The sequence below is a fragment of the Micropterus dolomieu genome, linkage group LG06 (assembly GCF_021292245.1).
Source record: "Micropterus dolomieu isolate WLL.071019.BEF.003 ecotype Adirondacks linkage group LG06, ASM2129224v1, whole genome shotgun sequence".
NCBI lineage: Eukaryota > Metazoa > Chordata > Actinopteri > Centrarchiformes > Centrarchidae > Micropterus > Micropterus dolomieu.
In genome coordinates this window covers 17,856,538-17,926,976 of record NC_060155.1, presented here as the reverse complement: position 1 = coordinate 17,926,976, position 70,439 = coordinate 17,856,538, and the positions used below count along the sequence as shown (strand labels likewise).

The 70,439-nt window shown below is 39.2% G+C and overlaps 5 protein-coding genes and 2 long non-coding RNA genes across 16 annotated transcripts in view; 4 read left to right on the top strand and 3 right to left on the bottom strand.

Moving 5' to 3' along the window:
- The first annotated feature begins 19,810 nt into the window (after nt 1-19,810).
- Nucleotides 19,811-26,676, top strand: LOC123973100 (junctional sarcoplasmic reticulum protein 1). 8 transcript variants are annotated; one of them, XM_046052976.1, is made up of 9 exons: nt 19,811-19,936; nt 22,563-22,659; nt 23,252-23,346; nt 23,900-24,000; nt 24,984-25,012; nt 25,287-25,362; nt 25,469-25,603; nt 25,701-25,795; nt 25,876-26,676. In XM_046052976.1, exons 3-9 carry the CDS (start codon nt 23,339-23,341, stop codon nt 26,260-26,262), a joined length of 831 nt encoding a protein of 276 aa, XP_045908932.1. In that variant the 5' UTR covers nt 19,811-19,936; nt 22,563-22,659; nt 23,252-23,338; the 3' UTR covers nt 26,263-26,676. The 8 variants fall into 8 exon arrangements, with proteins under 8 accessions (XP_045908932.1, XP_045908930.1, XP_045908936.1 ...); XM_046052974.1 differs by having other exon boundaries at nt 23,248-23,346; XM_046052980.1 differs by having other exon boundaries at nt 23,248-23,350.
- Nucleotides 26,677-26,822: 146 nt separating this feature from the next.
- Nucleotides 26,823-30,733, bottom strand: sf3a2 (splicing factor 3a, subunit 2). The gene is made up of 8 exons (XM_046052973.1): nt 30,608-30,733; nt 29,481-29,774; nt 29,319-29,365; nt 29,003-29,112; nt 28,835-28,884; nt 28,126-28,266; nt 27,489-27,557; nt 26,823-27,390 (listed from the first exon to the last, which is right to left on the bottom strand). Exons 2-8 carry the CDS (start codon nt 29,676-29,678, stop codon nt 27,115-27,117), a joined length of 891 nt encoding a protein of 296 aa, XP_045908929.1. The 5' UTR covers nt 29,679-29,774; nt 30,608-30,733; the 3' UTR covers nt 26,823-27,114.
- A 2,548-nt stretch (nt 30,734-33,281) lies between these two features.
- plekhj1 (pleckstrin homology domain containing, family J member 1) lies at nt 33,282-38,297 on the top strand. The gene is made up of 6 exons (XM_046052849.1): nt 33,282-33,655; nt 33,835-33,902; nt 34,076-34,142; nt 34,730-34,820; nt 36,304-36,367; nt 36,975-38,297. The coding sequence occupies exons 1-6, from the start codon at nt 33,562-33,564 to the stop codon at nt 37,065-37,067; spliced, it is 477 nt and encodes a 158-aa protein (XP_045908805.1). The 5' UTR covers nt 33,282-33,561; the 3' UTR covers nt 37,068-38,297.
- Nucleotides 38,298-39,416: 1,119 nt separating this feature from the next.
- LOC123972832 (fizzy-related protein homolog) lies at nt 39,417-48,343 on the top strand. Its single transcript, XM_046052534.1, has 14 exons — nt 39,417-39,586; nt 40,219-40,292; nt 40,701-40,829; nt 41,021-41,084; nt 41,976-42,106; nt 42,204-42,289; nt 42,386-42,569; nt 42,761-42,826; nt 43,135-43,237; nt 43,375-43,559; nt 43,657-43,890; nt 44,172-44,276; nt 46,686-46,778; nt 46,885-48,343. Exons 2-14 carry the CDS (start codon nt 40,224-40,226, stop codon nt 46,924-46,926), a joined length of 1,491 nt encoding a protein of 496 aa, XP_045908490.1. The 5' UTR covers nt 39,417-39,586; nt 40,219-40,223; the 3' UTR covers nt 46,927-48,343.
- A 4,799-nt stretch (nt 48,344-53,142) lies between these two features.
- Nucleotides 53,143-61,789, bottom strand: LOC123972641. Of its 2 annotated transcripts, none has more exons than XR_006825444.1 (3): nt 61,661-61,789; nt 58,357-58,489; nt 53,143-53,610 (listed from the first exon to the last, which is right to left on the bottom strand). It is a non-coding gene; the product is annotated as an uncharacterized LOC123972641 (long non-coding RNA). The 2 variants fall into 2 exon arrangements; XR_006825445.1 differs by having other exon boundaries at nt 61,676-61,789.
- Nucleotides 61,790-62,040: 251 nt separating this feature from the next.
- Nucleotides 62,041-68,542, bottom strand: LOC123972879 (spindlin-Z-like). Of its 2 annotated transcripts, none has more exons than XM_046052613.1 (5): nt 68,430-68,542; nt 67,731-67,772; nt 66,260-66,519; nt 63,864-64,097; nt 62,041-63,410 (listed from the first exon to the last, which is right to left on the bottom strand). In XM_046052613.1, the coding sequence occupies exons 2-5, from the start codon at nt 67,748-67,750 to the stop codon at nt 63,205-63,207; spliced, it is 720 nt and encodes a 239-aa protein (XP_045908569.1). In that variant the 5' UTR covers nt 67,751-67,772; nt 68,430-68,542; the 3' UTR covers nt 62,041-63,204. The 2 variants fall into 2 exon arrangements, with proteins under 2 accessions (XP_045908569.1, XP_045908570.1); XM_046052614.1 differs by having other exon boundaries at nt 68,350-68,458.
- The window catches only part of LOC123972880, a 4,097-nt gene continuing 1,592 nt past the window's right edge, over nt 67,935-70,439 (top strand). The window contains exons 1-3 of the long non-coding RNA XR_006825492.1: nt 67,935-68,024; nt 68,465-68,568; nt 68,699-68,820. This is a non-coding gene — a long non-coding RNA (uncharacterized LOC123972880). The remainder of the gene's footprint in view (nt 68,025-68,464; nt 68,569-68,698; nt 68,821-70,439) is intronic.

Below are 70,439 nucleotides of genomic sequence, written 5' to 3'. Positions count from 1 at the left end.
CCATTCTTTTAACTAGTCCCTCATTGCGTCCTCCAGCCTTTGCGTCGTCCATATGATCTGCTGTATCCATGCAAAATAGTGCGGATCCAAACTGTGTCTGCAGAGCGTCCTTTCCATAGCTCAAAAGGCACTCTATTATACCCCTGTAAGGATTTGTGTTTGATGATTGCGTTATGAGTCGGTCCCCCAACGATATGTCGACCTGTGAAAATATTGTACATCCAGGGTAGTTGATAAAGCCCACTTCGTCTGCTTGATCCAGGTTTCCGCCATTAGCTTTGGTGATTTTTACGCGCGTGTACAGAAACGTATTTAGATATTAGATCCAGGTAGTCCTCTGTACTAGCTGGAATGAAAAATTCAAGGGGTGCAGAGTCTGATACCGCTGCTAGAGGAGGGAATTCGACATAGAAGCATTTCTCAATACTTGTGCGTACTTTTGAGCATCAGCGAAATTTTTGTTAAAAAGCTTCTGTGTAATTTCTGTCTTATGTCCTTTGATATAAAAGAAGGGTAGCGTGTCAGTGCGAGGTTGTTTTCTGCACCATTCGTCTGTATATGCAATACATGTAATAATAATGTAATACACACATGTTTGTATAGCTTTTTGCTGCAGTATATTGTATAAATAATAAGCTACGGTTACCTGTATAATATCGCTAGTAGAGGTGTCATGTCGCAACAGTCCAGAGCGTCCAAACAGGCACCCTTAAATGGCTTGACCCTGCTCTTGTCCTCTTCTGCTTTTTCTTCAGGAACGAGAAATGTTAAATTTCTTTTCCCCAGTTCTTTGCCATAGTTATCCACCCATGTGTTATCAACGACCTCATCCTGTAGTAATGGAAAATATTTAGGGCTGCTCGATAGACCATCACCCGCTGCACATGTCTTCGTACCTGCACAAAACATTTTAATTAGAACAATGTCACCGTCTGCCCCGTCGTGGAGGTCTTTGAGGTTGTCTGCGGTGTTGTTTGTTGTTCATCTTGCTTGTCCTCAGGACCAAAAAGTTTTCTTTTGATCCCTACATAGCTAACATAAGGTTTATACCATCTGAATAATTTATCAATGTGTGAGAAGACTTCAAGGGTTCTATCCCATTCTCCCCACTGGACCACAAAGCAGGTGCTGAACCACATCTCCCACTCTATAGACGTGATGAGGTAGCCTTTTTGTTGCTCTGGGGTCCCCTTCCTGGCATTTTGAATGATAGAATCGTCCTTGCATGATCTAAAAAAGATGTAGGATTCTGGATCGTAGACTTCAAGGTCTGTCTCTACACGGTAGAGCTCTCCTGGCACAGACCCGCACCATTGTGTGGTATAGACTCCTTTTGAAGCACTCATATGTTTACAGACTTTGTTTCTGAAGTAATTCCAGGCTTTGGCTGAAAAGCTAATGTGCGGTGTGCTTTCACGAACAAAAATTTCATCAAGCTCTCTTGTATAAAGATGAACTGATCCGTGCTCAAACAAGAATCCCGACATTCTAAAATCTTCCACCGCCCATTCCGCCCTCGGTCAGAGTAAAAAAACTAGCCCGCTATATATACAACCGATTGCTAAAGCAATTCACACCCCCATCTCTTTGTTTTTCAACCTTGCTATGACCCCAATCTTTTTTTCTTTTTTTTTATAATTTTTTTTTAATTAAATTTTTTTTTTAATTAATTTTTTAAAAATAAATTTTTTACATAATTTTTGATTAAATAGTTTTTGATTAATTTATTGTTTTATTAATAAAAAAATTATTCACGTGCACCTGTTACGCGCATCATGCGCATGCGCGTTCTCATGCACGCACTTTGCTAACCTTTATTTACTACTCATGTGGAATGAAGTGTGAAGATCACACACTGCAGATGAGCAAACACAAAAACACAATTATTGTGGCCGTAAATCTCTGCAGTGTGTGTGTGACTTGTGACTGATATTGTGACTTGCATCTGGTGATCTATGAAAATGGTTTTTGACATGTGGAAGGCCAGAGGACACACCACTGAATCATAATGTTTGCTCCTCATATTAGATTCTCTTGTTTTCTTTTTGTTACACATCTTATACCTGTGGCGGCTCTCACCTTCCTGTTATTGTGGAGTTTCATTTTCTCACAGCATCGACCTCATTTGGACCGCAGAGGAGGAGGAGGAGGGGGGGGGGGTGATTTTCTTTGAGGCTGAGTGTGGAAGCATTATCTGCTTTTTAGAGGGTGTTGTTGTTCAGAAGCAGCCGGCTGGAGAGCCCTGCCTGCTGTACCTAATCAGAACCGAGAGCGTGACGCCCTGATTAAAAACTCAATGCAAGCACTCACGCACACACACACACACACACACACACACACACACACACACACACACACACACACTCTCTCTCTCTTACACACACACACACACTCTATACATATCTGCTTTAAAAACACCAACTCTGTCAAATTCCAAACATTTTCTTTGCTTCATTCATACACAAAGACAGAAGCACATTACTTTGGATGTGTGCAGAAGACACTGCTGTAAAATCAAGAGTGAAGTATAATCTTCAACTGTGAAGGGAAAGAAAGACACACATTAGCAGTTGATGTGGCTATAGCTTGATTTAGGAATTGGTGGTGTGAATCCTGGAATGGCTGAGAAAATATCTTATGGGGCCAGATTTCCGAAGAAAGGAACTGATAATAAGTAACTGTAAATTCATACAAAGGTTCCTGGAAACTACTGTATGTAATTTGGCAATAATCATAGGGAGACAATGTTCCATTGTTACACTTCCAGTTAATTAAATCCCATCTAGCGAAACCTAGAGGGTCATTTAATCAGTGTATACAGCACATCTGCTGATGATGCCAAAATGTGAAATTTGTCTATGAGCAAGCATACAATTCAGTCAACAAATCGTTCAAATGAAAAGACAAACTATGTTGTTTGTCTTTGACCTTAAGAATGACACACAGAGGCAATTTCTGATCTGACTCCATTTTGGCAGAACAGCATCACTTGTGTCTGTGTCTTCAGAAACTATTATAAAGTAATAAATAATTATGAAGTGACAGCCCTATGGTTAAGGTTTGGTTAGGTTTAGGAACATAGATTACTTGGTTTGGGAAAGATCATTGTTTGGGTTAAAATAAGTACTTTGTCGAGATTAGGGGAGCTTTGTTATTGTGGTTAATATAATAAAGACCTGGTAAAGGTTCAGTGAACCAGTGTTGACTGTCAGTAGGAAATTAGGAAATGCACATAATGGTGGCTCTATAAAAACATCACCTGACTTCCTCCTTTCATCCTGTCATCATTTCTATGGCTGCTTGAGGACTTTGTCACTTTAATGTAAACATATGTTGTTCTGGAGAACTTGCTGAAAAGACGGATGCTTTCTTGCAAGGAAAGTCTCAATTCAGCATTGGTTTAGATTAATGTTTCAATAAATAAATGAATAATAAATGAACAGCTCCTTGATTTTTCTAGAAATTCCTAATTTTCTCAGTTTACCTTAAAATTCCTGAAATTCTGACTTCAGATCATTTCTCCATAAAATGAAATATTCATGATTAGATAAGCAACAATCAAAATTTAAAATCTGGGGGAAATTATTATTTATTAAATGTTTAAAAGTCAAAAACTGCTTCATCTGGATGGTATGGGTGTGGTTTGATGTCAATGGTAACATAAGTAAACAACTCCATAAAGGCCCCCCAAAAAAATCTTTTTGAAATGCTGTATGTGGTTTTAGAAGCTTGATAATGTATATGGAGTGGGGAGGAACTAGTTACTAGTAATTTAGTTATGTAATTTAATTACAAAATAAATATAAAGTAAATTGTAAACCATTACAGTCACAGGAAAAAAAGTTAAATTAGTTATTTATGAAAATGTTCACAATTACATTGGCAATAACATCTGAATATTTTCTGCAAAAGCTAGACTATATGTTGAATAATATTCATTTTGTTGCTTTGCATGTTTTTCATGTGCACAAGGTCTTCCTTTGTCGTTTCCAGCCATAGCCGTTTAGTAAAGTTTGATGCTGTCCTGATGCTTCCACACGCCACTTGTGTGCAAATTAAATTAGCACTTTGAGATTTCCCTGAAATGTAAAGTGCATTATAAATAAAATTTATTATTATTATTATTATTATTATTATTATTATTATTATTAAATTGCCTCTCAAGTTGTCTTTTGAAAATGGTTAACAGTTGAAAACATTTATTAGAAATTTAGACAAGTAATTAAATGTAATATAACTTTATTTTGATAAAGTAATTAAAATAGTTGCACTACTATTACCTTTTAAATAATGTAACTTTTCAAATGAATCATGTGACTTTCTACATAACAATAGTAATTTTTTTGAGGGTTTTCAGTCAGGATGTAGACAGACTGCACTGGTGAAAATTAACTTACTAATTGCATCAGACAAAGGACTTGTCTATGTACTTGTTTTGTTGGATCTTGGTGTTGCATTCGACACCAGTGATCATTACATCCTACTACAGAGACTGGAACATTTAACTGGGATTAGAGAAACCGTTCTAAGCTGTTTTAAGTCCTATTTATCAGATTGATCTCAGTTTGTACATGTTGACAGGGAATCATCCGTGCACTCTAAAGTTTAGTTCCACAAGGCAGCTTGAATAAGTCCATTAAGACTCTCCAGCTGATCAAGAATTCTACGGCACTGCCTTCCTGTAAAATCCAAAACATAATTTATAATCCTTACCTACAAAGCCCTTAATGGTCAGGAACCATCATATCTAAGAGCTCATAGTACCTTATTATCCCACTAGAGGACTGCGCTCTCTGAATCCGTGTTTCCTAGATTCTCTAAAAGTAGAATGGGAGCCAGAGCATTCAGCTATCAAGCCTTAAGTCACCTGTCAAATTAGGTCCCAGTTTTGGGTTCAGGAGACAGACACCATGTCCACATTTAAGAGTAGGCTTAAGACTTTCCTCTTTGCTAAAGCTTATAGTTAGGGCCAGCTCAGGTGAGTCCTAAACCATCCCTTAGTTATGCTGCTATAGGCCTAGACAGCTAGTAGACTTTCCATGATGCACTAAACTCACCTCTCCTCCCCTTTTCTCTATCTGTATGCAACCTTATCCTATTAATGCATGTTACTAACTCCAGTTCTTCCCTCTCCCGTAGTTTTGTGCTTTCTCGTCCCTCTCCTTCAGTTGCATTCTGCAGGTGTTTCTCGTCCCACAGCTGTGAAGCCTTGATCTGTGGTTGCGGGCTTCCTGCCGCCCCCATGTTCCTGTGCGACCAGCTGTTACAATTATTATTATTAATCCTATTATTGTTATAATGTAATAATAATAATAATAATAATAATAATACTTTCTTCCCTGTTAAAAACAGCAGTTGATGTTTCCAAAAACAAAGCTTGGTGGATGAGGGTAAATGTTTTGCGCAGATGTCATTGTCAAGCTCTGTAAGCCTTCCGTGGATAAATAAAGGTTTAGCAAATGCCCACACACACACACACACACACACACACACACACACACACACACACTGATGGCTGTGGATATAACTACAGCTAGTAGCTTGTTAGTGAAGGACTAACCAGTTAATCTTTCACCTTCATCACTCTGCTACCTCTCTCTACCTCTCATTTTCAGTATCTCTGTACCCACTCCCTTTCATTCTTTGCCCTCCGCTTCCTCCTCTTAACCCTGTGGTCATAAGCAATGAGTGGTTATGGCTGTATAAAACGTGAAGGGGAGGAGAGGGAGAATTTTAATTAATTTCTATGTCTATATCTTCCTCATCCACCTGCTCTATAGTCCTAGCAGGCATGTAACCTGGAGTCAAGCCCAAGCCTTCATGACGAGAGAATTGCAATTATTTCTTCTTCTCTTATCACACCTCATACCACATCCATCCACCCAAGTTTTCTCTTTTAAAGCCAGAAATTGAGGGCTAAGCACATATACTCTTTCATCAGTGCTTTAGCTTAGAATTCCTCAAGTAAATATATTCATGCCTCTGCATTATCCAGTGTGTCACAGTTCTTAATTTACTACCACACAGTGGCTGGAGTAGTTGGAGGTGGAAAGACCAGCCAATTAAGTTAACTACAAATCACAGGCTACCATTTTCTAAGTTCCTACACATTGGTGTCCATTATGATACAATAAACACTGATGCTCCTGTATTTCATCTTTCCATGTGTGGATCTATTTATGGGAGGTTTCTTGTTTTGGCCAAAATATGTAAACGTGGGTGTTGTGACAAGAAGAATAAAGTAATTTAAGTTGGTTCTTGCATTTAAAACAATTATGCAAAGGTGACTAGTAGTCAGGTGTGGCTTAGATGGTAGAGTGAGTTCTCCGTTAATTGGGATTGATGGTTCAATTGTAGTTTTGGTGGGTTGATCCTGGGCTCCTCCTGTCCTATCTTGCTGGTGTATCCTTGAGTATGGCTGATAAATAAAAAAACAGTCCCCAGTCAGTCTCCATTGTCGTAATGAATGTATTCATTAAGAACTAGTGCCAGGATGCAAAATAGGTTTGGCATAAGGTCTGCTTGCTGACCCCCTCAACAACAGACAAGATGTAACCCCAAGGCTGTTTTGAGAATGAGGCCACTCTGCTTAAACTTGTCAACAAAACCAGACAGAGCTAGTTTCCCATAAGCATATCTGAAGAAATTGAGACATCCCAATGTCTTCTTATCTTTATGACTAGTCTGAATCTCCTATGACATCAAAGGTTGCGATGCCGCTTGAGTTATTCAACAGATGGTTTAACAGTAATTCAGCATTTTATGTATTCAGTTCAGTTATTTTGTTTTGCTTTGGATAGCAGCATCTGCCTGATGTTCCCAGTATCTCAGGAATCCTGTTCCTGAAGATTCCCACTATAGGAATTATGTCCATATTGCATGATTGCACACCTCACGATTTGCATCCATTGCCAACTTTCAGTGCCATTGCAGAAGGTAGTGTGCTGGATATGTCAAAAGGGTAAGGATGTGGAGGTCGGGGTGGTGAATGGATATGTAGCACGTATGACTTTCACACTTGTGGCTGGAGTTCTTGTCCCATTACAAAACTTCAATTAATGTTTGTTTTTATTGTGTAAAACCATTTGTAGCCACAATCTTTCCCTGGCCTTAACTGAGTTTCTTGCTTAAACCTGACCAATCTTTCTCTAACATATTGTAGTTGCCATGCAGGGATGTTGGCATTTGACGTAATCTTGGATTTTGTAGAATTGACAGTGTACTGCCACAACTTCCAGGTGACATAACACAGAAATTCTGACAAAAAATGAATGTGACCACATGTGATGAATCACCCACCACTGTCGTCAGACAAGCGTGCATTGGATGATTTAGCAAAACCCTGGATTGCATTCAATGACAGCACTTTTTAAATTCTCACTTTCTGTAATAGCTGCACATGGCAACTACATATGGCTATGGTTAGGGAAAATATTGTCAGTGTGGCCAAACTATGGTTAAGGTATGGTTAGGCAACAAAATAACTCACTACATGCCCATCTACCACCCAGACCTTCAGACAATTATTTTCTTCCTTGCTTTATTTGGCTCACTACTCCCTGCGTTGATGCAAAACATTGGCACTGGATGTATATTGTGAGATAATCAATGTAATTCTGAGGGATACTGGGCTTCTATAGTTTATTGCCAGTTGATTTTCATACCTTTGAAGAATTAGTGGTGAGCAGTAGGTGTTTGGAAGGATAGGAAAATAAACATGTATGCAGTTTATAGTCAAACATGCAAAACCTTGCTTATGGGCAATGTAGTAAAAATTGCTGCAAAAGTCAGAAGTTTTCTTTACTCAACTCATTTACCCACACTTTCCAGACAGTGCAAGGATTCTTTCACCTTTACTCACCTTTACGCCTCCACTGCTGCTCCACATTAACTTTAAGGGGAACATTTTCTGCTGTGAAAAAACACTAGTACAAGTAGAAACAAATCCCTTCATTAACTGGCTTCCTCTTTCCCGCTGCTCCACTTCCTGTCCTTGTCCTGCCTTTTGCCTCCCAGGATGTCTGAACTACTATGAGGGAGAAAAGACAGTGCATTAATCACCACTGCTACAACTCACAACTCCCTTGACAGTCTCTGAAACACTCACACACACACACACACACAAACACCCTCAGAGCCCTCAGAAAAGCAATACAGTTCCATGCTGTTAAAGCACTCGAGGCATCTCACAGGGTTTAGGGAAGCAGGGCTTAGTGCTGGGTTGCGAGAGGTCAGGGAGAAGGACACAGAGGAACTGAGCCGAGAAAGAGGAAACGATCCTGGAAAGGAGGGAAGTGAAAGGTGGGGATTGGAGCAGCAGAGGGAGAGATTAACCGGCCAGAGAGAGGGAGGTCTAAATGAGAATATATAACGCGTGAAATAGAAAAGGATTGACAAGTGAGTGGGTAGAAGTGATGGCAAAATGGAGGCTTTTATGCAGAAATACAGTATGAAATTGGTTGCAGAATTAGAGTGTATTTGGAGACACGATGGCGGACTGGCCAGAAAATGAAAGGACTGTGCAAAGAGGATAAGTGAGAAGGAAGGTGGGAGACTGTTGAGGCTTTTGGTGTTTATCTCCGTTTACCTCAGACTGAAAAATATATTCTCTGCGATAGGCAAAGCAACACACCCACATGCATACTCTCTTTCATGCACATTTAGACACACAGGTAAGATTCCCAGACCCCTTGACTCCAACATGAAGCCACAACACAATATTTTTCCATCTTTGTCTCTCTGTCCTCGCTCTATTGCTCAAGTGAAATCAGGCCTGAAACACGGAGAGATCATTCCGCCACACTGCAGTTGATCACACCAGAACCACGCTCTGCTGCAGATGCATCCAGTGAAGAGCTAGGCCAATACACTTGTATCCACTTGTCTCATTGTTGTTTCCACTTTGGTAATGATTTTATATAAAGCTTTTGTAGTAGAAGGCTAATCCTAGATGGCTGGGGTCCTCAGTCAAGTGAAGAGCCAGTAAGCCTATGGCCAGAATACCTTTCCATAAACAGAGACAGAAATTTGACTGCATGATGAACTCCCTGGTGTGATGTAATGTGCCATTAAAGTTTGTATGTATTTTAAATAGCCTGCTGAAGCCTTGCAGTATACAGCTATGTTATTTATGGCTTTCATAATAACATGTATTGGGAGATTTGCAGTTCCATTACAGTTTTTTTCAATTGCTAACCTGCATTGGTCAAAACTGTGAATCATTTTTCATTGCTTTCACACAAAACGCATTCAATGACCACTTTCTCCAAAATCCATTAACTCTTTTCCCATTACTACTTCACCACGTGCAAAACACTATATACGTATCTGCAGCACATTTTTCAAATGCTAACACAATGTGTCCAAAATGGTTCAAAACACGTTCAAAACAAAATGTTTGCAAATTTCCTGCATTTTTGCTGTAGCTGGACAGATATATAAAGAAAATCTTTGCAGAACATTAACATTCATTTTGTTTTAGAGAAATATGTGTAATGTTTTGAATGTGTAAAACTGCAAGATGAGTGTAAAGGAAGAAATGTGCATATATTTTAGCAGAATTGGTTCAAGGGGATGGTACATCAATTACAGACTGTGGTGATTGGGTCTCAGGTACCAGTTAACTATGTAAACACCTGAAAAAAAGTTGTATTGCAGCACTGGCAGGAACTTCTTTTCACAAGTAAATTACTGAATGCATTTCTGATTCATTCTTGTAACATATATTATAGTACAGTCAGTAAAGTGAAAATATGTTACAGGTTTCTTCCATTTTTTCTCAGTCACTTTGGTACATTTGCAAAACTATTTGTATTGGTAAACTATGGCTAAACTTTTGATGACAATTATTGAAAATGCACAAGGCTGTACTTTTTCTGTATGGCATAGATATATTTCAACATTAAAGAGCTACAGTAAACATTGCAAGAGATTGGACAGGATTCACAGTTACACTTTTACTGTATGCACTGTAATTTGTTGACAGAGCATGTCAGTGTGATGCAGAAAATAAAAAAAACAAGACTATTTTACAGCACTGCATAGCACAACGGAAACAATTACAAAATAAGAAATGGAAACATGAAAACACCCCCTCAGGTTGATGTTCCTGTCTATTGGGCCACAGATTCTTATTCACAGCACAACAGATCAGAACTTCATCAATTTACTGTAGGACCTATTTACAAAACCAGCCTAATAGACATATGTAGGAAAATGCAGATTATGACATGTTCAACCATTTTGCATGTAGTGACTTATGCAATGAACTTATGTCTAGATGTTTTGGGGGGTAAGACTTCTCAACAAAGAACCAGTATACTGTAATACATTGTGATCAACATGACATACAGTAAGCAGTTGATAATGTTGCAAACAGCAGACAAATGTACATAATAATTTGCATAAATGTGACAAAGCATGTGGAATTTGCAATTTCTCAAAAGACTGAGAAATTGCTTTTACATATGATGCGCACAAGCGACTAGATGATGTGGAGGTTGAACAAGTAGAATTTCAGTTCTGATCTGAGAAATGTATCAAAGTGACTGAAAACAACTGTATTCTATAATGAAATACTGATTTATATGAAAATATCAGTCACATTTCAACGATAAAAGTTCAACAAATGTACGTAATGCTTCCTGTTGTTAGTGTTTTTTAGGTCAGTGTGTTATGAGCGACAATATATGCTTTCTGAGTGGGTATTGTTGCCAGTGTTTATTTTGAGGCTTATATGAAGTGTTTTGGTGGTTTGAGTTACTTTTGGAGGTGAGATTAACTGTTTGGCCAGGATGCATGTTGGTAATGCAGACTGTGTGAAGAGTTTTGAAAATGTGGCTTCAGTTTTGACCATTGCATCTTAGCAATTGAAAAAAACACTCTTAACACTCCAGTGATTTAGTATTGCACTACAGCGTCTGACATATCCTGACTTTTAGTCCCTAGTAAAAGGTCAAGTTCCCTTTGCACCCACACTGTTCTTATACTCCTCTCATCTTTTCTTTTATAAATTTGAGCTCTCCAAATCTCTGATGTCACTATGACATCCTGAGGGATATTTTCTCCAACTTGATAAAGCTCCCTCCAGAGCATCAGAGGACATTATAAGATTCAAAAGCACTAACCATGACTTGCAAACAGATATTGCCATTTAAAATTGGTGGAGTACCCCTTTAAAATAATATTTACCATCAAGGTGACTTTTGTAACTATGAGGATTTTGTGTCCCAGCATCAGCACTGTTTCATTGTTCATTGTCTCTGAGATGCTCATGGCTTCTTCTCCTGTGTGTGCACCAATGTGTGTTCACATTCAAGTGTGTGTAATGCCCACCAGTGTTCCACCAGGCTATTACAACTGACAGAGACAAAAAAGGTGTTATCCTTTTAGATTTCTTGATGTGTATGTTTGTGTAGTCACTGTGTGTGTGTGTGTGTGTGTGTGTACACAAGAGTTCATAAGTGTTTATGTGTGTGGAAGCAATGGTGTGTGCAGTGATGCATGGCCCACTCTTTGTCTGTGCAGGACATAATAAGACAATCATTGGGGCTGATGGAGAAGGGTGAGTTACGAGACCTCTGTCTCCCAGAGGAAAATGAGACTGAGGGGGATAGATGATGTGCGCTGATGCAGGCCGGACTGCTTTTTGCCTGGCATGACCGCCTAACACCTGAGACCAAGGCCACGGCAGAACAGCAAGCCACAGCATATACAGGCCTCATTGTTAAAGAGAGCACATACACAGTGAATTATTGTCTCGGCACAAGCCTTGCCAAAGCAATGGCAGAAAAACACTGTTTGTTTTATAATGCATCACATCTGCAGAGAGGTTGATAGCTCTGGCACAAATAGTGCTAAGTCTGAGCTCTGTTTACTTTCACAGTGGGCACCAATTATCTTGGGATATATTAAGAAATTAACAAGCTCTTGGTCAAGTGACATGGCATTTCATGCATACAGAACAGAAAACACTGATAAATGAGGCTCAGGTTTGAATTAATTACTGCACTCTGACTGCAATAAGAAAATAAATGGTAATGTTATTTTATTTTGGCACCTGGTGTGGGACTCCTACGCACAGCTGAAATGGAAACAGTCTTGTTTTATTATGAGGCATCCGTTGATCACCCTCTTATCAGCAGCTGCAGGTCTACAGGAACAGACACACACACACAGAAATACACAATCAAGCAGACATTTCATTATACATGCAAACAGCCTGTCATACATCTCCCTCCTGTATCGATCCCACTTGGACTGTTATTGCAGTTGCTGTTGAACTTACCTGTATATCTGGCTCCCTTGATTACTGTAAATGTAAAATATGCAGAGATAAAAGCACAACTCCAGATGACTAAAGAAGCAATAATCACCCAACTTTTAGATGATCTTTGATGGCATGACAGGGTCACAATCACGCAAAAAGCCCATGGGGGTGAATGAAAGGAGACGGCAGCACATCCTACTCATCTATGCAACTGTTCACGGATGCAAAAATAAATATTCTCAGCTGAACAGCGGCTAAAAATTTGGCTAAAAGCATTCTTGTACAGTCAACAAAAAGGCAATAATGAAGCTGCCGTCAGGTGCCAGCAAACCTTCAGTGGGCATAATAATCACACATGTGAGCCTGCATGTGAAATCAGACGTGTTTGTCTTGAGTGCCTGCAGTGGTGAGATAAACAAAAAGCGAGGCTTGCCTATTTGTGTGTGTGTGTGTGTGTGTGTGTGTGTGTGTGTGTGTGTGTGTGTGTGTGCGTGCGTGCGTGCGTGCGTGCGTGTGTGTGTGTGTGTGTGCTCTACCTCTACCGAAAACACGAGCCTGAAGGAGAACAGGGGCACAGTTCAGTTCAATAACCGTATACTTACTGCCATCTTTCCCTCCATAGTTCTTCTGTCTCCTGCTTTTCCTCTGACCGCCTCATTTCACAGCCCATAAATACAAACTGAGTCCAGTGATAAAGCAGCAAGAAGGGAAACACATCCACCATATCATGGCACACACAAAAGCATCTGTTTTGTAATTTTGATAGCCTGTTGTGAGCTCTGTTGCTTAACATCTCAATATCTGAGCTGAGTCAGCTAGTGCACAAGAAAGTTTTTTGATTACTTAGATTATAAATTGTTTTATAAGGTTATTACAAAAAGAACAGTGTTATAGTGTCTGGGAAAAAGACAACATGCAATTATATGATAGGTTCAGGTTTTTTTCTGAAAATTCTCACATGCTCACACTGAAAAAGATAGTGGTTGTTGTAATCATCCCTCCTCTCCATACTGGCTGAGAGGTGATGTTGGATTTTGTTTTTGGTTTTTTTTACATTGGAGGGATCGCTTCACTGCCAGTATAACATCATTAACTTGTTCAATGTCTGTATGGGCATGTGAGAGCTGCAATGAGATAGACTTACAGTAAAAACATTTTGAATCTGTCCTTTGTTTCTCAGTGTTCTCATTGTATATGCAGTATATTACACTACAGTGTAGCCATTGCCCTCCACTGGACAATTGGCCACCGTGTCACTCCAAGAACGTTCATGCTGCTCATCTTGGTCAAGGTTCATTTCTGTTCTGGCCCCATAGTGGTGGCATTAACTTCCTTGTGAAGTCAGGACAGCAGCATTGGTGCCCATCCTCCGCCACAGGCTAAAAGACAGTATACCCTGAGATTGCATGTTAGCACTTATTTACATCTCACTTGGTAACACTTTAGATTACAACCTGCAAATGAAAGTGTAATTATTCAGTATACTGTATATGGGGTACCAATGAAACACTTACTGGTTACCTACAGAGGAAGAGAAGGGGGCAACAAATTTGTTACTGTTACTTGTAAGTGATAGTACGCTGACAATGTGAGAGAAAGATTCATTATTATAAGCAGCTCCTCGTTCACACTTAAGTAAGTATTTTATTGGTACTCTGTATTTACAAAATATTTACAATTGCACCATAACACCTTGGCTCTCTGAGCACAGTTTTAGTTGTTTATTGTGGGATCGCTCCACTTCCAGTTTTTGATGACCCCTATCACTTTTTTGAATTAAGTTTGAATGCAATTTTTGTAAAATTGAATTGTAGTTAGTAATGTGTTTTGCTGTTGTCTGTTGTTGCATTGAATAGTTGCTATAGTGCAGTCAGTGTTCAGAGTTACTGTACATATGTAAGAGTCATGTGAGACTGAGAGAAGCCAAGAGCTGATGTTAATAGTATAAAGGTACTGAGAAGATGTCCACAACACTACTGTATTAAAGCCACTTGAATGCCAGTATGGTTCGGCAAAACTCGAGAAAAAATTGAATGTGTCTTTTTGTAGTTACGATGCAACAATGGTTTGTAACCATCCATTTAACATTTAGTTTTTCTTTAAACTCAGACTGTTAAATTTGCAGAAGAGTCTGGGTTCCTCTTAGTTGATCCTTAAGTACCGGTAGACATGTCCTTATTCCTGTCTTGCTTCTGTCAACCCTGTCCTTTCATCATGGGGATGTCTGAAACAGTCTAATAAATAATTTGCTGAATATAATCAAAATACACACAGAAAAACAAGTTATGGCTTTGAACTTTTGGGTCCACTTTGAAAGTGATGTACCTTATGTATGTCAAGTGAGAGTCAGAGAGAAGGAGTGTATGTGGGAGACAGATGCACACAAGATGAAGAAAGTGCATGTGTGTGTGTGTGTGTAATCTTTTTCTGCTTTGATCTCTCTTGCTATTATCCACTTTCGCCTGCGGTCAAGTGTGCAGCTGTCATGACTCCCAGTGAAACAAGGAGACAGACAGAAGAGGGGTTCCTTTTGAGTGAGAGCTGTGATGAGTCCTCAGGTCTCCACTGTCACTGTGCACAACACAGCTTATGTAAGCAGGAGACGGCGAAGGCGGGAGGCAAGGAGGGAGGGAAGACGCAATGAGCAGGGAAAAGAAAAAGAAGGGGATAAGAAAAGAGTGTCAGGAAGGCCGTGAGAGAAAGAGAGAGAGAGACAGAGAAAGATGGGGAGAGCTGTCATCATAAAGCGTCTGACTCATTCCTACTGTTCTGGATATAGCACTGAGCTGAGAGGCATGTAGCTAATGTACGACAGCTCGAGAACAATTACAGTCCTTCAAACCAGGATTAGTCTCATAATATGTGAGAGAACAGACCAGTCTCTACATAACTACGCAGAGAAGAACTCAATTTCCACTGAAACTGCCACCAAATTGTGTCTAGTTTATACCTCAATAAAAAATGGAGACATTCATTCTAAGTGCAAATATTTTTTGTCGAAATTCAAAGGCTAAACAAGATTTGGTAAAATTTCTATTTGAAAAGTACTTTGATCTCGAAAAGGGGGGACTTATTTTCTAAATTGCTGCAGAACAGAGTTGCAGCACTTCATGTTTAGGAAGATAACATTATTGCATATTTGCTACAGTATATTTCCTTAATTTTTAGGTCTTGAAATAGATTAAAAAATAGATGTTTAGATACTGAGGATTTCACAGAATACATACAGGTCAGCTTTATGTGCGAATACCTGACAGCACCTCCATCACATCATAATCATTATATTCAGTCTGCCTTTGTGTCTGTAGTTATCCACAGAGGCAGTAAAGGGCCTCCGCTTGGCATATTCTCCCTCTGTGGTGCCTCCAGAAAGGACTGCCTGTGAAAGCTGCAGTCAAATCTGTAATTATCTACAATCAGTTGACAACCAGGGGCCGGCTAAAAGACTGCTCACACACAAACACGGCGGAGGAAGAAAGAGGCATTGAGGGGCAGGGAGGGTGAAATATCTCGGGAGAAGAAAAGAAAATGGGTACAATGTTAGTTTCAAAATCCATCTGCAAGGTTGTGAAAAACACGTTATGATTGAGAACACAAATAAAGCTGCACAATCAGACCATCAAGCCTTTGTCTCCTACAAAACCCCATGTTTTACGGAATGTGTTGTTTGAAAGGGATCACATGGGTTACATTGGTAAAAATAGTTAGTAGTAATACTCAGTAATAATAGGTACAGTACATATGTCTCAGTGTGGCAGTACATATCACATAGCACCTCACAATAAAAGATGAAAAGAAAAGAAAGACAAAAGTAATAAATAAAAAATAAATAAATATAAATATCAAGGAACATCCAGATGTTTATCTTCTGGATTTGGAAGACATTTTGATACTGTTTTTATAATGTGATTAGAGTTTGACTTAAGGAGTTTATAATTAGTATGTATTGTGTACTGTGTGTATACTTGCACTGCTTCAGCATTTTTAATGGTCATGAATAGGTTTACTTGATTATGGTTTGACAAAAGCTCTGTACCTGGTTGCATCAGAATGTTTTCATTTTTATGGGTTCAAAATCTCTAGGCTTTTGTATTGATCCAAATCTGCTTAAATCCTGCTCAACACTATGGCAATAATGTTAACTAACTTCTGTGTATACCCGCATGTTATGTCAAGACACTGTTACCCTTCTGATTGCACCCTCTCTGATGTAGTTTACAGTCTTTTAATATATAGATTTTTCAAGGCTTGAAGTGAATCAAACATCAAATGAAAAGATCACATCGCTCCACCAGACCTCCCTAGAGAAACAAGCTCATACAGCTGTTCTGGAGCTTTCAGTCATATTGCATGACCTTCATAAGTAGACGATAAGTTTTCCCAGTTGTCATGAAATTATAGATGTCCAAAATGTATTTTTAATGACTTTAAAGAAAGGGGGGAAAGGGAATTTGTTGACAACTGCTATTTTCAAGATCAAGTATAGACTGTGAACCTCAAGCTCATACATGTTTGCAAGGTCAGAATTTATTATCAAATCTGTGTGCTGGTTAATTTGATTTCTGGAAATGGAAATGTGAGAATCAACAGTAGACATGCAGTAACTTTTACTCTTTTAAAATCTGAAGTATTTTACTATAAAACATTTAAGTCACAAGCCCACCACTTGGTGGGATATTTTGTCACACTTGTCTCCTTCCACTTACAAAATCTTGCCAATAAAGCCTTAGAGGATTATATTCCTAATGCACAGGTTGAACACTGCTGAGACGGGCAGAGGGAAACTAAGTGCATGTAGGCTCCTTGATTTGACAGAGGCTGATGGATGAGTAATCTGAGGGTTTAGGGTGTTGTCATGCAGCAGTCATCCCTCTTAACAGCCACCATATACAGTAAAAGCAAAATAGCAAAGGAGAGGCAACTCTTTTTAGCATGATGGAATTGGGCTTGGATTCTGCAAGAGAGAGATTTAACTGTGCTGCTGTTGGACATCCAACTCAAAGTACATCTCCACTGAAAGTCAGAGAGGGTATAAGAGAGCAAATAGAAAGCAGAGAAGTTGATTGCGTGGGATAATCAGATATGTATGTTTTTCATATCCCTCCGCCTCTTCTTTCACGTGTATGTTTATTTATTTATCAGTCTTTGCAAAATAAAAATCACCCTCTCCTCTTTTTCTCTCCTCTCTTCCTGTCTCACTGTCACTATGTACAAATGAAAGATTTGATTAGCAGTTTCACAAATTCATAAGCCATCCATCCATCGTCAACCGCTTATCCTGCATATTCATATCCTGCAAATTCATAATGAGTTTATCAATTACTGATTATAGGCCTGCGTGCGAACAACTAATATACAAGAATGTGCATGGTTGTGTGGGGGATGGCAGCGGGCCTGATGACCTCAATGAAGACAAAAGAGCGTCTTATGAAATATCCTGATCAAAGCTCACACTTTTACATGTCCAGACTCACACGTGTATTGTGAATCTAATGTGGCCATCGCTGGGCAGCAGTAATAAACCACACTCTTCCTCGGTGGATGAGGTATTACATTCCTCTTCTCTCACAGGCACACACACTTCTGCCGGAGCATTAGGGCTGTGACAGAAGCTGTGAAGCATTGGCCTGGAACCACTCTGGAGCACGCTGAAAGGCTGAACACCCCCAGATGAATAGATGGTAATTAATACACATAGAGCCCGGGAGACCGCAGTACAATCTCAGTGCAAATTACCCTATCAATAAAATGGCCTTCAGACGCAATGAGAGACAGAGAGGAGGAGAGGGAGGGACGAGAAAACTGTTCATATTAAGGCCAAGCAATGCTTAGGTGTTTGACGGTGAAAGCAAAGTGGTTGGTTTCTTAAAAAAAGAGCCCATCACTTAATCATGCATCTCTAGAGAAACAAACCATGTTTAAAAGCTGAAAACTGGGAGAAAAAGAGAAAACCAGAGAGAAGGAAAGATAACCTGAGAGTAGGCTAAAACGAAAAAGATCAGTGTCATAACACCTTGGCATTAAAGTTACATAAAAAAATAGACAATGGGCTCTGCAACAGGGAGATGTTTAGACGTTTAACTTAATGTTCCCGATCAAACATTACCAACTGGATTTCACTTGCCTTTTAAGAAATCTAGTGTCTCTAAAAAATTACTCTTCTTTGCTTTTCACTTCACTCATCCACATCCCATAATGATGAAATAAGGCTATTTGGAGAAAAAAGATCAATGGGGTGAAAGGCATTTAGCCTGCACATGATGAAAAATCTTTTTCTGCTAATCTTCTTCTCGGATCATCCCCATTCCCTGTGCCAGAGTCACTCGCTAGCATGTCCCAGCAGTCCTCTGGGTCAGCATATCACTCCAGCTCCTTTCTCAGACGAATCTCTCTAGACGTTACACCTCTGCTTTCCCCATCCCGTGATGGGGAAAATGAGGGACAGATTATCACATTGTTTGGACATTTCAACATTTATCTGCCTGAGGGCATGGTCCGGATTTACAGCAGAGCACTCCCCCGTGAACCCAAAAGGACTCACACTCATGATCCGGTCCATTGCATGTTGTGTTCTGCGAAGATCAAAGGCTGAGCGAGCTGCCTGAAGAGATACAGAGAAACACACAAGTCCCACAGTGGCTCCAAGAGAACATGAAGGCTTTGGTTTGAAATTCAAAGTGAAAGGCAAGCAGCACTGAAACACATGTGTGAATCCTTGTTGATCCAGTGTCATTCCTCTTCAAATACAGGTTTTACACTGTCAGCACATCTGAGAAGGAGGATGTTTAACAGACAGAGAAATTTGTCCTGTGTGGCTGTCCGGTAGATGAGGGTTGCTAGTTCAGTCCCACTGACTTACTCTCAGGGTGACAGCTGCTTGTTTTGCCTACTTCTGTTAGGCAGCTTAGCAGCCTTCTCTCCATCTCTACCATTTATCCACCATGCTGACCCAGTATGGGTCTAGTCCCTTCAAAGTTAATCTCTGATTCCAAGTCTTTGTTTGTCAGTACAAGTGTAATATCTCAAATTCTTCAGGACAAGTCCAATGTATTTGCAGAGTGAAAGTCACGATGTAAATCTCTGAATGCTGACCATTAAAATGACACAGCTTTCTTTCAAATTCTTTGTTAATACTTTGACGAAAAAATCACAAATCAAGGCCAACGTTTCAAAAGCCTACAAAGTTGTGATGCTTTCAGATTGAAATATTTTAATCCAAGGTCAAGAATGACTTTTCATGCTTAAATTTAAAGCCAACATGGATGAGAAAAGTTAAAGAGATATGAATAAAACCATAACAGCTACTAAGCTTGCATGTAAACACAGCCATCTGCATGACAAAAGAGAAAATTCTATGTGCTCCAGACGATGCAATCCAGTAAAAACATTTAGTCCAAAACACATTATTCCATCAATAAATCCCCAGGGACTGCTGCAGCATTGTTTCATATTTGCCTGCAGACGTGGCTCGTATGTCATTGTAACCATAATAACTCTGATTTGAATGTAAACAACTACCATAGCTTGTATTCAAATTAGCCGCTGAACTCTGCCCTTTCGAGTGACACCAAATTCGACCCAATAGGAGCTCACATGTCCCTTTCACAGCATATAATAGCCAACGAGAGCCCGCCCTGTAAGGAAGGACCAGCCCCTTTTATTTCGTGGGTAGGCCAATTCCAACATATTATGCCGTTGACCAGCACTTCGTGTAGCCAGTGTAATTCTGAAAATAAAGTTATCCAGCTTTAAGTAGGAAGTTCATGATCTACCAGCAAAAAAAATTCTGCGTCAAGCTACCGGCTAATACTAATCGATGCAGCAGCAGCCACTTGCAGCCAAAGGGCGGTTACGTTAAGACGAACCTGTGTAAAATAGTCATTTTTCATTGGTGGCATTGGTATAACATTTAAACTTGGACTTTATGCTGTGACCCCTCCAGCTAATAATCAAGCTATAGTTGTCTGCATGCATTTGTTAGAAAACATTTTCAAGTAGAACCAAAAATTATATTAGTTTTAGTGTGTTTAAACTTATATTAATCAATTCCAGTAACACTTACAATAATTCTGACTTTTGTTTGAGACACTCCAGAGTGTTATCTTTCAGAGAAGCCCAAAACCATGCATTTACTCCAAATGGTTCAAGAACTATGTTCAGTTTACTTTGGATTAGAGTAGACTATAGATCATCTGAACACGTCTAAAGTAAAAGTGTGTATAGCATTTCCAAATGAAGCATACTGGAGCCTTTAGTCTGACACAGGTTAAAGACTCATGTCTACAGATAGTCTGGACACATCAGCTCTTCCTTTAAAATCAAAACACAATCATTAGATCCAATATTAATTCAAGTCCCCGTAAGTCATTTAAGCCTGTGAGTCCTGGACAGACTACACAGTTAATGTTGTTTCACGCTCCACCATACTCCTCAGCGAGGGAGGGCGTACAGCAGCTCCCACTGGGTGCTGGACGCTCAGTGTGTCCTCTGAGCACAGTCCCCATTATGTAAGGACTAAAGGGGACAAAACCAGCTTGGATCCCTCCAGTGCCTCAATTTGGAACGTAGATGTCCGCGAGCAATGTTTGCTTACCTTATTGGGCACAATGTGTCCACAGGGGGCTTGTGTTGCCCTTGAAACATTCTTAAAGACTTTGACCCAAACTTTGTCAGTTCACTTTTACCTCGACATATACTGAGATGTAAAATAGAAGGAGCTTAGATTACATACTGACCTTAAAAAGGGAAATCTGTCATTCTGTGGGCTCAGTATGATATTGGAAGACTTGACTTGTAAGAATTAATTTATCTAATTCAAAAGCGCTTTCAATCAGAACTGTTGGCACAGATGATGCACTCTAACTAATAGTGAAGCTGTATCCTTGGGACTAATAAGCACTGACAAATCAGTGGGGTGAGATTGTGCATTTGGTCAATTAAGTCTGCAGACAAGCTCATTATAAGCAAGAATAGAACTGAATGAACACATGATGCCACTATAATGTTCAGTGTGTGTTCTGTATACTGGAATATGAGATCCTGCAGCAAGTCATATACACACACGTGCATTATGCGTACACTTGCATTTCAAACAAATGGAATAAAAGGTTTAATATCTGGTACAGGTTGGCTTTGATTTTGATAGAGGGTACTTGTGCACAGTACTTAACTCTAACTAGACTTGATGCCATTTTTGTGTCCACTGGATTATATTTGTTCCCAAAAAATTTGTATTCATTGAGAACAACAGGAATTTATGTTCAGAGGAACGTATTGAGGTCAACTGCAGAATGACTTTTTTAGTTAGTTATATAGTAATTAGTTATGGTTATTCATAAATATTACAGCAAGATAGGGATATGAATGCTCTGTGTTTTGGAAAATGTCTTAAGAAAGAGATTTGACAGTGAAAGAGTGCCAAATTTGCTATTTTTTTTTGTAAACAGTATTTAGTTGTAATGTTATGTTTGAATGGTAATTTATTTTAAATTCTTTATCCATTAAGGGTAATACTTTGTGACATGAGTTTGCATGTAAACAAAAGTTTACAGCCATGCTAGCAGCTCTATGAGGCTGTAGCCTACTTATGCACAGCTGTGATTTGAGCTAAATGCTAACAGACTCACAGTGATGATGCTAACATGCTAATATTTTACAGGTATAGTGTTTACCATGTAAACCATTTTAGGTTATTATGTGAGCAAGCTAATGTTAGCTACTTAAAGCTAAACACTAACCACTAAACAGTGGTCATATTGGACAAATTGAAATTTTGACCTAATGATGGCGTGAGATGAAAAATTAAAGGATCACCAGTTGTTTGAATCATCTTGAGTGTAACATAAATGTTTGAAGCAAACTTCAGACTTTTCAGTCTGGACCAAAGTGGTGGATGAGCCAACACTGTAGAGCCACTGGCATGGATAAAAATTGTTCTAAGGAGATGATAATGCCTTGCATACTCAGTAACAGTAGGTGGTTTAAAAGTCACATAACTGATTGACGGACTGTATATAAGCTGCATCAGCCTCCTCCCTTGATAAGGGTAAGATTGGCTGTCGGTTCCTGTACATTATGACATGTGATGTAGCTCTGGGTACCATTTGAGACCCCAGACTTCTCTTGGTCAGTCTGCCCACAGCAAAGGTTCCAGAGCTTATGTCCAATTCAAAGTGATTACTGATGGCTGTAGCAATGTGTGAGTCAGCTGGAATTGGGCAGAGTCCCAGCAACGGTATGAGTCACCAACATCGCCACAAGTCTGTTTACTAACACTTCCTCTCCCCTCCCACAGAAAGGTGGCCTGCAACCACCTCACCCTGATATAACCCAATCATCTTTACATCTGTTTACACTGCTTCTTGTTAGCGGCCTCCATATCATGTAAAGAGGTGAATTTGCCCGACAGCTTCGTAACACACACACACACACACACACACACACAGTATAAACTTGCTTCATTCAGTAGCCAAGATTGCTAAAGAAAGATGCACTATGGCAACATAAACAATATGATTTGATAAAAAAAAAACAAGCAACAAAATAGTCATATGTGTCCTAAGTGTTTGATATAGAGGGCTGATGGTCAGCTCCTTAAAAGGAAATGTGTGAGCTCTTTTGTTAATCTGTGTATTTGTAGAGCAGAGCAGCCTGAAACTCCAGTTTACAAGAACAGTGGCGCTCTCTGCTGGTGAAATTCGAAAGAGTGTCCATATGATAATAGATATAATAAAGGGGTGTTGCCCTAGTAGCACTAAATCTGTGGGATTGATTAATTGAAACTCCTGTGACACCAAATAAGATTACATTTTTCCAACTTGATCTAACCTGTGGCCTCCTTCTTCCCCTCACAGCCCTTTCTTGGAATTTGACAGCTGTATGGAGCATGTTAATGTCAACCCTGCCTGAGTCAACGCCTCTGACTGACACTCAATTCTTTTTGTTTTTTTTATTCTCCGGCACCTGTGCTTGGCTGTCAGACAGTTCAGAGCATGACTCTGCTGCCATCTCAGCAGAGGAACAACAGGCTCATTGACAAAGGTTCCCACAACACTGCCCGGGGGACCCCAAATGTCGAGGCAGGTAGGTCCTTATTTCATCAGGGTCAAAGGTTAGGCTTCATCACAGGAGAGGCTAGCCAGCAGTATAATGGTAACATCAGCCCTTTTTTTTTGTGTATTTATATGCAGTCTGTATCCATCTGTCTCTCCAGCAGGATTGCTTTATCTATTTATAGGGCTGCTAGGGCATTAGCTCAATGTCTGTGTAGAAATGTCATGTAAGACATAAGGACCTCACAGCATTCATCTGTAAATGTGAAGGTCAGGAAATGGCTTCAGTAGTATTCATTAAGTAGAGTTTAACCTTTTACTGGTATAATTTCGTGCCGGTGAAACATAGTGATAAGAACAACTGCAATGACATTGTGATCCATTGAATCATCTTGTTTTTGTATGGTAACAGCTGGCAGGAAAAGCATTTCTAAAAATACCAACAATCCATAGGCCTCTGACAACAGCCAGGTTCATAACCAAAGCTTTGTGTAAAATAACACGTCTAAATCTGCTAAATAACGTTTAAAGCAAATTCAGTTTTGAGCCATTTCCATCTTCTTCCCTCTGTCTCTCTCAGGGAAGGGATGGAAGAAAGCTATGAGACATTTGAGGAGGAGTTAGGGTCACCAAGAGCAGATCCTCCTCCACAGAAGCCTGTTCGACAGATACGCAGACCAGGTGGTGACATACACAAACACACACACACACACACACACAATCTGTAATGCCTGCACATAAAAGCCTTCATCCATTCTACATATATTGTACTACTCTATAAATACTTGGGAGCAGCAGCACAGGGAGCCACTGAAATCTGACTCCTGGTCAAAGGCAACACATTGATAATGCACCTCAGCCGTGCTGAATGGATGGTGAGTCTCACTCTGTCCAAACACAAAGTCCTCTTAAAGGTCTAAAAAGACCACGTGGGAGAATGTGTTTATAATTTACCAGCACTTTGGTCCAGACTGAAAGCATCATGGCCAATCCAGACTTTGATGATCACCTGACTTTCATCTGTTGCCACCATTAGGCTGGCATTAGTGGTTCTGGGTCTCAACAACTACTGGATGGATTACCATTTGGTTAAGACTTCATGTTCCCCTCAGAATGAGTTGCAAAAACTTTGATGATCCCATGATCTTTCCTCTAGCGCCATCATCAGGTCAAAATTTTAAATTTGACCAATACTTTAATTGTTCAATACTTACATTTATGACAAAATACCTGCAAAGCTATAGAAATTTCCATCAGCCTCAGCTCGTCTTTGGTTAGTGCTAATTACCAATGTTAGCATGATAATGCACAAAAAGTAAGATGATGAACATATTGGTTAGCATTGTCATTCTGAGTATGTTAGTAGGGTGATATTAGCATTTAGCTCAATGCACAGCCTCACAGAGACACTACCTTGGCTGTAGACTCTTTGTTAATCTGTTATGTCTGTCTGTAATATTAACTTTGTTACAGTAGACCTGTATTTTGTGTATATCATAGGTTAATCAAAGGAAGCATATGTTGGCCAATATGAATGTGTGACTGTACATAAAATGAATGTGGATAAATAAATTCCAGATTGAGGCAATGGTTATTTGGTCTTTTGTTTGTTGTTTATGTTTTATGATGTCACTGCTCAGTAAATCTCCATCTGTCTGTTTCAGAAATGCTCGCTACAAGGAAAGTCAGAGAGGTTAGTTGGAAAACAACCAACAGGATTATTTTTTCAGTTTTCACATCCCTAATATATCGTTTCTTCTAAGCTACATGTCTGTGAAGGTTCTCAGTCATCCAGGTCATAGTTAGTTCAGGAAGGTTAAAATCAAGGGCAACAGGACCTGGTTGAAGATACTCGAAGACATTTCGCCTCTCATCAAAGAGGCTTCTCCAGTCCCACGTCCAGTTGCCCTTCATTTTAACCTTCCTTGGATGCTAAGCTACATGTTGTTCTCGTTGTTCTCCAATAGGAAATGGCTCCAGTTCCACAGCAACCCAGAGCAGAACCCAGGGCTTTACCCAGGGAACCCAGCTTCCCCAGAACAAGTGAGTCATTCCCATCTTGCTCCTCGACCCTTGTCAGTGTTTAATGTTTACTTACAGTTCCGAATTTTAATAAAAGTTCCCCTCCACTTTTTTGTATTTCCTACAGCACCCTTGCATAGAGCCTTGTCCATCCAAAACCTGACCCAGATAGAAACCCCGTGGGAGAATGTCACCCTCAACCGCTGTCTGTTTGTGGCAATTACCATCCTGGTGCTTACCTCAGGTTTTCAGAGGCTTCATGGCAAGTAAACTAGCAAGTAAATAAGTAGGACCACAGATAAAAAATGTCATGCCTGCTGAGGCTGAGTGATCTTTTTTTTTTTTTTTTTTAAAAACAGAAACTCTGCGCGGTCAGGGGATAGCAGAGGAAGAAGAAGTTGGACTAACAGTGAGACGACCGGGCACATTACGACACAGAAGACAACCACCAGAGGTAAAGACACTAACAAGGGACACTTGTACATGTACCAGTTTGTACTGTGTCATCTACTTCATGTGCTCTCCCCCCTCTAGCCTGAGACAACTCTATGGGAAGTCATGTTTTGGTGGCTGCCAGATCTTGATGATGAAGAGGATGAGGAGGAAGATGTTAATGATGTTGATGAAGTCAAAAGAGGAAAGTCAAAGAGAAAGGCAACAGCACGAGCACCAAGAGGTATTAGAAACAAGCCACTACCTGACAAAAAACTCATGAAGCAAAGAGAAGGGAAATTAAAGGACAGGAGAACCAAGAAAGCAAAGGATGAAGAAATCAAAGACAAGACAGACAGAGATCAAACGGAGGAGCCAGACGACATGGCAGATGTTGATGAGGATGGAAGACATGAGGAGGCAGTGCACAAGAAGGATAGAAAGCTGGAGGAACATAAAGAGAAGAAAAAGACAAAAGGGATGAGTTGATTATTTCTATTGTGGCAGACAGAAATTCAATTTCTAAACAACTTTCACCTGAATTGATTGATTTCAACATTGAAAGGTGGCGATATTGAATTCAAATATAGTGTGCTTCCAGTTAAATGGCCACACACCATCAATGTCAGTTTTTTTTTTTGCTTTGCTAGACAGATGTGATGTGTAACGGACCTCCTTTTTCAATGAATTTATTGTGCCAACTGTTTGATTTTAAATCTCCATATGATGATTTGATTCCCTTTAGTGTTGAAAGATCTACATCATCCTTAATAAACTGTTAATAATCAATCTTGCTAGCTCAGTTAACTGTCAATAGTATCTAGTTAGGAAGGCGAACTAATCATCGAGATTGGGGCTTGTCAATAACATGACCCATGTTATGTCACATGGGCTGCTTCAGAGAGAAACGTTAAAGGGTCTTCTCCCCAATAAAGTTTTTATCCTGATCAGCAACTTCTACAGTGTTTGTTTTTTTTCTACTTTCACCCATTCACACAATCACAAGACACATCAATAAATCTTTGTGTGTGATGTCTTCCAGACACAAATGTTTTTCTCCACAGAATTTTATTACAAAAACAGCATCTTAAAAGATGAGCCATTTTCAATCATAGCTTCATATCCAGAATCTAAGCATTTATACAAAACAGTGTAGTCATATGGGCTACCCTACACATTTACATAAACCAAACAGATGTATAAAACTCCACTAAATGTTGACATAAAGTGTTGAAATAATCAAACTGAATGTAGCTGCAATATTAAAAGGGAGATGTACTATGCAGGGCAGTGTGACAGCATACCATGAAAGAAATCAATCATGATACAATGGTAGGGGGATCAATTATTAGATATTGTAAGGCCTTCAGGAGGAGGCGGCCTCATTGGCATGGGGGGCATGGGCATCTGAGGGGGCATATGGGGGGCACCCGGGGCACCAGGTGGGAGAGGAGGGACGTGCATCCCTCCTGGCGGGGGAGGGGGCATACTATCATTTGGTGGACGAGGTCCACCTCCACTCATGAGAGGAGGGGGGCGCTTCACACCTGCAGGTGGTGCTGGACCGCTGGACTGGGAAACAGATTTCTCCATTTTGAAGTGGAACTGTAGGAAGAACTGGGAGGGGGGGGAAAAACATGAATGGTTAAACCACATACTTCCTGACATACCTAGGTTGGCTTTGTTGTAACAATTGATAATCAGCTTATTAGTACCTGTTTAGTTTCTCTGTTCCAGTGGGTCCAGAATCGGTTTTCTGCTTTATCAATTTCTCGACTGGGGACCTAAAAGACCAAAGAGGTTGATGTTATGACATTGCAAGAAGAAAAACAGTATAAAGCCTGATTTATATTTCTGCATCGAATCTACACCATAGCCTAAGCATAGCCAGACGTGCATCTCCCTAAAAATGTAACTAGAAGACGCGGACTGCAAGAACTGTCATTGGTCAGCTTGGTAGCATTGCATTTCCTCCAAGCCCACTGAAGGTGCTCAGTGCTTTGAAGTCAATCAAACGTCTGAGACGGTGGATACATTTTTTTGAGCATCACAACCCCGACAAAATGACTCGTTTCACTAACGAAATGTTAGCATTTGAAAATTCTAGAAGAGCTGCAGGATTATCATTTTACCCCCATTCAAGTTAGCATAGGGCTAAACTGGAAGTCATGGACTCTATAAAGCTACTACCAACTAATGTTTTGGCCGTGTTATTGCAGAATGACGCAGACACCAACCCACAATTTTAAATACGGACTACGTGCGTACCTTTCGCTGTAGGCTATGGTGTAGACTCAATGCAGAAGTTTAAATCAGGCTTAAGAGCACAACAGAAATGCAACTCCTAGTCACCTTAAATGCAATAGTTTCATATGGTTCAGCAGCCAAAAGCAGGTACTGCCAGCGACGATCAGGGGGCTCGATGCGCTGTTCATAAGCAGACATGAAACGATGCCTGGGTCCGATTCCTTCGGCGATCTCTGGGTAGTCAATCTGATGAAAAGAAAAACAGGTAGTTTATAGATTTGTCTTTGAAAATCAGTAACCTCAACAGCTAAAAAAAAATAATCAATTTTATAGGTTGAAGGTATCGGTGACAATTTCAGTATACAGCTGCTTTCTACATTTAACTAGCAGGACCAAATTTGTCACATTAACATGGGCAAAATCGCAGGTATGTGACCCAACCGCACACAGACTGTGTAGGATAAAAAGCCAACAATATCTGCCCTGCTGCAAATCACATGCTTGCAAGTTCCTCCATAAAGAAGAGATGCCAATAAACAATGAGTACTGGCTGTTATTAGACAGTTGTTTGAGAAAGCAAAACTCAGTTTCTTACATTGTTTCTTATTATTGCCAGCATTTGATGATCAAAAAGCTGGAGATGGTCCAAGACTGCTTTCAAAATACTAATTTGAGCTAACTGGATAACTTTATAGCACATCCCTTAAGTGGGGCATTAATGTTAATTTGCTTAGTTTTTTGATGTTCCCAGAACGACAAATTCCTCTCAAATCTAAACAGATCATCCACAGGGAATCCCACCAGTCACACTAACCTGGAAAAGTAAGGACTGCTGTCCGGTCTCTGGGTCCCTCTGTTTGGTTACTATAAAGAAGAGAAATACATGGACCAAACATTAATACACAACGCATTTGCAGTGAAACCTCTTATCAGCATAAACTAAATCATGCCTGCACTTATAAATAACACACAGCGAGCTTACCTTTGTATCCTGGTCGACCAATTTTGACAAACTTCTTGACTTCAACTTTCACTTTCGCTGGAGCTGGCTGAGCGGGAGCTTCTTTTGCCTCCTTGGCTGCTCTCCGTGCTCTGAAACAAACAAAATATATTGTTTTCAAATGTTAATTAACACACAGGACACAGAGGGTTGTTGCATACCTGCAGGTCAGCTTAAATCATTTAACTCTATCACTTTATAACTCAAAACACCAGTTTAACTAAACCAAAACCTAGGAGACAATGTGCAACAGCAGAATTTCCATGTGTGACATGCTAAAGACATGATGTGGACTTACAAGTTGGTCTGATGTTTCTTTCCTTGTGTGTGAGCCAAGTAGCTGCCCTGTAACGCAGATGAGAGCAGTTTGTAATTTTTCCTTTCAAACCAGATACTTAGATAACAATAAATAGTTCATATAATCTAAGATTGATAGACTCGATTTCAAGTGCATCCTCACCTCATTGTTGTGAAGTGTCAAGCAAAGTTTGCACTCGTATGATCCTAAATGATTCTTCATAAAGTAAGGGTCTTTGTTGATGTCAATGGTCTCTAGGGCCAACTGACGTAACCGTTCTCGCCTATCACGGTTACTCTCAGAGGCAGATGCCACTCCACCACTCCCCGTCTTGCCTCCAGCTCGATGTTGGAAATCCATCTTTGCAAAGTGATGGGCCCAATCACGCAGACACTCACACTTGTTTTACCCAGTCAACAGTGGACCGGTACTAAAAGCAGATCCCTTCCTGATTATCTGAGGGGGGAAAAACAACACACACACTGTTGCCAAGGATGTAAATAATTAACAATATTTACTGTTGTTTTGACCGTAGGGGTTAGGGTATATATTCCTGGATTGCAGTACAACACAATACCACGTGTCGAGTTACGTTACCGCTTCATACTATAATTTAATACCAACTGTATTGATGGTGTACACAGTTGGAGGAGATGATTAACTACAGTAAGTGGCCCCTTAATTTCCAAAGACATGTTAAAGACAACTACCGTTAAGTTACATCCGGAACGAGTTTGTCACTTTTCTGTAACTAACTGTTTCACAAGAACTCGAAACACTGTACTCCTTTTAAGCCTTTTTTAAAAGTTTTCTTTAATTCATGTAGAGTGACATCTGCATTTCTGTAAATTGTCTGAGTTGGATTTCATGTGCTTTACAAACAATACATGACTCCTCAGACCCCTCTTTACTAACTTCTGGGAAATAAAGCAAACAGGCAACAACACAGCTATTTAGCCAACTATATATTGATTGACTGAGATAATTCACCACAGTTATCAGTTAAATTTTATCACACTACAATACAAATTTATTATATTGAGTGATCTCTGCATAGTCCAGCTAGCTGCAGTATGTTAGCTATGTTAGCTTAACGTAACGCTAGCTAATGCTAAGCTAACGGTGTTTGTTACCAGCTAGTATGGATTCTAACAAATATGAGTGATCAAACAACACATAAAACCTAACTAGCTCTATTTATGTAGTAATATATTGATTAATTACATGATAAAACGATAACCACACATGCCAATATCTTATAAACAGTTCTCTTTGTTCAAAACACTCACCAACTCCTCAACGTTTGGATCATGCCAACGTATATTTGTAGTGCGCATGCTCAGGTGGCTCTTTCTTCCGCTTCCGGCGCATTACCGCCTCCTCCTGGATTGGAGCGAGGGCCCGACTGGTTTTCCCAATAACATGGCCAACAGTTTTGCACTCCCCCTTGTCTTAAAGGTTAAATGATTTTCTTTATCAATGAGACAAAACCCTCTAACAGCTTTTCAAAATAAATCTAAAGGAAAATGGCAGAATAAAGCCATAGAAGGCCGTTTGGCTTCGCTGCAAATATTGTAGACATTATTTCCCTATGCACAACATTTTTATTCTCTCATGGCCTCAACAAATTTATACAAAACAAAAAACATAATCTTGTCACAAGGGAGTCTATAAGAGGAGATTGCAGAATTACATTGCCTTTAGTCAGTGAGCCTGGTTTGTCAGAGGTATAATTCCAGTTCACATCAGACAAACACCTATTGATCTTTCAGACACCAATTTAAACAATGGATGATTTATCCTACACATGTCAGCACTAAACTCTCTTTTTGCTGCTGCTCTAGGCTATATGTTGTGCTTGTTTGTATAGTAAACAAGTATATAGTATATAAACATATATACTGTTGCTTTTACTGTTTGAAAAAGAGTGTCCTTTTCCAATTTTTAAACAGCTTGCCCTGTATTGGTTTTGCTTTGATGTATTTAGGAAGCCTGTCAGGGACCAAGCAGTAAAGGCAGGGACACAAGGTGGAGGTTTAGAAAATTATAGGCTTTATTCAGACAACTAAATCAATTAAAAGTTTTTTAAGTACTTAAACCATATTAGACAACAAAGTATCAACATAATTAAAGTGGGTCTTTAAGTAAACCCAGGTCAACATAACAATAGTACAACATAACTCTTAACATAACAAATCCGACCTACTGAATGACACAAAGGGGATAAAACTTAACTTACTACAGTTAAAAAGACCCAAAATAAACATGCTGCTGTGTTGTTAAGGATTTTGTAGTTCAGAGTCCCCCTGCCCACTGCCAGGAGTTGGTTCCTTCCACTTCCTGTGGAGCAGTATAAAAAGCAGTTTCAAACTCCAGCTGACCTTAGGCAGATGACTCAGCAGCAGCAGTATGTGGGGAAACAATTGGACAGGTATAAATTACTAAACAATTCTAGTCAAATTAATATCAACCAAAATGCGTGCACTCAGATTGGAAATTGTATTATCATTTGTGAAAAGAATAAACATCTAAAGAAAATGTGTTTGTGGTTATTTGTAGAAAACAAAACCATTACCACCACTTTACGTGTTGGCGATTGATCGGACCGTCACAAAGCCTTTGTAACACCTTAGCCAGGGACTACACCTATGGACTACACGGAAGAAAAATAGCCTCTTGGCTAATTCTCTTTTTCTTTTAACGTGTTTTTGTTTTATTAATTTGCACTGTCCCTTCTCTCAAATAAAATAAACTAAATATATTAACTATTATGCCACCATACTGTTTCTTTCTTGTAAAGAATATTGTTTGTATTCACAATTGAGAATCTACAGTAAATTCCAACTGCTCTACATCCACCATGTCTAGTGATTTTATGTTAAAAACGTATGTTAATTATAACTATGAATATTAATTGACAATACTCTCCTGTGGGCTACCATTCTCTGCAATGTTTTTTGAATACCGTATTCTCGGATTTGTAAGTACCATATAATTTTAAGATACTTTAACGCTTGTGTGGTTTTGGACAGTACAGCACATTATATGTCACTACAACATGCTGCATAAGTGGTGGTATAAAATACATATAGTACATAAATATTTTGCACATCCCTGAACTAACTGTAATTTAAACAGCAGCCATATCATACATATCCTTTCTTCTTATTCTTTTATCTTTTCATATATTATTGTCATTTTTTTATTTACTTGACCTGCCTTTATTGCTCTTATAATTTTATGTTTATTGTTAAGCACCAAAACGCCAAAGCAAATTCCTTGTATATGTAAGCTTACTTGGATAATAAGGGTGGTTATGATTCTGACATTTACTCTAGAATTGTACTTAAGTAGCCTACAAATTTGTGGTACATACTTATGCCTTACTTGAGTATTTTTCTTTAATGCCAGTTTCTGCTTATACTCCATTAAATTTCAGAGGGAATACTACTTTTTACTTTGTAAGAATTATTTTCTCTTTAATCTCTTTTTAATCATTTTAATTCATTTACAATAATTTTAGTTAGATCATTGGTTGGACAAAATAAACATTGTGAAACAAACAATCAATCAAACAATCGATTAATTGAGTAAATAATCAGCAGATTGATCCATAATGAAAATTATCATTAGTTGCAGTCTAATACGAAATAGTTAAATTAGCTCCACGGTAACCAACTACAGCCTGTTGCTCACACTGTAACGTATGAGTAATGATAATCCAATAATTTAATATATAATATAGTACAGCAGTCACAAGGGCTATATTTCCTGGTTATATATATAAAAAATATCAATGCACTTTCACTTGTAACAGAGTATTTTTACAATACTTTGACTATTGTAAAGGACACCACTTCCTACACCAGTGGGTTACATCGTGAAAGGCGCTATTCGCGTAGTTTGACCCTCACCGGCAACCGTACTAGTACCAGTGAAGAGGAGCGTCATTGCCAGCAGAGACGTAAGGGGAGTGTGTGTCCGGTGTGAGCATGAAGGAGAAGTTCGACACTGCTGTGTTTGCTTGACCGCTCAAATGACCACACACACTCCGCCACTTTTCGAGAGCCTCAGATAGCGAGGCGGCTACGTTTAGTCCGCGGTATACTTAGTAGGCTACTTATAAGTATTATCTCACTCCATTATTATGTTCACGGTCGTGGGAATGGCTCAACCGTAGCGAAAGTCTCCCTGTGACTGCTTTCAGCTTTCAACCAGTGTTTTACTGCGTCAGTGACCTGCCATGCGTTTCAACGAGAAGGAGCTGGTGTCTCTGAGCCGCCAGCCCTCAGAGAAGGCAGCTGAGCTGGGGATGCGAGGACCCAAGAAAGGAGACGGTAACGCAGTCTATTACACACCTACTTCCGTTTCATGTAACGTTAGTGTGGGCAGCAGCAGTTAATGTTAAGATCAGCAGTCATCAGAGATTGCTCATGTCACCCATCAGCTGTGGTGACAACAGGACTGTCTGTCTGTCTGTGAAGTTTCATCTTAGTTCTTGTTTGTTATCAAACAGTTGTGAAGAAGAGGCTGGTGAAACTCGTCGTTAATTTCCTCTTTTATTTCCGGACTGATGAGGAGGAGGTCAGTTAAATCAATATTCCAGCACATGGTTATTACTGCACCTATTCTCACATCATTTGTTCTTAGCTCATGTAATCATTGCCCTACCTATACCTCATGATAAAACGATGACATTTCTTGAAAAGGAAAGCAGCACGCTGATTAAAAATTAAGTCATTATTTTTATTTGTCAGCCAATTGGAGCTTTGCTGCTGGAGCAGTGCCGGGTGGAGAGGGAGGACAGCCATACCTTCTCTATTGGTGAGCTGCAGGATCCTCACAGTTGCATTTCCCACTTTCACATTGACATTATCAACCCACACTGCTGACTGGTTTCACATTATTTAAGTCTGTAGATGTGAGCGGGCTTACAGTACATGCGTTTCTCTTTGTAGCATTTCTGGGGCTTATGGCTTTGCTGCAACTGTGGTAGACATCATTTTCCCATGCACAACATTTCTATTATTTTATGGCCTCAAATAATTTATCAAACAAAAAACTTAATCTTGTCACTAGGGAGTCTATAAGAGGAGATTGCACTATTACGCCAGAGGTAGTATTCCAATTCACATCAAACACCTGTAGATCTTTCAGTAACCAATTAAAGCAATGGATGATTAATATACATGTCAGCACTAAACTTTCTTTTTGCTGCTGATGAGTAGATGCTGTTGAGTAAACAAGTATAGAGTATATGTACATGTATACTACTGCTTTTACTGTTTTTAACAACCATGTTCTTAACCAGAATTTAACCGGCACAGGATCCTCACAGTTGCTTTTCCTATTTTACATAACCCACCGACACTGCTGACCAGGTTTCACATAATTAACATTTCTCTTTGTAGCATTTCTGGATGAAGCAGAGAGGAAGTATCAGTTTGAGTGTGACTCTGAAGAGCAGTGTGGAGAGTGGGTGGATGCCATTATCAAGGCCAGGTAGAGCTGACTCTTTTCTATCTATCATTTGACTGTCAATTTGATAGAAAATTAATTGATTACAGTTTTGCTAATGAGTCATTTTTTGTCTCTTATCAAGTTAAAGAAAATAAAAGTTCTCAATTTGGTATCATTACAAGCTGAATGCTTCCATATGATAACACAATACAGTTGATACAAGAGGATGACTGCAACACAGTATTTTGCCTGGATGGCTGGGGGTGGGGGGGTTGCTTTTGCTGTGTATGTGTGTGGGCTTAGCAGGTAACAAAGAGAAAAGTATAAATGTACTTTTTAAGCTATGTGTATAAGAAAAGTCCGCTAGGCTAATTTATGCAGTGTAAAATGCTGTAGTCTAAAGCAAATAATGTTGCCTAACAAGTTTTAACAGTTATAACCCCCCCGTGCCTCATTTCGGCTCGAGCTGAACTAAACTTGCCGCAGCCTGTCTAAAGGCTCGATTAGTGAGTTTGGGCTTTTATGGAGAGGTGGGAGCCACAGCTATAAAGGAGAGCATCATTGCAATGGAATGCGGTACAGTGATCATTTTACCTCGATTACGTTGTTTTCATAATTCTTGAAGGCCAAAATCGTAATTGAAAATAGAATTTGATTACATGCACAACCCTACTAAGCAGTGGGGCATAAGATTTGCTGTTAAACATTCATACATATTGCATAGCGTCATTAAGTAATCTAAAATAATTCAAAACTATGGTCATATGATTGAACATTATAGCAAGACTACTGTGTTCTCTACGACTGAATACGGTTACATTCTTGCAGTGCTATATTTTGCTCTGGCGCTGGTTGTGGCTGTTGCAGGTCTTAATGTGCATTGAGATGCTATCTGAACAACTTCTACTCAGTGTGTTTTAGCCTCCAGTAATAGACTTGCATAAGGGAAACAAATGAATAATGTAGCTGTATGCAGAGACACAGTGTCAACTGATGCATCACTACATGACCTTTTCCTGTGTTAAAGTTTACTGAGAAAACCATAATGCTCCCAAACAGGGTGATAGGGGATGGTCTTAAAGCGCCGACTTTGTGTTTTATTATTCTGATGATGCTGCTGTACCTACTGTATATGTATTGGGCTGATCTGGCTGACATGATTCAACAGTCAACAACCAACACATAGCCAAAGCTTCCTGGGTGCTTTCTGGGTGGAACATGCACTTTTTTCCCCACATATGCAAAGTTGTTCTGTATTAAGACAGAAGTAGTAGTAGTAGTAGTAGTAGTAGTAGTAGTAAGCCAGTAGTCTAATAAAGCTGCAATGACTTGGTTTATAGGATGTACTGAATTGAAACAAGTTGTGTACTGAAATTTGAAATCATGTTTTTGAATTTGATCATGAATATGTTAAAAGCCTAGTTGCAGCCCTAGTGTTTACTGTACTTTTTCTTTAATTTTTCTTTTTTGGTACTTTTTTACATTGTTTGAACACTGAAGTTATTACTCATGTCATCTTTTGCAGTTACGAGTTCATGAGGAAGAACCTGATATTCTATCGAACTGAAATCCACAGGCTCACTGGCAAGGTGAGACCCTTCACAGCAGCATGTTGGCACACTAAATGCCACACAGATGGTGCTTATCTTGAACTTAGTAGGAAGTATTTCAGTGTGAAATGTATGTGTGCCATGCTGGACCCACTGAAGTGCGCAGTATATAATCAATATCAGCAGAAGATAGCTGGATAGATCAATAGAGGACAATTCGGTAGTTTAGATTTTATTCTGCAAGGTTTTAATCTTGAGAGCAACCACCCCCAAAACAACCGAGATACCTGGATATTCAGGATGATCCACAGACCTCGGAAATAGTTCCCAACTGTTCATAGCAAAGTTTGTGAAGAAATATGGTTGTTGAGGTTATCAAATGTAATTTTTCCAATGCTATGAGAAGGACCAGTTGAATTCCACTCACCCACATTGTGTTTGGGTGGAGATAGAAGTCTCAAGATCTTAAAACCTCACCAAATATAACCCAAGCAATCTGTATGACTAGACTTCCCTAGAGGTAAAATATGTTTTGTATTTGTTTGTGTGGTTTCGGTGAACTAACCATTTGATATATAAAGTTTGATTTTGCTCTGTACACGTTTTTGTTTCTTACATCTTTACTCACTGTCTGCTTTCTCCGCAGGACCCGTTGGAGCAGTATGGTATATCAGATGAAACCCGCTTCCAGGTCAGCAATGGCCTGCAACTTATGCCTCGAGATACCGCCTCCCTGTAGACCAGCCTCCTGTGTCCAGATGTGCTTTATTTTGCCATTCCAAAATTCACTGATCAGCACACACGCTTTTTTAGATCTTCACTCTGAATGTGTGGCATAGCAGGGTATCTGAGGCCATGCACAGTGACTGATTATTTCTTTTATGTAGTTGTCAATCACTACAGGTGAAAATGCAACATATATTCAGTTTAGGGGCTTTTACATGCCATTTTCTGTATTCTTTTTCAGACTTTGCCTTGGTTAATTGGTTGTCTGTGTAAAACATATTTAATTCTATGTTTTGTACTGGACATACCTTTTTAGACAATGATATTTTGAGAGCACTTGCGCTGAAGTCTGTGCCGTTCTTTCAGGACTATTAGCAATATGAGCATGACTGTGTTTAACAAGAATCAATCCAGGGCATATGAACATTTGGTGTAAACTGATGTTAATCAAGTAAATGGACACTGTTTGAAGAAGCTTATGATTATTAGATATCCTGCCCTATTTAGAACACATTCGGCAGGATTTACTGTCCTAATTTGAACTGTATTGGGCCTTTGGTCTGCTGAGTTGAGCCACTCATTTTATTCTATTTTTGTTTATGCGAAATAGATTTTAGTGATCCCAATATGTATTTATCATCTAGCCCATTTAGACTACTTAGTTTTAAAAAAATATACTTTTGCACATAACTGGGTGTTTTTTATTATTATTAGAATTTACTTGAACCTACTGTACCTTTTTTATGTGGCACTTTGAATCAGATACCTTTAGATAAGCTTTTGGACCATGTTGGGATACCAGGCTCTTGACATAACCTAATAAATAGCACACCAACTTATTTGTCAGTGTATGTTGTGGTCTAATATTTCTCTCAATCACATTTCCTTCATCATGGCATTGCTGTATCCTGCACATTGTTCTTTCAGTCAGGAGTCTACCCGTAAACAGTCAGGAGTTGTCAGTGAATGTGTCTTTATGTTAAACTTTTTGCACATGTGTTTAGTCTGTTTTTACCTCGTTACATTATATTTGTTTCACTGGTATCTCTCTCTCTCTCTCTCTCTCTGTCTTTTTTTATTTTATTTTTTTTTACTAATAAAGCCATTTGAAATATACTGTAAATGAAGGCAGTGTGTCAACTACAATGAATTGTGTTAACACCAAAATGTGTGTATTAATCATGGTCATTCCAGTGAAAACAACATGGATTAAAAATATTACAGTCACCTTCAACAATATCAAGCCACATGCTGCCCTCCACTGTGTTATCCATGAAAAACATGGGCTTTATCTCTCAAGGCATGTTAATGTACAGATCCATTTGTGCCAGTTCAGTTGTCTGGTTGAAACATTACATTTATCAACACTGACACCAAAAAATTAATAAATACAAGCAAACATGGTTCAAATTGAGGGATCTGACCCCCTTACTTAAGACTTGGATCCCGAAAAGAGGTAAAAACAGTTCAGGGGGGTCTTTCTTACTGTAACACTAATATTATAATTTCTTTCCCATATTCATGCATCAAGAGTGTTGAACGTCTTGTCTGCCTGCATTACTCGCAGCTACTCCAGTTCAGTGCATCACAAAAGAAAATGTAGATTAATGCCAGTAGTTAGCTATCTAGCTTGCTTATTAAACTTTATGAAACTCTGAATGTAGGAAAGTTATTAGCATTTCTTTTACTTAAAATTAGCTATCTGACTTTAGCTAGCTGAAAGTCCACCCTGTCATTTTCAATGTTGGCTTGGCATTTCATCACTATAAAATGTCATATTTAATTGTTAGCTAGCACTGGTGTTTAGGCATGAGCAGTGAAATTGAGCATTAGTTATTATAGAGATAAATTTTGACATCAAATGTATGATATGATATCAAATAGAGTTTATTATTTCATTTTATGTCTTTTGTTCACTCTGGAATTCAGGAGTCTTACCTGACTAGGTAATTGAAAAATGTTAAAATCCAGGTTTTATTTCAAATGTATGACTACTCATTGAATGCAGATTACATTTCATTCACACTCAACATGAGCAAGAGGCAGGAAGATATTTGCTAAAAGAGAGTAAATTCATCATCTACAGACTGTATAGACATTAATAAACAAGGAAATTGTAAGCGTTGTAAGACTTCAGTTGAATAATTTGTAAGTAAGTTTTATATAATAATGTAATTGCAAGCAAATGACACACATAAAGACATTTGGAAATATATTTTATAACTGATGACTGGTAATTAGCTATATTTTTTGATTAATTCGTGATTTATCTACAGTATACCAAAGACGTGTGAAGCCGACTGAAACGTTTCCTTAGCAACGCAAAATGTGTGATTCAAAAGCAGCGACGTCACATCCTTCCCGTGATGCTTAGCGAACCCAAATTGAACGTTCGGCAAAAGAAAACATTTATAATTTTACACGCTCTGTTTTAAAGAGTAAAACGCACAAAACAAGACATTTCAATCGGAATAGACACCGCTGAGAAAAATATTTCAACGGCGCTCAAGGGGAAGAGTTTATCAGGGCACGGTAGGTGTTAATACAAGTGTAGACTTTGAACAAACAATGTTGCTAATGCATTAGCCGGACAGCTAGTCTATCTCACTGTAGGTCAGCCAGCTGAACTAGCGTTAGCATTAGCATAGCTTTGTTTGGCGAATGTACTAACGTTAATCATTTGGTCTTTAAAATAATTTTGGTGTTACGATTACAGATCAGCGATAACCGCCACAACGGAGTCTTTGTTTCTTAGAACCAGCAAGCGGATACCTGCAGTTAAAATGTTTTTACATGGTTTGATGTGCTGCTAGTTAACAAAGATAAGTTAAGTGTTGTTGTCAGCAGGACACAGCCTACCCGCAGCTGTTCGTGTCTACTGTAACTAGCCTTATGTCATTGTCATTGTGACGAACCTCTTGTTAGCTAGTTTGAGATGGATGTAAACTAAGGCTCTAGAGTTTAACAATTGTTTGGTTTGTCCTTGTAATCTTATCGATGTATGTATGTAAGTTAGACACGTTACTGGTAAGTCAAGACAAAATAACCAGCAGTCAGAAAGTCATACCTATGAGAGTACCAATGTCTGTTACTAACCTGTCATCTGACAGTTTTTTCATGTCACAATTTTACAGTTGTGTTAACCAGTCTAATCTTGTTTTCAGGCATCATGGATCAGGACTATGAGTGCAGGCTGCTCAGGCAGATCAACATTCAAAATGAGAATGCAAGCCCCATAGTAAGTAAATAATACACACATTTCTATTATGTTTCTGTTCTTGTAAGAGATGTATTTTCTCTTGAACTAATAGGTTGTAAAATAATGAATATAAATTGCCTCATCTAGCCAAGGCTTACAGCCTTGACTAGTATGATTATTATGATTAGGTCATTATCTTGACCATAATAGCATGATGATAGCCCCTCTCAAAGAGGATTGTTAACTATCAGAGGACTTACATTAGGCAGAGAGGGTAATATTCTCCATGTGTTGGAAGAAGAAATGGTTTAACAGGCCAGCCTTTCATTTGGTGTTGAGTGATAAAAAGACTTTACCGGCCAAATGACTGGGTTTTGTGAATGTAGCCTCCTGTTGTTAACACCTAAAAACAAAAGTGCCATCTTTCTCCTCTCTTCTCTTGTGTAGAAAGCTGTAGAAGCGGTGCGAGCTCTGACACCCACCAGCTCCCCCCTGTCCTCCCCTAGCAAGCATGGTGATCGCTTTATTCCCTCCCGGGCTGGAGCCAACTGGAGTGTCAACTTCCACCGCATCAATGTGAGTCTGCTACAATACACTGACGACTTTGCTGTCTTTCCTATGAAAAGAACAGTGTTGTCAAGATCAAAGTGTTGACTATGGCTTATAAGGAAACATATTATCTGTTAACATTTTTCTTTTGTCTGTAAATACACAGCAAGTGTAAATGTGTGGTTGAGAGTGATCATTTATTTGATTGTCTGACATAGGAAATTGAAAAGTCACACAATCAAAACAGGAAAACCAAAGATGGTACAACAGACAGCAACAAAGGTAAACAATCCACCTTCATACCAATAGACTGGACAAATAACAAAATATTGTGTTACAGTTTCTTGTAATATGTACATTAAGATTTACATTTAGCAACATGCAAACAAGGTAGTTATGTTTAGGACTGCAACTAACAATTTTTTTTAAATTAACTGATTTATTGTTTTTTCTATAAAATGTCAGAAAATAGTGATAAATGCCGATACAATGTCCCACAGCCCAATTTGATGTATTCAAATTGCTCCTTTTAGTTGGCAAACTGCCCAAAGATATTCATTTTACTGTCATGTTACAAACAAAAGCAGGAAATCCTCACAGTTGAGAAGCGGTACCAGAATATGTCAATACTGAATATTTGAGACTGATAACAATATTGATATTTGAGAGTTTAAGAAATATTATTTATATTTATATTATCTATCTATCTGAATTTTTTAATATATAAACATTTTGTGTCAGTGCTCTCTGGTGGACAAAGTATGTAATAGAGACACTGTTTCTAAACTATCTGAAAACATATCTTTGACATTTCTGTATCAGTTTTTTGTTACTTATTGGCCAACCTCTTCCTCAGTATCCATACATCTGTGATGATTGGTCGGGCTCTAGTTAAAAAGCCTCAGACCTAAAGTGCCTCATAATCATGAAAGAAATTCATAGGCATCGGTCTGCTCCGGTCAAACTGGATCATTTGATCATCTCTTGTTTACTAAGCCCGGGCAGGTTCATGGAAACTGGAGATAAGGACTAAACAAAGCTTAGTGAAAAATTCTCCCTGATCTTTAGAGATGTGAGACAGACCTAAGAAATTGCAGAGGGAGCAAAGTGTTGGAACTTCAGAATTACGACAGCCTGGTTTGATTTCCCCGCTGTCTCTTCTTCTGCCTTTAGCGGATGGTCTGGCTTACTCAGCTCTGCTGAAGAACGAGCTGCTAGGAGCGGGCATAGAGAAAGTCCAGGACCCCCAGTCAGAGGACCGCCGTCTGCAGCAGTCCACTCCTGCCAAGAGGAGCCTTTTTAGTGTAAAAACAGTTAATATGGCTGTGGCTTTTGATGTATTCGTTTCATGGGGAGTTTTTCCTGCATCACCAATCATCTATTTTTGTTGTGTGTGTGTAGTATTCTGTAAGTGCGAAGAGGGCTCTGCCAGAAGAGGATGGAAACACAGTCTCTCCATATTCTCTGTCACCTGTCAGTAGCAACAGGTAATATTTTATACTTGTCATTCCTCAAATGTTATCTCCTCCATTTAGGAGAAAGCAGCATTCCATTCCTTACCGAAATTGTGTTGTGCATCGCAGCCAGAAACTGTTACGGTCGCCAAGGAAACCTACACGCAAAATATCAAAAATTCCCTTCAAAGTTCTGGATGCTCCAGAGCTTCAGGATGACTTCTACCTCAACCTAGTGGACTGGTCCTCTCTGAATGTGCTCAGTGTTGGCTTGGGCACCTGTGTCTACCTGTGGAGTGCCTGCACCAGCCAGGTATGTGTTATCTGTTCGTTGAGTGCATTTAGCAAAGCAGCGAGACAAAGAGGCAACCAACAGAGGGCTTCGCTGCAGTTTAAAAGAAAAGATCTTAGACTATATAAGTATTTATATCTCTCAAATAAAGGTTCTAATCACATTGGAGCTGTCACTGTTGATCTGTTTTTCTTTCCCCTCCATCTTTTTAGGTGACACGTCTATGTGACCTTTCTGTAGAAGGGGATTCTGTAACATCAGTGGGCTGGTCAGAGAGGGTGGGTTTCTCTGCCCTCTGTTCTATTTTCAAATTGTGGTCAGGTTACATTAGAAAAACACCAACTTCAAATAAGGTTGTAGTACAGCCTGCTTACCAAACTCCATTCATATTTTTACTGATTAAGTACAGAATAGCTGATCTGATGAAGATCCATCATCCAAAAGGACTTTTATAATAGTGCTTATAGTATTGAAATGATCTTAATAAATATGCAAATGGAGTTTTGGTGTGCATGCTCCTGTTCTTTATTTTTTTCTAAATGCGGTTTGGAATCATTGATATTCAAAGTGTGCTTTCCATTTTTAGGGTAACCTGGTGGCTGTGGGGACTCATAAGGGCTATGTACAGATCTGGGATGCGGCAGCAGGGAAGAAGCTCTCCGTACTAGAGGGACACACAGCCAGAGTAGGTGAGTTGAGAGGCTGGGGAGACGATTGCAGGAGTGAGAGATTACAACCTTCATTCATTTTCACACTGTTGTTTAGCAACATCTCTCATTCATGGTCAGTGAATCATCTTCCGTTTGGTGTCATCCTGTGCTGCCAGGTGCTTTGGCATGGAATGCCGACCAGCTGTCGTCTGGGAGCCGCGATCGGGTGATCCTGCAGCGCGACATCAGAGCCCCACCTCTCCAGTCTGAGCGCCGTCTCCAAGGACACAGACAGGAAGTCTGCGGGCTCAAGTGGAGCACAGACCACCAGCTGCTCGCCTCAGGTGGAAATGACAACAAGGTATGTAGACAGAATCTCACCAGTTTGTCTGTGAGCTACACGTTCATATTTATTTTTTCATAAACATCACAAACTTGCTCCAACCTGTTGCCTGTAGTTACTTGTGTGGAACCACTCCAGCGTCCTCCCGGTGCAGCAGTACACGGAACACTTGGCTGCAGTGAAGGCCATCGCCTGGTCTCCCCACCAGCATGGCCTGTTGGCTTCCGGAGGCGGCACCGCTGACCGCTGCATCCGCTTCTGGAACACTCTGACCGGCCAGCCCTTACAGTGCACAGACACCGGTTCTCAGGTCTGCAACCTGGCCTGGTCCAAGCACACTAACGAACTGGTGAGTCACCTGAAGATTTTGATTTGAACAGTTCTGCCGTTTGTAAATGCAGGCAATGGTGTATTACAGAAATGTACAAAGTTTTTGTGAATATTTAATCTTTGCTAGCCATGCACACAGAATTTTAGATGTTATGTTTTTATAGTATAGTTGCTATTTGTGCACTGTAGTAACTGTAGGTGGCTTTGTTTTTGATTTCACAGTTTACAGGCACAGTTCCTTAACAATGTTCCTTTAAGTCTGGGATCAAAATGTAGAAAACATTGTGTTCTTTTCTGCAGGTCAGCACACATGGTTATTCCCAGAACCAGATCCTGGTGTGGAAGTATCCCTCTCTCACTCAAGTGGCCAAACTTACTGGACATTCATACAGAGTACTCTACCTGGTCAGTATGTACTGTGTGTATTTATGTGTCCCAGAAGATTACATAAAACTATGGGTGATGACGATGATGGGATTTTTGCTGGGCTCTGTACCAAACAAGCGTGTTACCTTATGTCTGGAGAATATGATTTGTAGGCTCGGGCACCTCCACAGCACCACAATGCTTCATTTAAAGGTTCTGTAGAATGCTCCTCTTTCTGAGCACTCCATTTTAGATCCTGTATCTTTAAGGCCCCCCTCCCTGAAAGCCCACTTGCTTTTGATTGACCAACTTCCCCAAACACAGAAGAGGGGTGGGCCTGAGCAGCATGCTGAAACAAGGCCTGCTATGCGAGACTAGGCCTCACTGATGGGGTTGTGTTGTTGTTAGCACCTTTTAATATTACCACAGAAGCACTGGACCGTTGGTTCAGAGCCAGCTGACAACAGCAGCTACAGTTAACAGCTGCTAGCAGTTTGCAGCCTGTAGTGTTAGCAACAAGTAAAGCTATCTGTCCATCAGGGAACTTCATAAAACACAGAGTTGAGGCGGATCAGCCAGAGGACATCCGAAGGAAAACCAGAAAATATTTGCCTTTCTTTCACAACCGTAAACACACTTTCTGTGAGACATACTGCACTGCACAATATACAGCTGTGGCTCTATGAGCTTGTATGAACGCTGGAAGGTGGGCTGGACTTTGGCAGTGTAAACAACCCAGATGTTGCGTAACATCTAGCGCTTGTTGCCATTCGGCCCCATTTTTGGGGGGTATTTTGCGAGATTTACAAATGAAAGGGGGAAACGATGGAGAGTGAGGCTCACAGTATATCAGTTACATGCGCTCTTTTTATTCAACTATGCCAAGGGAAATAGTTTTCCATTCTACGGCACCTTTAAAATGGTTTGTTACACATTTTACCTTTATCAAACAATTGCAGCTCCTGCTCCTGGCCATCTCACAATTTCGATAATATTTCAATTAATTGTTCATCCCTAGTTGGAATTAATTTGATTATTGATTATTATTATTATTATTGAAATTGATTATTTAGTTATAGACTCAATTATTTCATGTTTCATGTTGCACATTTAGCTGTTGAAGTTTGGTAAAAATGAATACAAAAAAAAAATTATTATAGAGAGGTTGCGATGGAGCAGTGGATTAGACCCCTGTCTTTGATTCCCACTGCAACACATCCATTAAATAAGTTATTGTCATGGGTGCTGCTTTACTTTCCATGTTAGAGCCGCTGCCAGTTTAATCGGGGTGTCGGGTGGTCTCAGTATATTTTCCTGCTTTTTTGCCCTTCATGCTTCCAATCACATTCCTGTGAAATACGTCTTTTCTTCCAGCAGTCACCTCTCCCCTCATCCGCAGCCGCTGTATTTTACACAAGCAACTGAATTAATAAACCAGTTGCTGCGCTGGTTTGACCACGCCTGAACGCTCCGCCACGAAGCTCCCGATAATGGGAGAGATGACTTCTTGTTATCTCTCACAATATAAAAGCTTTTTGTGTTTGCAGTGTGCCGGTATTCACCGGTAGTGTTACTTTTACATTTTACTCCTTGGCCTACCGGCAACAGGGCTTTCCTCTGCCCTCTCCATATCAGGTTTGTTGGGCACTACGTGACGCTCACCCGTTCCTGTTCTCGCCTGCCTGCTAATCTCCACAGGGAGATCGGAAGCATTTCATGGAGCCGTGTGCATAGTTGCTCGTCAAATTTCGTGAACCAACCAATCACAGTCTGGAATAGGAAGGACATTAGAAAAAAGGTTGAGGTGCTAAGCAGATTTTAGAAATGTTGAGCTTTTTGTTCTATATGCATGTTTGTTTGTTTGTTTTTTATTATTGACAAGTTACTACTTTAACATTTTTCTTGCATAATAATTTAATGACTGAAAACAACCCACAAAAATTAAACTGCTGTTTTGTCCAACTGGAATTAATATTATAGGCTACTAATGGTAAGCTATAGTAGCCTGTACTATTATCTGAAGTTATAATGAATACTCAAACATTAGCACTAATCAAACCTTAACCACTGTGGTGTAGGCTAATATCAGAGAAAGGTTTTATTAGTGAAACAGCTGAATGTCAACTAATAACCTATCTGTAGGCAGATTATCCAAATCAAGTGTATCCTGTAAATATATTATTACACTATATATATATATTATACTTTGTATTTAATATTTATTAATACACAAATTTATACCTTTACTCCTCCTGGTTGTGGATATAATTTGTTTATCAAATAGTCAGAAATAAGAAGAAAATGCATAGATTTCGGTCATAAGGTAACTCATTGCCTGTACTGTATGCGTACCGATCATGATTACGGTCCCGTGAAGTCACCCCCCGAAGGCCCATTCTGAGCCAGGAAAAACCCTGGTTCAGTGTATAATAATGAGTTTATGTGCAGGCCATGTCCCCTGATGGAGAGGCCATTGTGACGGGAGCTGGAGATGAAACACTTCGGTTCTGGAACGTCTTTAGCAAGATGAGGTCCACTAAGGTATTTACGTTTCAGATCCCTTTTTCTGCGCTGGTGTCTCTTCCATTTGTTACATCCCTTCCTGTCTTTGTCTTACCTTCTTCTATTATCTCACTCCCTCTTTTAGGAATCCGTATCAGTGCTGAACCTCTTCACCAGGATCCGGTAGTAAGCACACCTCTGTACTGTGAGGGAATAAAGCTGGGAAGGGAATTTTTCTTTGCATGCATCAAGCTGTAAATGGGCCCCTTCTTTGAGTATTCACCTCAGTAGTCTACAGAGGCCCCCCTTCGATTGCCCTTAGTTATTTAGCCAAGTTGTAGCTGGAGGTGGGAGGGAGCTGGAGAGGTGCACAACCTGAGTGTCGAGGGCAGAGGAGATGCATACGTTGGTACAGTATTCCACTTCCTCCTGAATGATGGAGCCACTGCCTCCGCCAGCAGACCAGAGACCAGAATTTTTGGCATTGTTTCTTTCCCTGTGTGATTTATGTTTTGTTTACAGACTGACGTGCTTACCTGCCAAATATTAAGTTTGTCCCTTTGAATGTCTATTTATTTTAATTTGTTTTGGGTTTTTTTTACATATTTTTAACATATATTCTTACTAGTGTGTTTGTTTCGAAGGCGTGTCCTTTTATGTGCATAACTGCAGTTTTTTTGGTCTTATCTGTGGAATTTGGCTTTGTTCACGATTGCAGAAAAATCCAAGTTTGTCTTTTCATTTTACTGAGAAATAATGTTTCATGTACACTGATAACAGATTACATAATCCTGTGCCGTTTCGAGAACAGTTAATGTTTAACAAGGATTGGATGAATGGGCCTGATTTTCTTTTTTAAAATCTGATATTAAGTACATTTTAGTCTAATGATATTGGCTCATTGTTTCATAATCTCTCAAGAAAAATGTCATAATGTGGTACGGCACATCTTAGAATAAATATCTGGCAACACTGTACATTAGAAAAATTGCAAATGAGAAGATTTTCATGTAACTTTTCCCTTGTGTTGTTTCTCTACTTTCTTAAATGTAAAATCAGGCGAGGAAATTTGGAATGAAAATTTTGGCTCATTTTGGCTTATCAGTGTAGTTTGTAACAGCAACTCAAGCAGACGGTGAAAACATTTGGGATTAAATCAGTGAAATATTGTTCTGTGCAGAGCTTCTGCTTTGTGCTGCGTCTGCTAAGATATTCAAGCTTAAGGCGTTTGTCTTTTGCTTCACACAATTTCTGTATTGAGCACTCATGCTCTTGTACTTTTATTTTTTTTTTTTAATATGAAAAAAAGATTTCATATCTGCAACATTTCCCCAGTTTGAATGTTTGAGTCAACAAGTGTGCCACATTTAAATGAATGCTATTTATTTGTGTTTTGTAAAAAGGTTCTTGTACAGAAATGGCATGTTTGTTTACTAATGTTATCTGAGGGAAGTTGATGGGCAGTTTCTCTGCTAAACTATAGAAATTTATTTTAATGCCACTTCAAAATCAAGACAATGCTGCCAACTTGAATAACAAAAAGAATGTTAAAAAAATATTTCTGTACCGAGAGATAAACATCAATTAAACGATCATATCTTGTACCTTGTGTCGTTGCTGTTTTATTGTCCAATAACTTGAGAGTAGACCCTCTATAAAATCAGTCTGCTGCTTTGAAGAAAAAACGGGGCAGTATTGTTATATCAATATAAAAGCTTTCTTGAAGAGTACGGTTATTTCATAGGTACTAACTGCTATTTGCTGTGCAGCCAAAGCCTGTTATATATTATTCCTCTGAGCCACAGTGCTCCAGAACTATTAAAAACATGAATGAGCCACCCTGCTGCAGTGGTGACATGCTCCTTTGTTACCATGAATGCAGGCACTGTAGTTTACTTTCTGCTACTCTAAATATTCACTAGAGAAGCAAATGTGTTTTTCTCTGCAGCTGAAAATAGTTCTCATCAAATGCCCTACTTATTACTGTTTAAATTGTTTGCTAAAAACTACAGTGCCCAGCTGTTAGAAAATGATTTGCCTTTTTAAAAAAAGAAATGAAACTTGTGACCCATTTTTAAAGATTTACATCTTCACCAGTGCCACACAAGGTAGGGAAGTCGACTAATGCATTGTTGGTTTTAGTCTTTTCATAGGATTTGAATAGTATATCGCCACACTTGTGTTTTAACTGTTCTTGAGTCCATTTTTAGATTTAAAATAGGTTAATATGAATTACGGCTTCCTTTTGTTGTGTTTTCAAGAGCACGGAAAGAGCTCCAAATGTATTTATCTCTTTCATTGATCAAACAGCACCATTTTGGGGTCACATTCTGTAAAGTAAAACATTGTTGAAACGAAATATGACACTCACTCAAATACATGAGCTTTGTTTGTTGTCATACTTAATTATACTGTTAATTCTGTGCAATATAACTAAAGTTTGGTAAATATTAAAGGGGGGTTGGATCTGGTAATTGTGAAAGCATATAATTCACATAGTGTACATAATGATCTGTATTTATTAGGCATTCTCCACTCACTTATTCTGGCTTTCCTTTAATTGATTCGTTAAATAATCACCCATTTGAAAACTTTTAACTAGTGGCTTCCTGTGTTTCTGTCCAAATTCAACGTGAACACCAGAGGGAGCCATCTTTTGAGCAGTTCCAAATCAGAGCTACGCTGATGCTGCCACACCCATACAATCAACTATAAACCCTGTTACCTTTAAGGTGAGAATTATATCCATTGACTGTCAACAATATTGTTGCTACGAGGAAGGTTAAACATCCCAACAGACCCCTAACATTGTGTCAGGTTTCATTTTCTCCTCAGAGTGAGAGCTTTGGACAGCCAGAAAACATCCTGTGACCTCAACTTGTTCCCTGGAAGTCTGCAAATTTTCATCATATTACCAGTGCAGCCCACACAGGCATAGTTTTGACCCGGGGCATGAAAAATAATGAATGTTCACTGCCTCCCAAAGCTCCCACACCTCTGCTTGTGCCCTGTGGTCTTCCCAAACTCACTCTTACACATTTAAGCAGCAAATGGATTTTCATCAGCGTCAACAACAGCTGAAGGGTCTAAATACACGAAGAAAAAAGGGATCTTAAATGATTCTGCTCTTGTAGTTTTTCTATATATCTACAGATCGAACTCAGAAAATGGCTAATAGTTAATACACTGTTGGATATAATATCTTCTACAAAATAATGAAAAATACCATTGCTGATTTAGTGTCTTTAAAAAGTAAAGGTCTTCTTTTTTGTGTGTGTGTTTGTTTTTCTGTGATGAAAATCAGCTACTGTACCCTATGTGACTCAGCTTCTCTTAACACCATAGAGCCCGAGCCTTTTTTCCCTTCATACACTATTATAATATCATCTAAATAACATGCATAGTCCATTATAGTGATCAGATAACTCATCTGAATGGAAGACATTCAACACAGTCTTCCAGCTCATCTATGGCTCTCGGTGGGCAGATGTTAACATTAAGCCCTGAAAGCAGAGGGGAGAATGGAGGGGGGGATCACTAATATGCGTAATCCTACCTCCTGGTGTTTCTATCAAGAGGCACAGAGTGTGATGTTCATTATACAACTAAAGCCTCACAACACAACGAGCAGGCTCTTCCCCCAGGTTCCTCCCTAAGCCTGACTCTTGAGTTGCATTGAGAACCGGCCTACAGGGATATCAAAGGAACAAGGCTTTTGTGATAGCTAATAGCTGCAGCCAGCAGCTGCTTTTTGCTGCTTTTTTCCTCATTTTGACAGAGGGAACTGAGCACAGAGAGGGTCACTCGTGTGCCTTATTTACAAATAGACACTAGTCACTCACCCCAGCAGCACTGTTGCATTCATAAAATGGGGGATCGGAAGCGTGTTTTTCTACAGCCTGTAAACTGTGACCAGCCGGTGTCAGAGAAGATGCTATGATTTTAACATCCTGCTGAAAAAAGAAGATAACAGCAACAACATAAAGATTCACTCGTGGCTGGTTTCAAGCTTTTGAAGATTTTGCTAAAATGTCACACGGGGCCCTGAAAGCAGCAGGAAACATCTCTGTCATGGTGTCCTTGTTATTTAGCGTCTTCCTCGGAAATGAAATGACAGTTAGACTGTCCTTAAAATCGAGCCCTGCTGTGATGACTGCTCAATTAATTGATTCATATCAAATAAGTGGGTTCCAGTTTTAGTCAAATAAAAATGCTCAGTGCAGTTTTGCATGTATGAAGAGTTGCTTACTTTTCTAAGCATGTCACTATGAACACTGTGAAAATTTGAGAATCCTTTTTATACATTTCATAGATGAAGTGAAAACAGCTGTTGGATGGAGCCCTAAAATCTAGACTCATCAACATGTAATTATAAGACTAAAATTAAATGTTGAGCAGGATTTTGTATGTTTCTGCACATGTATTAGTTTTCAAATAATTCTGGATGGTTATAGTTTTTCCTCTTCTTGTAACAGTGTATATGGTAAATTCCTCTACTTTCATAAGGCAGATGCCACCCAAGTGTCTAATTGCTGGCAAAGCTTTTTAAGACCCTGAGGCTTACTCACAATTATTATAATTGTTAATTGTAAATCACAAGGAGGTATAATCCAAAGGAAACACACACTTCTGAAAGGTCATTGTTTGGCAGTTTTCCTCTGGTTCAGACAAGATGAGGAGCAGGCAAAAAAAAGGACCACAGACACCTCTGCTGACTGTGATAATGCTGCTCAGGTTTATAGCCAGCACTTGTACAGGAACAAAAATACAATAATATTAAACCACCAATATGAAACCCAAATTCTAAGCTTTTAAATGTATGACAATTGTACATTTAAATCGCTCTCTTGTACCCTACCAGCGTACAACTTCTGCTAAACTCTCATGGAGGTCAAAAACAATGAGTATCAGTATAATTTAACAGTTTTGTCAATTAAAGGTATATCTAATGCAGGAATTACTTATGATTGTTATTTGGGAACATCAGTTTCTAACAGCCATCCAGGGCCGAAATTTACACCATTTGGCATCAGGAAAAATATAGATACAAGCCTCTTCAGGACTCCTCTCGCCCCCCCCTCCCAAACACCTTCTTAGCTTCGTCACGTCTTTAGAAAGACTGACATTATCAGAACCAGGACAGGTTTATTTATTTATTGTTGTATTATTCTTTTAGGCATGAAGCTTTTTATTGTTAACTGTGGTCATTTTATGTTTTTACCATTGTTTTATGTCTCATGGTAGTTACTGTGTGTGATGTTTGTGATGTTTGTGATGTGTTTTATCAAAGCCCTTATAGGCTCTATATAACGTCTCAGGTTTTATGCAGTGGTCGAAGAAAGTATCAATACCACACTTTGAAAATACTCTACTACAAGTAAAGGTAAAGGTGAAGTTAAAGTATTTAAGTATTATTTAGAGAAAGTAGGCCTACTCATTCTGCAGAAAAATGGTCCCTGTCAGTGTCAGGATAACAATAACTACTGCTGCATCACTGTGTATGTTGCATTTTTCTACTGTAGATGTTTAAGGTTTTGCTAATTGTAACTACTGTATATAATGTTGGGTAGTTTCGTTTACAGCAATGTGTCATAGTCTGTAAGATCATCATATCTTTGTAGTGTCGCTGTTCTGTTAGAACCACGTATCTCTAAAAAGTCAACTTTTTGTGAGCTCAGACAAACAGCCTGAATTTAAAGATGGTTTTCACCTGACAGGAAGGGTATGAAAACCTGTAATCTGAAAAGCAACTAGTAGGCTACAACTGTCAGACAAATGTAGAGGAGTAAGAAGTACAAAATTTGCCTTTGAGATGGAGTAGACTAGAAGTATTTGTAAAGTACTTTGAATTTGCACTTGATTTGTGTATACTTAAATTCCACCTCTGGTTTTGTGAGCAAAAAGCAAATTCCTATCATATTCCTATCAAATATGTTAAAACTGCTAAAAATTTTAAATTAAACTTTAAATCAGTTGGGCTTTTACTGAACAGACCAGAAACATGTTTACTTCCAAGTGTATGAATGTATTTGCACAGGAGGACATGTTTAAATTGTATTTAGCCCAGTTGTTTTCCAAAGCAGTTCATTTCACCATTTGCAATTTCCACAGCCCATAGGTAGGCTAAAACATTGCCCTCTTGTTGTTTCCATTACAAATCAATTTGATGCATAATCCTGATCTCACAGTTCAAGTATAATTCAATTGCATCCGTGCTCCTCAACACAGTCAGGCTCAGGTGAGGTCTTTTACACTCTTGAGACACATGATATCAATTTAGGGGTTGTTTTGTGTGTGTGTGTGTGTGTGTGTGTGTGTGTGTGAGGTGTTTAAAATTGCGCGCTGGATAAACTGCACTGATTTAGGTCTTTTAGGTGCAAAAAACACACACACAAAAACACCCTTTCCTTGAATAGTGAACGGGGCATTTTCTAATGCCATACATCTTCTGCCTCCATATGTTTAATCCATATGCACCCTTAACCTTCATATAATGTAATTTGGCTGCTGGGTTTGGGCCGCACCCTTAACAAGGTCTGAAAAAAAAAAAAAATCAACGTCAATTGGCCTCCTCGCGCAGTCGTCACTCCATATCGTCCCGCCTCCTCCTTGTCCTCTCCGGAGCAGCAGACGTATATAAACACACTGATCCATCTTCCTCCAGCCTACCCAGTAACATCACGATAACCATTACGTGGAGCTCAGATGGGAGGGCGCACAAGCTTAGATCGTGGCTGATTTCAACAGAAAAACCCAACAGGGAAAGAGACGCAGCTACTCATCCAGCTCAGTGTTGGCATACCATTATGTCGGCATCACCTGTTGTTCCCGTCGACACACGGTGAGTCCATCACTTACAGCCTTTGTCCTGCTATTAAGAGAAGGCAGGGTTAGGGTATTTATATGCAGGATATTCACATGTTTGCAATGTTTTTCGCTTAAAAAATAAATAAATAAATAAGCTACCTTTCCCACCTTTTTTTCACTTCAGGATTGAAAAACACAAATTATGAAGCATAAAGCTTTCGAGCCACACAAGAAAAACATAAATAGCTGTTCAAATCTCCGACTGCGTCTACGGGAAATTAAATGACAACCCCTTCCTCCTCTTACTGCCTCGCCTTGGGAATGTTTATCATGTCGTCATGTTGCCGTGATTTGAGAAGAGAGAGAGAAAAAAGGAGAATTGACCTCACTTTAGACCAGAAGCAGGGTCTCTGCAGATCATATGTGTCGGATATCGTAGGTCTTTTCGGCTTTATAACCTCCTGAGAGCAAACTTCGGTGCAGCAACAGGTGGCATGTTTTTTTTCCCGGGCCGGAATCGAGGCGAGATGCTGAGGAGGAGATGGACGTGGAGGAAAGTAGGGCGTCATTCAGCACCGAGACACTGGACAGCTCCCACGTCGAGGGCTACTCGTTTCTCTTTAGCTGCGAGCTGGACGGAATGACAGCTTTATTTGCCGCTTTTATAGCTTATTTTAAAAAATCATGTTAAGTTTCTAGTGCATATTAACACATCCGAATAGTCAGCATTCAAATGTCCCTGCTGTTTGGAAACTGAATGAGCGGTTTTTGAGTGGCAGTTGCTTGAATGTCAGCCTGCAAGAGCAGCAGCAAAATTAAGTAATTTGTTTTTAATCAATACTATATTAAAATGGCCCCAGAGAACATTACTGACTATCTCTTCTGGGGTCTCTGCTTGGTCCAAATTGAGTGTTGTCTCTTCTCAGCACTCCTCTTTTCTCTAGTTTGTACTTAAGGACCCCCCCTTTCCATCCTTCCTTGCTTCCTTCCCTCCTCCTTTCCTTCCTGTCACTAAACTGTCCCCATCTTCCCATCCCCCTCTTCCACTGACTCCCAGTCTTGTTGCATAGCTACCAGCTCAGAAACATACTGGAGATGCAGGACAATCTGTCTGTCTCTGTTCTCTCCCTATCTCTTTCAGCCCAAATGTGACTTACTGGAAAGGAAACACAAATCGCTGAGTTGATGCGCTGCATTCGTATTTCCATTTTTCTCCATCTAAATAGGGTGTAATTGAAAATTGTGCACAGCTTAGGGTTCCTGTTCATTGCATATGGTGAACAGCGTTTATTCTAAGTGGTGTGCTGTGATCCTCTCTGTTCCTCCCCCCCCCCTCCTCCTCATGTCTCCCTCTTTTGAGAGGAGCTGAAAGGTTGGCATTACAACAACAAAGGAAGGATGGAATGTCAACAGGCTTCAGAGAGAAACGCATTGAGGGAAACACAGAAATGGGAATTGGCTGTAGTGTTTCCATCTCCGACATCAAAAGTTCACAACCTCTCAACCTCTAGCCGGTGGTCGGATGCTCTGCAACACCTGTGACACATGTGCATTCTGAAATGCTGCGCAGGTGGCAATGCAAACTCAATATATATCATGTTTAACACCAGTACAATGTAGGAAGGATTCAAACTTAAGTGCTCCAAGGCCCCGTGGTGATACAATGTTGTCTCTTTTTCCTTTCATTACAGATTGAAGCAGAAGATGTGGAGCTCCTAACAGAAATGAGAGGATGCATTGCCAAAGTGTTGATGGTGCTGAGTGGAAGACTAGTGATTTTGTTGTGACGCTGATCAAAGAACAACAAGTCCCAGTCTGCCTCTCAGCACAAGCAGTACTCTTCAGTCTATGTCAGCTTTAACCTGCACGGCTCTTCAAATCGAAGTCTGTCCATAGTTCCGTGGTGTCATTGTAACCGAGTTGTCCTGTTTATTCAGCTGCAACTACATGAAACCTGCCCTTAAAAAAATGCACTTAAAATGTTCTGATTCATCCCCGCCTGTATCGCCCTTTTGTGACTTGGTATAGCCTCAATGTTCAGCAATGTTAATTACTAGCAAAATTGCAATCAAAAGCAGAGATATTCATGGAACTGAATCACCCACAATGAAAACTGCTCCAAAGCCTTGGGGAAACACTGTAATAATGGCACACAGCAGTACACTTTGTACAAAACACACTGAAGTAACCCAGTATTACTCATTTCACTTCCTTTCCAATCTTTTATTTTTAACACCACTTTTGTCAAGTTATGCTACATAAATGTAACTGTTAATCTAAATGTTCATTGTTCATTAATTAATCTGCAATGGACCTTGTTTCTATCCTTATACAACAATGAAATAAAACCCAAATGTAAAACCTCTTACGTGTATTCCTGCATTTTCTCACATCAACACCACCTTGATGGTTGAATCTGAAACCAAGACATACACTAACACACACTAGGTGCTGGGGAGACCCCAAAGACAAAAAAAAGACAAGAAAAGCAGTCTGCTCTATCCCGTTCTTGTGTCCTATTGACTACACTCCATTCTTCACTCAGATGTTTTAAATGAGATGGCCTGCTGCCAGAAAGTCTTACTTAACATGTTACTGTGTGCAACACTTTGAGGACTTAGAGGACCGGATACACATGATCCGTCTTATATGAGGGGTCTAAATTCCAAGTGGCTACCTCAGATACTGTAATGGACAGGGACTAGCACTTAGTTCATGTAGTACTTTAGTAGTTTATTCAGTATGTGTTAGAGGTTTGAGTGACCACGTGAATGAAAAAGGGGCAAAAAAGTCCATTTCCCAGAGTTGGTATGCAACTGGCAGGAGAGATCATCACTGCACACAAAACGGCAAATATAACAGGAAACCTAAAACTATATAGGCAATCATCCTAATTATTAAAAACAAGTGTTGGGAGGCTGACCTGACTAACACATTGTTATTCATGGTGCCAAAGAAAGCATTTAGTGTGAACTTTTTGTAGTGGCAGCACTAGGAACCCATTAGGATCAGAAATAGTTAGGGAATGAGTCTCGTACACAGTATCCATCCCATTTGCACGTTTCTTTTCCTTTTATTACACTTCACTGCCAGTATTTGGACTGCTTATGGGTTGGATGCAGAGCCAGGCCTTCTCTGAGCTTTGATTAATATCAGTAAACAGACCTGAGCAAATGTAAGATATCTACAGTCACTACGAAGTCTTAGAGAAATGCTCACACACCAGAGAAAACACAAGACCGATAGATCCTGCTGTCTGCTCCAGTACTGGTGTAACATCTGATACTGTGTTCACATACATGCAAACAAATTACCAGTACAGAAAAAAACACATAGTAACAGACTCAGATGTACAATTAAAGACTTTAAATCACTCCACATAATCAAGATGCTTCAGCGTTATGTCATATATTACCAGTTGTAGCCTATTTAAATTTACACAAAATGTCAAAAGCTATAGAGGTTTGTCCAAACATTTATAAAAAAAAGGGAATTTAAAAGGTTGAGATGAACATGATGGAAAAGACTTTAGGCTTTAGACATTACCAATTCTGAAAACAGATCACAAATACTCTCTCAATCTTTTTTTCTGTTGTTACCAGGATACCTGCATGAGTGACCTGACAGGATCCCCATGGTTGTTACGCATGGCAAATAGGCTACTTTAAACAGAAAAGTCAGACCCACCTAAAATGAAAAAAGCACAGTCTTTAAAAAAAGTATTTACGTAAAACAGTTTAAGATCAATACAAATTAATGATTGTTTAAATTTTGAAATCCAAAGCATAAAACCAACATGTAAGTTATATTTGAATGACAAATCATCTTCATCTCCACTGACACTAAACATAAAAATCAATCATGTCGCCATCTTCTGTTAATAACGATCCCAGACAATGGTTACAGCCCCTGTTGTTCAGAAAAGCCTGCAACATTTTAATTAAAAATGCATCGGAGGCTGGTCTCATTCACACTGCACCCTGTAAGTCTCCAGATTGGCAGCATGCTGGTTTTTCATATATAAAAACCAGGGACTGGCTGACGTTGCTAAGCAACACAAAAGAGTCAAGTGCATTTTTTTATTGGCCAATAAGAATGCAGAGAAAGTTTCAAGGTTTTCCAGGAAGGTCCTGTAATAATGTAACTCACAGACAAAACAGAGGGAAGGATTCTCTAATAACAGCCTTTCATATGTTTGAGTGAGTGTATAAATAGTGTTATGCACAAAGAAGTCTCTCTTCATAGAGCTCATAAACAGCTGACAAACGGTACCTGACTTACTGTTTGTTTTAGCCCCATACAGAGCTTAAACATGATCCCTGAATTAGCCCTATTCTCTTGTGTGAAAGAAATAAATGAACAACTACTGAGGCAGCTGACCATTTTGTAATATCCCTGGTATGATCAGTTTTGTTTTTTGAAGAATGAAGAAAGAGATTAAGGGAGCAAAACATGCCTCGTTACATGTGGTTGTCCAGCCTATTTGGGCCCCCAAGCACTTTTGCCACCCACAGGACGGATATAGAGTCACACATGATCAAAGCAATAACCAGGCATATATGGTCCTTTATTTCTCCTGTTTTGCCTGAATTAAAAATAGAAGTCACTTTGACCTTGTGAGAAGAGATGTATTCACAGTAAAAGATACTTGGGTTTATAATTATTATGTCTGACCAATAAAAGCTGTTGCCAGGAGTCCAGGCAGATGGTTTAATGAAGAAAGAAAATGGTAGAAAATAGTGATTGATGTGTAAAAGGAAGTGCACAACAGGTGACAAATTGCATCAGACACATTCTCAAGAGCACAGACCTTGTGTAATGCATGCACTCCCTCCTAGTTGTTATTACTATCTGGGCACCCAGCCTGGCGTGATGGTATGCCAACTGTTCCCGGCTGTCTGTACTGGCACCCGTCACCAGCACCCTGGCACCATGGAGGGACTCTGGGGGAGGGAAAGGCGGTCAGCAGTCAGCATGTGGCTACATGTGTGGTCAGGAGGAGCAGGAATCAGGAGAGAACATGTCTCTCATCTGCTCCTCATCAAAGCAGAGCTGACGTTTGATGAACAGACACTGTTCAACCCTGTTATCAGACATAAGCTCCACCTCATGGCAGATTGTGCTTGGCATTAAATCATTACAAATATCTAAGCAGGGTCATCTTTAGTAACATTTTGTTGATGATAAATAATTTACAGTACTGTAGGACAGATAACTGCAGCTATTATCTGTGTATTTACCAAAAAATAGGAAAAAATAATTCAATACAAAACAGAAGCCTTTTGCATGATCAATGTAGTCTGCATCTTAGTAGCCTACTTTATGGGGCAGAAATAAGAGTAATAAAGTTATCAATAAGGATTATGAAAATGTTCAGCTTTTACATAGTTTCTACTGCTGTATCTTAAATTATCTGTGTAACTTAATAGCTTCTGTTCCCCTGATTTCATTGGCCTTTAAATACAGAAGCTAATCAGGGATCTGATTAAAATAGGCTACAAAAAGTGAAGCAGCAAAACTAGAGGGAAAATGTTGAGTTAGTTAAGCTACAACTTTATAAAGCATAGCGTGCAGATTTACTATTCATTTTGTTAAGCATTCGCTGCAACAACCTGTTTTTAGCCATGCAGCATGGATCTAGGGATGGCAACATCAGGTGGTCAGTCCACAGCTTTGATCCAGACTGAAATGTCTCAACAACTGTTAGATAGATTGATTGAAATTGGATACATAAAGTATTTTCAAGGCCCCCCTTCAGGATGAACTTTGATGATCCTCTGACTTTTCAGTTAGTGCCATCTGCATCATTAGGTGAAACTTTTTATTTGTCCAATACATTTGTTTATAACCACATATCTGCAAAACTAAAGTGGCTGTGGCTGTGTTCTTCTTTGTGTTCTTATCAGCAAATGCTAGCACGCCAACATGTTAAAATAACACAGAGACCATGACAAAAATACCTGCTAACACCAGCATTGTGAAGATGTTAGCATTTAGCGCCACCGTGACAGCCTCATAAAGCTGCATGGCTATAGACGTATTCTTGTTAAAGCAAAACACACAGCATTTACATTACATTTATTCATTAAGCTGACGCTTTTATCCAAAATAACTTTCAATTGCTATGTATGTCAGAGGTCGCACGCCTCTGGGGCAGCTAGGGGTTAAGTGTCAGGAACACATTGGTGGATGTGCTGCAGTGGGAATCGAACCCAGGTCTCTCACACCAAAGGCATTTATCTACTGTGCCATCGCCAGCCCTGTTTAAGATTTTTTTTTCTTTTTATTCAATGTCTAATAGTCTGGTTTTGACCAATATTATCTTGTTTTTTTGTTGTTGAGCCCCTCAAACATGTAACAGCTTTTGTCTCACTGCTAGCATGGAAAGCTAAAGTGTCAATTTCAGAATCAAGCTGTTTAATAAGAAGAATAAAAAAGATTGGTGACAATTTCAAAGTCGCATCAAAGCAGTCTATTAATTACAGTCTCTTACTTTTTTTACAGGTATAAAAATCACACTGCACTGCATGCTGGAACCTCACACATGTCAAGTATGCTCACCTCTCGCAAATTCGTACTTAATTGTACCTTTTTTAATGTTTATATATATATATATATATATATATATATATATATATATATATATATATATAAAAGCGTATATTACCATTGCATTTGAAAGATGAAGATAAAAATATTGGTCTAAATTCAAGCAGCTTCTTCAAAATATCCATCTGCTGACTTGAGTAATAGGTCAAGGAAAAACATCTCTCAGCTCATGTTATATGTTGTTTAGATTTTGAAATCCACTTGCATGGTTAATACACACATTTTTCGAATAATATATCCACATTCTGAATCAGTCAGTTGTGGCACTATGTCAGCATTATATAAAGATATAAAACAGGAATGTGTTTGGCAAAGGGCAAAAAAGCAGGAAAATATACTGAGACCACCCAACACCCCGATGAAACTGGCGCCGGCTCTAACATGGAAGGTAAAGCAGCACCCATGACAATAACTTATTTAATGGATGTGTTGCAGTGGGAATCAAAGACAGGGGTCTAATCCACTGCCCCATCGCAACCTCTCTATAATAATAATTTTTTTGTATTCATTTTTACCAAACTTCATCAGCTAAATGTGCAACATGAAACATGAAATAATTGAGTCTATAACTAAATAATGTAACTACCAACTTTCAGATTAGTTCAGTTGAAGTTAATAGATGATTTTTCATGAGTAAGAGACAGCAGCAAAGGTTGTTGCCTGTTTAAGACCTGGTGGCCTGACTGGTGAAGAAACACGTATTCTTCAGGAAACTCAAACAGCTGACCAGTCTCTATCTGTTGATAAACTGTAGGAAAACGTTTGACATTTCAGCTCTGGCAGCGGGCGGGCGTGTGCGTGAGACGAGAACGACCGCGACAGTTTTACGGGAGTCACACAGAAGCCGTTGCCATGGTTACCTCCCGGAGCGCTCGTTTGCCTGTCTGTTGATGAGGAGCGCAAAGCGACCCGTGTGAAAAGGCCTTATATAGCCTAAACCCTGTCACAACCCTTCACAAGAAATTAATTAATAACGTGCCAAAACCTTTAACATAAGGACGACTTAAAAAGCAACCACTCGCACAGCAAAGTCTATTGTTAGGCTACATGAGTGATCAATAGACAACAAAGTCAAAGAAAACATTAGACATAGCCTCTAACAAGCAATAATCAAAACATTCCCAATTTTTCTGTTCCTTATTGTCAACTCAGTGTTGGGCAAGTTACTCAGAAATAATATTACCTACTAGTTACTTAGCATAGGCTATAGACCTACTCTATAAAAAAGTAATATTAGCTACTTTACATAGGCCCACTACTGAGTGATAGCCTATTATAACGCCACTCTCTCCCGATGAGTCCAAGCATCACTGGCAGCAGCGGCCGGAGTTTCTCTCTGAGTTTCACGTTGCTGTGTTGCTTTAGCTGATGCTATCAATTAGCATTGTATATGTAGTGTTAGCATTAGTAAAATGTAGAACTGTTTGCTGGTCAAAGTTTACAACGGACGACAATGTTCTTCGCAGATTAGACTGTGACACAGTAATTGCAATGACGTTACTTACAGCTGTCGCAAATACCTCTCTCTGTCTGTTCTCCAGTTGTCCTTTAGCTTCTTGGCTAACAGCTGACTTTAACAGCATAAGGTCCGGTGCCGCTGAGCTGCAGTGCGGTCGCGCATTCACGTCAGGGATGGTGCGTTCAGTAATAATACAACTGTTTTGGAAATAGTAATCCGTAACATTACTCTTTACTGGCAAAAGTAATTTTCCGGATTAATCCAGAAAAATCACAACCCTGATAAAACTAGAGGTCATAAGGTCAACCTTTTCAGATCACTATGATAATTCATTGTTTGTTTTACTACCTGTAAAACAGGACCTCTTTCATAGATAACTTATGAAGTGCTTCACATAAACAACTTATAGGGAGTCACTCATGTACCTAATCTGACAAAAATGTGTTTATTTGATTTAATTAATGTATTTTTACTTGAATGAACAAAATATCCAGCACAGTGACACAAACAGCATTTAACAATAACTGGACGCAGGATAAGCGGTTGATGATGGATGGATGGATGGATGGATGGATGGACGAGAACATTTTTTTCAAGCAGATTGTTTTTTATGTTCATAAAAATGTCTCAGATTATATTTACAGAACAAAACATATTTAGGGTCACAATGAACAGTATTTTGAGGCATGAATATATCATGTCACATTTTTCATTTTTGGCAAATAATAAAGACTTCAATCCGAAATACTAAACAATGTTGGTTGCCAATTTGAACTACATAAATAGTGTGTAGCACAAACACGGTTGAAACAACTTGACATCAACATCAGTATTTTTCATATATTATTATAACGTAGAAAACTTGCAGTTTACATGATGCATCAGAACAGAAATATGATACATGACTTTTTAAAGGATAATCTCTTTTTTATCCACGATTCGAGACAGTTAAGTCTCATCGATGCCTATACACTCCAACTGAAATCTGAGTTCATCTGAGCTGTGAATGAATACTTTTTCTATATCCAACAAACTGAGGCCTAACCCAGAGACACACAGAGCACAGCAGACAGGTTTTGCCAAAATGTTACCAGCAGCCAGGTATTCCAAATGAAATAAATAGCACAGGCATATAAAAGTGAAATGAATTACGAGTAAAACACAGAGGTATAGGTAAGAAAGCTGAATTCTTTTAGTTTGATGCGTCGCTTACAAAAAGTATGAATTTAAAGTTGCACTATACAAGTGTGGTTTAACCAAAACAAACCTCTAGCTCCATTTCTGCTGGGCATTACGACTGGTCTCAGACCTGCTTTATTTACATTGAAAAGGACCTAATGCTCACGCATCGAGGTCAACACAAAATTGAGAATCAAAAACCAACATGTCTTGTAATGCAAGAATGAAAGAAGCCTCTGGAGGCCAAAAACATTAAAAAGACCCAACCCCCCCCCAAAAAAGACGAGGCCTTTGATCTTCGGCACGTCGCCTCCCGCTGGAGATAAGCTGAAATCTGTAACACTTAAACAGATAAAGACTAGTCAGGTCAGAGATGAGCCAGTAGTTGAAGATGAAACCGGACAGTCAGTACTAGGTGGTCTTCACCAGATCGTAGACGTGAATGTGGACATCATCGTCATATTTGATGTAGTATACTGTGGGCTTAGCTGGGACCTGGTAGATGACCAAGCCCGTCCTCTTTAGACCATTATCTGTAACGTACTCAACCTGTTTACCCACGAGGCTCTCTGGCTCCTCACCCGGCTTCCTGTCTGCTGGCAGCAGGTGTTTGTTCTCTGGATGTCAGACAGATAAAAAAAACAGCCACATAAGTAAGCGAAAGAAAATTTCTTCTTATACAGTATCATTTTTTAGCAGCCAAAGTTTAAACATTTGCAACACAAACTGCAGCGATGAGATAATTATCTATAAAACAACGCCCTCGCCTTAAACCCTACCAAAGAGCTTGCCCCAGTTTATCTATCAAATCTGCTAGTTTCCTACAATTTCTTGTAGATAGTGTTGTGTCTTCATGATAAGAGTGTCCATAATATAACATACTATCTCACCACTGAATCAAGGAGAAACCGTATAAAAATGTCCAAAAAAAAAAGGCAGCATGGAGATTGGAGTGTTTTGTAATGCTGACTATGTAAATGTGTCCTGTTCTCTTACTCCCACCTTTCCAGGAGCATCTGAAAACACTGACAGTTTTATGAACACAAACAAGAAAGCTCTCGTGGCTATACCTGATTCAGGCAGGACACGCAGATCTCCGTCCTTATAGTCGTCCCACAGCTGGTACATGTACAGCACAGGGTCCTTCTCGTAGGTGATGTAATACCAGTGGGTCATGATTGGGGCTCGGGACAGCACCATGCCTCGCCACTCATTTTTCTCACCGTCTTCCTTTTCGAACAGATGCTCCACAGCTCGGCCCACCAGCTCCTCCGCCCCGGGAGGCACCTTGATCTTATTGTTCACTGCAGAAAGAACAAATTTTGGTAAGCCCATTAATTGGAAAAACTTTACAGATCCCAGATGACACAGTGTATGAGGACATCAAAATATTATATTATCTTACAATTAGGGCTGCAGCTAATGATTTTAGTACTCAAAGCTTCTACAGATTATTTCATCGATGCATATTTTAAGAAGCACGACGTCATTAAATGCTAAAGTTGCTGTTACTGTTACCTTCTGTGGTCTGCTGGCATAACACCAGGTGCTTTCTGATCAGGGGCCTGTACCACGAAGCAGGATTTGAGCTTATGGAGGTAACTTCGAGGTTAACCCTGAGTTTTTAGTACCATGACAGTGGTTCACTTCTTACCAGGTTAGATCGCCATGGTAACTTATGCTGAATGGCTAACCTGCTCCGGAGCAGGTTATGTTCCAGATAAGAGATCAACTCTATGAAAACACCACCTACTGACCAATCAGCTCACTTGGAAAATGACATCACCATCTGTAGGAAATCCCACAGACTGTTTTATAGGCTGCTTTATGTTTGCTGCAGTGATACAGAGAAAACCTTGTGGGCTGTAGCCTAAATGTTGAGATTTAGTCTTTCAACCACTATTTGAGCACATTTTATGGCATGAATAGATTTTTCATTTTATTGCTTTGTGAAGTTAATTTAGAACAATGTTTGGAACACTTTTGATTGTTAAAGGAATTAATCTCATTTTTGAAGTGACAAGAAGTTTTTTAAAGTGAGGTGGAAGACCACTTATTCAGTGCCTGAGTCTTTTAATGTGGAAACACCGACACACAGCCGAGCTGAAAGAATAAGGCTGCTATTTTCACTCAGCTCATAAGAACACATCAAATCAACGCACTGTTATTAGACTATGCCTGTTCATTTAGGCATTCACACTGTCAGTGATTTTCTGTCTCCCTGCATGTGTCAGCTGCAGCTGTATTACTTAGACCATGTTATATTTCTGTATCGTTACAGTTTGCTCTTTGTTTGTAAAATATGACGTTCTGATGATGCCAGTGGACTTGTTCATGTCTGCGATTGGTCATCTGATGCTAACACCGCATCTTTTATGTGAACGCGCTCACGGCTGGATTGGGAAACCCTGGGTTGAGTTACCGAGTTGATAACCAGCTTCATGGTACCGCTTATCTCGACCATGATTGTTAGAGTTAGTTAAGCCAGATAGCTTGAAGATATCCTGGATATGGCCCCAGGTGCCGTCGTGCTGTTGCGGTAGGCCACATAAGTTTCGTTTTACGGTGGACGGACTGTAACATTACAGAGTTGTTGTTTTCTTTTAGCTTGAAATAATCGGATACTTTGGACACTTTCTTCTTCAGCCCTCGCTATTTTCTCTCTCTTCCTCCACTTTATAACAGCGCCATCATAATCACATCGTCTTCACACAGTGTAAGCGCAATGTGTGACAGTTATAGACTAAATGTCCATGCGAAACAGTGTGCTATATAGTTATATGGATTAAACGAAGCATCGATGCAAAGAATTTGCGTCTCTGTTTTTTAGTAATCGAATTAATTGATTTAATCGATGAATTGTTTCAGCCTGACTTACAATTCTGACAAAGCTCCAATAAATTCTGCAAAACTCTTTACAGACTATCAGATTTGTTCAATAGCCACTTTATTGTAGCCCACTGAAGTAAATAAACCTTTTCAAATTGACCAGGATAAAAATTGACAGTTTGTCAAATATAACATTCTTTGCACACAAAAAAAGTCCAGTATCTTTAGATTGGGATAAACATGGTGTGGAATTAGCACCAGCCAAATGCTTGTAAAATATGGAAGTGACTGGTAGATTTCAGACACAAAATAATATAATATATAATTAATAATAATATAATAATTCTGTCACCCACAATGTTGGGGCATACAGAATAAACAAAAGAAGAACTGGGTAGTTAGCGACAATAGTCACCTCACTATAGACAATGAGAAAAACACTAACTCAAGCTTCAAACAGAAAATCCTATGAAAAGGCCACAATAGTGTTGTTCAAGGCGATCACTGATGTACAAGTGTGACTAAAGTACTTACCATTTTAAAATGGCCAGAAAACACCACTTCTCAATACTTTACTGTTTCACACAACCAAAGCAAAAATATGTCCACAATTAGAGATAGACACGGTCACACTCACCAACTTTCTCTGACAACACCTGCAAGTTGGACACCCGGTTATCTTTGAAGAGCTCTATGCCGTACACACAATCAAAGCCGTCATATTTAACCATGTAGAGGGAGCTGTTCATAGTTAGGCGCTCCAGAACAGTGCCTTTCCACTTGGTCACGTTGCCCTTCTCCCTCCAGGTGTGCTGAATCCTACGGCCCAGCAGGTTGTCAGGGTCTGGGCTCAGGGTTGACGCAGAGCTCTCACTCAGCTCTCCACTGCTACGCTTCCTGTGAACAGAGAGGGAATAAGATCCATATTAATATTAGTTGTAGATCTAAAGAAGAATAAACTTTTTGAAGTACTAAATGAGCTGTTCAAATCAGTATTAGTGGGTTATTTGTTTTGACTGAGGAGATCTTTAAGATATGAAATTAAATTTAAGTCATCCACAGTTCCAAATTGGTACTGCTGCTCCAAACAATGAGAACGGAAATGATACATATGCACACAAGGCTGTAAATCTGTTATATATGAAAATTATCAGCGGATGGGTATGAAGGTATTATTTGAGCAAAACAACTGAGCACATGGGACAGTGGAATTTGTAGTTGTAAAAAAAACAGTCATGCATGTGTATCAGTAAATTCGAAGGAACAGAGAAAAAATAGAAGTTCAGGAGTTGCAAACTTGTAGTTACATCTTCTCAAATTCATCATTGCAGTTGCACAAATCCTACTGTAGCTGTCATATACTGTTGAGGCTTTCGTCATACGGGTGCGGGGTGCGGATTCATCTAAATCACCTTTGCTCTGCATTTTACTGAAATATGTGGCACAAAAGTGAGAATGTGCGGAACTTTGAGCATTTGTGAGACTCATAGAGGCAGATTCAAGCAGTTGTACTTATTGACTTGTCTCTGGTCTAATATGACCATGGCAGGAAAACTGTGCGCTGAGGTGTGGGTAGTAAACAATCAATATGATGCTTTATCTGAGCCATTAATACTGTAAAATGAAAGTTAAAATAGTTTTGTCAGATCAGGCTAATTTAGTTAACAGTATCTGTTGGCAGGTTTATCATTACAGGCTTCTGTTGTGCTGACAAACACAGCTCAAACACACATAACATTGTTTTTAATTATCATCAAGAACAAAGGCCAGAGCTGAAACAAGCAGGTACCTAATATTACAAACACATATATATTCCATTCAATATATTCAGACTTCCATTCCATATATTAGGACGGACAAACTTCATATATATATTATTTCCTAAACGGCATGCCATATAGATAGATAGATAGAGTGTACATACAGTTTCGGGATAATGTTTTATCCAAGTTTAAAGTCACTAGACTGAGGTTGAATGAACTCTTGGATTAAAGTTGTTCATAAAAGTGATTAGGTAAGAGATTAGAGTATTTCTTGCTGTGTCATTCCAGGTGCATAGGGAAGTACAGTGTCATATACAATAATACACCAGGGTCAAAAGATCCTACCTGCCCCGTTTCTTTGACATGTTTCCATAAATTCACACAACCCTGTGAGAAACGAGACAATTCGGTTAGTGAATATGACAGGACCAGCTGACGCTTACATTCTTCACTAAACTGACATCATCCAAATATTATTTAGCATGTAATGAGCAGCAGACAGAGTCGTGTTACACAGCAGGTCTGAATATGGGGCCACAGCCGTGCGAAGCCGCCAACCCGCAGTACCGGATGTAAACAACATTAACTGCGACAAGCCTAATGCTAATGCTAACTAACGTAGCTCAAAGCTAATAAAGAGTAAGTTACAGGTTATATATTTATGCAGCTAACCATATGGCTGATAAATGTCTAACTTCACCGATAGTAGCTGAATAAATGTCGACGTGTCAAGTGTCGCCGGAATGTGCAGCTACAGTGTGTCTAAAATTGGAAACAGCTCGTTAGCTTACGTCAATGAATCCTTTCAGTCACTGTTTATTTTAAATGAGTAACATTTCTGAGAATTTAGCTTCTGTATTCCAACACATAAGCTAGCTGAACAAAAGGAAATGCATCGCCATGTAAGCGCTGATTTTGTACACTGGTTGTAGCTTCTACGTTGACGGGTAAAATAAGGACTTACCATAGGAAATTAAATTACATTTACAATTTCATCGACAAGATCAATAGGCGGGAGCCGGCAGAATAAGCTGTTTGCCCTACCTGATCAATAATTTCACATGTGTTTGTCTTTGCAGAGCAGATTCCACCACCTAATGCTGGCTAGATAGACGGAAACGACCTTTGTGAACTACAACTACCAGAAGGAAGTCACAGCTCTCAAAGCACTCTGGGATTTGAAGTCAGTGTGATGTGCTTCCTTTTTATTCGGTGCAACCAGTGCCTCTAAAGTGTTATCACAGTCCGCTGTTTTATGGATTTTTTTGAACAATTGGATATTATTATATTATTAACATGTTGTTCTCTTGTAGATGTTTAGGATATGGTGAAGCTCAGAAAGTCCCAAAACTCCATTTCCCATCATTCACCATTTTCCCCCCCACGGCTACACATCTGCAAGACATTTATTTCCTATACACCACCCTAAGAACAAGTAAGTAATAATAATTATAGTCACAGACAAAGCTAGGGGTAACATGCTTTTAAACGGTAATTATTAAAAGCTGTTAACTAAGACAGAGACAAAGACAGAGTTTCTTATTCAGAAGGCTACATTTTAGGTTTAAATTACATTCTTTTCACACAATTGATTCTTTATATGTAATTCAATTTGATACTCCCAATTTTTTTAATATCATTGAAATTGTTTTGGGGCATAAGGAAACATAGTTGAATGGGTTTTGTGTTAGCATATAAATATTGTCAGAATAGCTGACTTGTTATAAATTATTAGTGATTGTTATAATACAAAAGAACATCGAAAAGCACACAGAAAGACATTATTTATGTATTTATAGTGTTTTAACTGCGTGCTTCGACAATGAACTCTCTATGGTATGGCAACGCATTCTCAACTTTTACGTGTTATTTGAGTGTATATTAATCAATCATAAGGTATATGGAACATTTGTAAAAGGCATAGTAACTATTTCACACATTATAAAATACATCACAATACATGCATTTATACTGTGACGCTATCCTACTGAGGGGAAATACCTTTCTTGTATCTGAAATGCTAATTTCCTCCACAAGATGTCATACTAAACACAAAGTCTCTGCCACTGGCTCTTCTGACAGACTTCAGATGGTGTACTGAGTAGTGTGGAGAGTGAATGATGCAGTACCCTTGGGTGACAGCCTTTTCAGGGTGAAAGCTTTTGGTTTTATCTTGTGCCAAATCACCTGTATGTGTATGACTCACTTGTGATGTGGAGGTGAATCAAAACATAAACCATAACCTCCTGTTAATGCTATAATCACAAAGCAATCAGCAGTAATCACATAAATCAATGTGTGTGGCTCTATTCCTTATAAAAACCTCTAGCCATTTTTTCTTCAACTATTATTTATTTATTTTTCCGCTTATTTATATTTCATTCTCGCATTTATGTAAAATGTAAAATGGCAGCACTTTGACACACAAACACCATTTTACATACATAATACACATGTAATGAACAAAACAAACTGTAAGAAGAAAAGGATTCTTGCCCTTTTTTGAAAACAACAAATTAAGTAGCACAAACATAGATGGCAGGTCAATCAAATAACCTAAATAAATAAAATAAAAATGTCCAAATGGCCTGTGTTGATGTTTGCAATTAATTCATGTCATTATAATTAAACTAATTTTGCCCACAGAGTAACTACCATTGAGGACACTGAGGGCATGTTCTCATATCCAGGGCAGATTTGGAGTTTACATTTTACAATTTTGCTTATACATGGTGGGTGTTTTATAGGCTGCTTCCAGTATTTTTAAACAAATTTAAATTGGAAAACTTGCATGTATTCTCCTGAAGATAATCTAAATGATATGTGTAAATTAGAGATGTTATTAGTGTTGGGTCCAAATTTTCTGAGTGCGATGGGTGGGATGTTGAGGAGACTTGTGTCATGATGCCTGTACTTAAATTCTTGGCTGCAGCCCTGATCAAGATGTGTGTATGTCTGCCTTAAAAGTTAAGTATCTTCAAAAACAGACAGGTAAATGTGTTTTTGTTCAGTTTAACCTCACCCTTTAAACTTATTGAACCAATCTTTATTCAG

Bases quoted from the DNA above. Each gene is read 5' to 3' on its own strand.
- LOC123972832 (XM_046052534.1), top strand. From the start codon at position 40,224: ATGGATCAGGACTATGAGTGCAGGCTGCTCAGGCAGATCAACATTCAA. The intron at 42,107-42,203 runs GTAAAAACAGTT...GTGTGTGTGTAG, and splicing joins CCAAGAGGAGCCTTTTTAGT to TATTCTGTAAGTGCGAAGAG. The intron at 46,779-46,884 runs GTATTTACGTTT...TCCCTCTTTTAG, and splicing joins GCAAGATGAGGTCCACTAAG to GAATCCGTATCAGTGCTGAA.
- LOC123972879 (XM_046052613.1), bottom strand. From the start codon at position 67,750: ATGTCAAAGAAACGGGGCAG. The intron at 66,520-67,730 runs GTAGGATCTTTT...CTCTGTTCACAG, and splicing joins ATGTCAAAGAAACGGGGCAG to GAAGCGTAGCAGTGGAGAGC. The intron at 63,411-63,863 runs GTATAGCCACGA...TCTGACATCCAG, and splicing joins GCGTGTCCTGCCTGAATCAG to AGAACAAACACCTGCTGCCA.
- LOC123973100 (XM_046052976.1), top strand. The intron at 24,001-24,983 runs GTGGTGACATAC...TGTCTGTTTCAG, and splicing joins TCGACAGATACGCAGACCAG to AAATGCTCGCTACAAGGAAA. The intron at 25,604-25,700 runs GCAAGTAAACTA...TTTTAAAAACAG, and splicing joins AGGTTTTCAGAGGCTTCATG to AAACTCTGCGCGGTCAGGGG.
- sf3a2 (XM_046052973.1), bottom strand. From the start codon at position 29,678: ATGGATTTCCAACATCGAGCTGGAGGCAAGACGGGGAGTGGTGGAGTG. The intron at 27,558-28,125 runs GTGACTAGGAGT...TTGGTCTTTTAG, and splicing joins ATGAAACTATTGCATTTAAG to GTCCCCAGTCGAGAAATTGA. The intron at 27,391-27,488 runs GTACTAATAAGC...CCCCCCTCCCAG, and splicing joins GGAACAGAGAAACTAAACAG to TTCTTCCTACAGTTCCACTT.
- plekhj1 (XM_046052849.1), top strand. From the start codon at position 33,562: ATGCGTTTCAACGAGAAGGAGCTGGTGTCTCTGAGCCGCCAGCCCTCA. The intron at 33,656-33,834 runs GTAACGCAGTCT...GTTATCAAACAG, and splicing joins AGGACCCAAGAAAGGAGACG to TTGTGAAGAAGAGGCTGGTG. The intron at 36,368-36,974 runs GTGAGACCCTTC...CTTTCTCCGCAG, and splicing joins TCCACAGGCTCACTGGCAAG to GACCCGTTGGAGCAGTATGG.